Genomic DNA, 72,089 nt, shown 5'->3' with positions numbered 1-72,089 from the left:
TGTAGCACATCTGGAGAGCCCAAATTCCCTGCTAACCTCAATAGTGAGACACAGGGAAACTCTGGAAGGAATAGCCAGCACTAGTTATTTTCTTCTGAAGACAAAACCCATGACAAAGCTGAAAGTGTGATTAGATACAAATAATATCTTTAAAGCATCTTGTGACAGACTGTTCTAAACAGATCAATAGTCACTCAGTCTCCCTTTTAAAAAAAAGATTATAAAGTACTTCCTATAGCAAAAGGGTAGGAATAAGTATATGTCATGAAAAAAGATTTCCATTGGTAGTGTCTTCCTTGCCAAAAAGCAATAATTATATTTATTGAAAGTGAGTCTGAAATTGCATTCTCTTACTCCTCCAGTCCTTCTAAGAAGCTAAAATTTGCTAAGCCAAATACAGTTATTTAAAATTGCAATTCTAAAACTGGCCTACTGTGCTGGGTTAACCCTGGAAAATAGCAAAGCATCCAACCAGCTGCTCTCTTATTCTCCCTTTTCAGCAGGACAGGGAAAGGAAATAGGATGGAAAAGTCCATGGGTTTAAGATAAAGGCAAGGACATAACTTACAAAGTATCATTATAGGCAAAACAGACTCAATTCGGGGAAAAGCAATTTAATGTAGAACTGATAGTGACAAAGAAAAAAAAAAAAAAAAGTAAAATGATACTTTCACCTCAACCCCTTTCCCAGGTCTAATGCCACCCTTTGCTCCTGACTGCTCTCCCCTAAGTGGTGCAGGGGATGGGATGGTGGCTGCTCTCAGCCCCCCCAGCCCCTCTCGGCCACCACTTCCTCCTCACCCGTGGCCCTGCTCCAGCGGGAGCCCTGCCCCGGGCTGCAGCCCTTCAGGAACACCCTGCTCCCGCGGGGGCTCCCCACGGCCGCAGCTCCCTCAGGAAATGTCCCCCTGCTGCGGCGTGAGCCCTTCCCGGGCTGCACAGGTGGAGATCTGCTCCAGTGGGGGCTCTGCAGGGCTGCCGGGGAATCCCTGCTGCCTGTGGGCCTGGAGCCCCTCCTGCCCTCCTCCTCCTGGGGCCTGGGCCCTCTGCTGCTTCTCCCTCACCCTGGGCCTCCTCCTCGGCCTGTGCCCACTCTGCCCTTTTGGAAATCTGTTTTCCCCGAGTGCTGGCACCGCCAGCTTGGGGCTGGACTCAGCTGGCCCCTGCCATGGGGCTGTTGGAGCCTGCTGGAACTGACTGAAACAGGCTGGGTCCAGCACAGGGCAGACACGGACGCTGCCCACAGAGGCCCTGCGGCCCCTGCCAGCACCTGGGCATGGACACCCAGTACAGCTGTTCTTCAGGTTTCTCCTGACCATACTCCCTCCTTAAGCAGACATGTTTTTGCTGCTCCCAGATCCTGGGTTGGATCTCAGAACATCATCAACTCACGCAGGGTCTGTCTAAACCAGTCCTGCCAGCTGCCTCCACAGTGGTGGAAAACATGAAAAAAAGCACCAGAGCGTGTAGGACAGGGTGTTTTGAGTGGCCCACCTCATATCATATATGCTGATTTTCATTAGACCAAATTTGCTGTCATTTTTTTTGTCAGTTATTTGCAAAATGTTCTTCATCAGCTAAGAATGCACAAAGCCTTCCTGTGGGGGAAAATAAATAAATAAATAAGTAAATAAATAAGTAAAATAAAATCATTTCCACCTATTCCATTTTGCCTCTTATTCATCCAGCATCTGTGTAAAGCATAGGATGATTAGTTTTGTGTTTGTTTTACTGTTTTCAGGGGTGTCCTCTCACCGGAAATATTATAGACTATTTCTAAATCCATTTGTCTTTCCACTGCCAAATGCACAGAGGGAAGGTATTTTGTTTCAGCACAAAGGCCAAAAAATCAGATCTGAGTTCCTTTTTATCTCTTCCTTCTCGTAGACATATGATGGAAAAATGGAAATTATTCCCCTAGAGGTTTAGATGTAAAACACAACAACTTGCTGCAGCTGCAGGTATTGGGTACCTCAGGTGGAGCTGATCAACCAAATAAGTTTGAGGCTTTTGGTTTGTGTGTTTTTCGTTTGGTTGGTTGATTGTTTTTTTTTCCCCTTGTAACTACATCAGCAGCCCTTTTGTCCAGGAATTCTTAAAGTAGGGAGACATGTATTTGAACTACACCACAAAGATAATTGTGGTGTACTTCCTATGTCCGTAGCCATGTTTTTAATTGTCCCCAAGGTCCTGCTGCAAAGTATGTAGTCTTTTTTTTATTAATAAAAGGTCACCTAAAGTGAAAAAGACTTTATGCATCTAAAAAATGCATGTCAGGCACCTTGCAATTCATCATGGTGCGTATTTAAAAGAATTCTATACCTGGAGTAGACATTGAAGTCTCGGTGCAGTTATCATTTGGTAGTACTGGATGGCATAAGGCTTGAAAGAGGCCAGACTAGAATAACCATTATAATCTGTTCTGTTATTAGAATCAGTGAAATGGTGTATAAATGCAGTGAACATCTGTGAGCAAACCTTTTACACTTTCTATTTGTTTGTAGAGATATATTTTCAATAATTTAATATAGAAAATTTCATTGCAGCTTGCATACATTGTAAAAGACTAACTTAACAGTATTTCTTAGCAATAGTAGTATTTCTTTAGCAATAATAGATTTAACAAGTACCATTTAAAGAACCCAGGCCTGGAAAGTCCAGACCTCATAGGACTGATGCCATCTAGTGGGTGGCATCCCTGCCAGTTGTTTATGGTACCATTTAGCTCTTGGTCTTACGCATGATCACAATGGGGACTCCAAGGTCTTTGTGCTTTGTGATCCTGAGGAAACTCAAGGATAAGCACTGAGCCTATCTAGCCTGGCAGGAGGTTTTAAGAACTGAAATTACTTTGTATCCTCAGAAGATTTGCAAAAGAAAAGTTAAGGCATTTCACATTGTGCCATCCACAGCGTCATTACATGACTCTCAGCAAAATAGAATTGATAGGGATCTCCCAGAGCTGACAAGCATTCCCCTGCTAGTTTTTAAATGAATATGCCACCTTTTGTGAGCATATCACTTATTTCCGATACAAAACAATGACATAACAATAGCAAAACCTCATACTAATTTATGAGGGGAAAAAAAAAAACAAATATATGAATAGCCGGGAAAAGAATTCCTAAAAAATTTGCTACTCAATTATCTCGTTTGTCCACTAACCAACCCAGTAAACCTATTAAAAGCCTTCCTACTTTCTTTCCAGACAGCTGTTTTGTACCAGGAGTCTGCTAGACTGGCCAGGGAACAGAAAGAAAGAAAAAAAAACAAGGGGGGGGGGGGGGGGAAGTTTTACACAGCTGCTACCACTCTCCACCAATCTAAATGGAAATCTGACTACTCAGATTCCATTTCAGCAATAAATGAATTTTTCCTCCTTGTTACTGAAATTTGAATATTAAGTTAATGTTTCTTCTGCATTGACACGCTGAAGGAATCACAGTGATATTAAAAGTGAGAGGGAAGAGCAATAAAATGCCTTGACTTTAAACATTTTGTTCCTCACAACCCACAATCTCACTTTGATGTCACTCACTTTTCGCTATTTTTTTTTCTTGTGTATTTTGTTAAATGCTATATCCTCTTTATTAAATGCCATTCAAAGTCTGCCTAAAATCAAGTGACTAGAACGTGAACAATTTTATTCAAGAAAAATTATATTCAGAAAATATAAATATATTTTTTTTCTCAGCCAATGTTCCCAAAATCAAACCACTTTTTTTGATTGGATTTCACATAAAAGTTGAAGGTCAATCTCAAGCCTGCAAAATTACAGCTAATGTCCTAGACTTGACATAATAGTAGTTTCAGACCAGCACATGAACAGCCTAGGTAACACGGTAGATGGTTTGTTACCATCAAAGATGATTAGCAGAGAGAAATCTTAGACCTGCCTATGTCATTTGACATATCTGTCACATTTTCAAGGGAATGTTTTAATATTAGGTACATCCTAATAACATGATGGAAAATGATACCAAAGATCAACTATCTCTCTAGTCCTGTATGGCATTTTAATGCAGTTGTAAAATGGTATAGACTTGTGTGCTAACAACCTTTCACCATACATACATACATATATATATATACGCACCATTTCAGTACACATGGCATAACACTTGAAAAACAGGTCCAAGTCTGAGATGAAAAACATTTTTGAAATTAAAGCCAAAGAGTTCAGTGATGATCCTGATGAGCAAAGGAAAGCACTTTAAAAGGTTGCTGCTACGAAACAGCTGCTGTCTGAAGCATACATATCTATCATTGAGTAACACAGTCAATATTTTATTACTGATTCTGGATTTCTTACCTATTTTACAGTCTTACAAACCCACACATCTGAATGATACCTTCTTTTTTTTTAACAGCTGAGCAAAGCTACTTAACAATACTCTAGAAATGACTGTGATAGTCATGATTTTTTTACTTTTTGGTCAGGTTTCATCCATAAAATATAGCTTAGAATTAAACCATTAATTGTAAATACTGTCTGCATTAGATCTTGAGTTTCCAGGAGACACAACATACATAAACATATTATCTGTTTTAATCACTGTTTGTCATTGAACACCAAGTCAAATTCAGAATCTTGAGTTTTATTTACAGTTATGAAGGCAGGGAGTATGTATTTCACTTTTCTAACCCCAAAATTTGCATTGTAAATCTGTGCATATGCTTTAAGTATCTTTATAGCAAAGGAGAGGAATGTAGACTTTTAGAAAACAAAAGTGAGAATGTGAGCAACAGCTCTGATCCATTGGCACCACTGAACATTCTATATAAGTATTACATTCATGGGATTATTTTCAGGGATTATTCTGTGACTGTACAATGTTATCCCCTTAAAGGAGACCATCACAATGAGCCTCTCCATTGCTTGTTGCACTTCTTTGACCTGTCTTTACTTTTATGAACAAATAGAAAAAAGTGGGGAAAAAATACAAACAAAACCCTTCAGTGCATACACAATTCTCTCCCCTGGGAGAGAGGAGAGAAAGAAAATGAGCTACAGTTGACACATTAGTCACTTTATATGATCTGCTAGTGGAAGATACTCCAATATTGTGGGTGATGAGGGCTGCATAAGAATTTATGTAGTAGAATGGAAACTGCTGACTTACAATGGGCAAAGAAAAGAGATTCTGAATAAGACTAGATTTATTTTATCAACTACAGAGCAGTCAAAGCTGTTTAAATGAAGATAAATGAAGAGCTCTATCATCTTACTTTGTAGACTTATTTAACCAACAGACTGTCTGCTCTATGATTTGTGATGGCTTTACACATTAGAAACTAACTGAGATATATCATGACTGTCAAATCCTGGTATTCCTGTGGGTTTCACAATACAGTACAATAGAACCACTTTCATTATCTTTGTGTTAAAGATAATGGATAATAAACCATCTTACAGTACCCAAAGGAAAGCCTCTTGGAGCAGAGAAACACTCTTAATACCCAGAACATCTTTTAAATCTTTTTAAAAAAATAAAAATTAAAGTATTTGAATCAAAAGGAAGATGGCTATTTTTTAAAAAAAAAGCTATATGTGCTTCTGTGTGTTTGTGTGCTTGTGTGTCTGTTATGACTGCTTAAACTACCCTGTAACAGCAACTGTGCAGTTATTCTAACTACAGCACTTAATTATAAGTAGTTGATAGAGTCTAATGGCTTGGATTTCCAAAATTTCACTGACCAATTCCAACTGTCAGCAACATCAACTCATTTGCTACTCCTGCCATTTGAGCTCTACCTCACTTGGCATGAAATGTCCTTCTATCTTTCTTTTTCCTGGTGCTGGACTGTTACCGCTCTTTTTCACTTTCTCCACCGTCATTGCCATCTCTTTCCCACAATCTCACACACCTCCCTATAACTCCTAAAAAAAAATCTTTCACTGGAATTTCCTAACTCTATTCAAAATGAGCAGAAATTAATCAAATTTTGTATCCCTACGAAACAGAGTATACAAAGCAATATCTATGGGATAGGGCGACACTATTCAATTTTGACACATCTTTTCAATTTGCTGATCATTGAAAAACAGGATTTTCTCAGATCTTGACATAACCTACAGGTGGCTGTGCAGACAGAGGCTACCCTCGCATAAGCCCTGTGTCATTTTGCGAGTCACATGTGGAAACCTTAGACACTTTAGGCAACCAAAGTGGCACTAGATGACTATGTTTCTTTGTAGACATCATTTTATCTCATTTTCTTCTCATTTTTCTATCATATCCCTTCTATTGTGAAGTGACTTCTTCATACTCAAGCTAAGAAAAATATTGTTGTTGATATTTTTATCTGCCTGAGATGCATCAATAATTTCAGATTTCCTAGCTACCATTCAATATTCACTGGCAGCTCTTTAAAAGAGAACTTATTTTATTAACATTGCATCATGCTTTTTCTTCCTACTGCATTCATTAATTTTATAATTTATAGTGGTTGTATTGGTAGTACACAAGATATGACAGGCAAAGTTTGTAGAAGAAATGCTATTTTTAGTTACATTAATCCACAAAGTGGGGGTGCGCAGACTCCAAAGAGCACAGGGGCTTCACAAAAACTTCTTCAGGTCACCAGAAGGAACAGCAGTTCTCAAGTCCAAGAATAAACACAGGATAAAACCTACAGGTTTTATTTATGTCAACTCATAGAAAACTTGAGGGAAGATGTTATCCATTACTTATACAACATATGGAGCTGTAACCAGATTATTCCTTAGTCTCACTTGAAAACTTAGAGACAGTGCCTAGCACTTTATTTTTCAGTTGCTTCTTTAACAGGAGTTAAACAAGTGGAAGAAAACTGTGCAGTGCTATTAAATCAGTCCTTCTATCACACCAATGACTTTCAGAATTTATAATCTGTAAGTTTTGCTTCTTCGGGTGATAAAGACCTAAAAAGAAAGTTTAATGTTTCTTAGAATGAAGAGGTGGATGTTAAAGATGTATTTTGGGTGTTTTTTTTTTTCTTTTTTTTTTCTTCCACCAAGAAAGAGATGTTCATGTTCTTCATTAGCTGTATGTCTGAAGCTCTTCCAGATAATTTTTTTACTTGGTCTTTCTGTGGTGGTTTTACTCAGCTGGGCAGCCAATCTCCACCACAACCACTCTCTCACTTCCTCTCCTCAAAGGAAAAGGTGGAGAAAACACGATGGAAAAGGTCCAAATGTTGAGATAAGGACAGAGAGATCACTCAACAATTATTGTCATGGGCAAAACAGACTCAGCATAGGGAGATTAGAAAAATGTATTACCTATTACTGACAACCTAGAGAAGTAAGTAAGAAAGAAAAACTAAAAACACCTTTCCCCTCTCCATCCTCTTCCACTTCTTCCCCCTGAGTGGTGCAGGGGAACGTCTGAAACTGGCCCTTACCTGACATGGGGCAGCTTCTGGACTCTTCTCACAGAGACCAACCCTGCGGCCCTCTGCTACCAAAACCTTGCCATGTAAACCCAATACACTTACATATATATGCAAATAATTTCTGATTTTATGTTCTGATATCAGTTTGAGGAGCTCAAATGTGCTTGGTGCAGGAGGAAGTAGCCCTTTCTGCAGACTGTTTAGTTTACTATTTCAACTGATAGAAAACAGAACCAAACCCAAACAAGCAAATAAAGAAACAAAACTTGGTATGTTTTCCTTCCACTTACCTGTGCTTAAATATCTTATATAAAGCTGCAATCTCTCTTGGGAATGGGCATTTTAAATGCTTGCAAGTTGCCTAGCTCAATTTGAGCTTATAGTTATTGCCATAATGATAATAAACTCAATTCATGTGCACGATAGTTGGTTCACTCCAGTATGTGTCCCTTGTATTTAATAAATATTAAACTGTCTACTGTGTAATAATTAATCACCTTTGCATTCCTTATAAATGTCCTTCTGTTAAGGTTGCATGGCTGTTTTATATGTACACTAAATCTTTTCCAAAAAGAAAGCTATGGCAGACAGTGCCTCTATCTCCAGGGTAATCCAGTCATACAGTATATATTTGTTCAGAGTTTACAGTTAATTGCTTGACAGTGAGAAGGGAAAGAATTTGAGGCATTCAGAAAAAAAAAAAAAAAGCAAACAATAGCTCAAACAGGATTAGAAATGCTGTTGAAAAGATTATCTTTAGGACATTATCAGGTTGTAATTAGACCTTTACCACTGACACCAAAGACCTCAACTCTAGGCTCAGTTGTAGTTCTGACCTGCTGTGTGGCATTTCCTTTCAGTCCTTTGTGGCTCTGTGTCACTGGATCCACCAGGATGATAAGGTTACTTTTAGGTTCATGGAATATATAGCGGCTATGGACATACACTCGTTCTAGAATTGCATTGTGGAATTCAATAGTGTTTGGAAACTATAGAAGATCTACACAGAGGACTGCAAATATTTTAAAGCTTAGAAGAAACATCTCTTTTAAATGCATAGCACTTCATAAAATACGTAGACAAAAAACTTTCTCTAGACACAGTCTTAGTTCCTAAAGAAAAAATTGTTAAAGCCAGCAAGCAAAGTGAGGAGTCAACTAAAATAGATTATAGGAATTTGAAAGAAGAAATATACATTTATATACATTTCTTCTGGGTTTACAGAATTGGTGGATAGGGGAACAGAAACTGACATCAACTACCTGGACTTGTGCAAAGTGTTTGACACTGTCCCCAGTGATATCCTTGTCTCTGAATTGGAGAGACAAGGGTTTGACAGATGGACCACTTACTGGGTTAGGAATTGGCTGGATGGTCACACTCAAAGAGTTGTGCTCAATATCCAGGTGGAGATCAGTAATGAGTGGTGTTCCTCAGGAGTCAGTACTGGGAATGGTGCTGCTTAACATCTTTGTCAGTGACATGGACAGTGAAGTTGAGTGCCCCCTCAGCAAATTTACAGATGACACCAAGCTGTGTGCTGCTATCTACACTCTGGAGGGAAGGAATGCCATCCAGAGGGACCTTGATATGCCTGAGAAGTGGGCCTGTGAGAAACTCATGAAGTTCAACAAGGCCAAATGCAAGGTCCTGAACCTGGGCCAGGGCAATCCCAAGCAAAAATACAGGCTGGGCAGAGAATGGATTGAGAGCAGCCCTGATGAGAAGGACCTGGGGGTGTTGGTTGATGAGAAACTCAACATGAGCCAGCAATGTGTGCTTGCAGCCCAGAAAGCCAACCATATCCTGGGCTGTATCAAAAGAAGTGCGGCCAGCAGGTCAAGGGAGGTGATTTTCCCCCTCTGCTCTGTTTTTATGTGACTCCACCTGGAGTACTGTATTCACATCTGGGGCCCCCAACACAAAAAGGAAGTATTAGAATAAGTTCAGAGGAGGGCCATGATCAAAGGGCCGGAGCACCTCTCCCGTGAAAACAGGCTGAGGGAGCTGGGATTGTTCAGCTTGCAGAAGAGAAGGCTCTGCAGAGACCTCCTAGTCTCTGCAAGTACCTCCTAGTGTCCTTCAAGTACCTAAAGGGGGCCTACAAGAAGGCTGGAGAGGGACTCTTTGTCAGGGAGTGTAGTGATAAGACAAGGAATAATGGCTTTAAAATAAAAGAGAGTAGGCTTATATTAGATATAATGATATTTATATATGTGTTGTATAGGTGTGCTGTGTGCATGTGCCTACTGGAATGTTCAGCCTCACTACTGTTTGGAGCTGTGGCCATGGAGCAGTGACTGTCTTGCTTCTATCAGCTACTGGGTTCAGCAATGTCTAGCAAACACCAGGAAAGAAGCAAGTATCTATCTACACGTGCAAGGTGGTATTCAATTTGGTGATAATCTACGAAGTGTGAGTGTCTTCATGTGAGCTAAACATTGAAGGTCTCATTTCAGGTCAAAGGAGGTGGGGAGCAGAATTCTGTCACCTAGTGTTATTTCAGAAGCAGGGGTGTATCCTCCTGTCCTGTTCCAGCAGGACATATGTTTCCCATATACCCACACATCTTGCGCATCTACCATATCTGAAACCATTATTGTCTGAAATGGTTCTTTCTTCTATGCTTAGGAATGTGAGTACAGTATATATTCAGTACTAGCACACAAAAATCTAGGCAATATTCAGTTTCCTAAAATGTGCCAATGTCAGGTGCCAATGTCAGGCAGCATTTTATGTGTTTTTGGGTATTCCAGGTAGCCTCCAATGGTTGCTCCAATAAATCACAGATCTGCAAGCCTCTGATATCTCAGACATACTCTAGACACTGATCTTAGTACTTGTAGAGTTTAACTACAGAAAACTTGGTCTTCTAAATGTGGATTTCACTTAGGCAATGTTGAACACTTCCCTTTGGAAAGTAGTTTGGGAATCTATTCACCTTTCAACCTTGCACTGCATTCAGAATGTGCAATTCAGTGAAAAAAAAAAAAAAAAAAAAAAAAAGCCTTGCTATGCGTTCTGAAGTAGTCTGCAATGGTCTGCAATGGTTTCTGAAAGAATATCTTTCCAGTGACTAGGAAAAAGTTAGTGGTGGTGTAACACCAGTAAGTAACTAAACACCACCAGACAGTCTCACTCCCCCTCCTTAGAAGGACAGAGGGAGAAAATAGAATGAAAAGAAGCTTGTGGTTTGAGATAAGGACAGGGAGACCTCTCACCAATTACCTTCACAGGCAAAACAGACTGTGCATAGGGAAGATTAATGTAATTTATTGTCAACTGACAATAGTAGAGAGCAGTGAGAACTAAAAGCAAACTAAAGACAACTTCACCATCCACCTTCCTCTAATTCCTTCTCCTGAGCGACACAGAGGAAATGGGGAATGGGGACTGTAGTCAGTCCATAATATTTTGTCATCTGCTGCTCCTTCATCTTCTCTCTCTTCCCCTGTTCCAATGTGGGGTCCCTTCCATGGGATGTGGCCCTTCGCATAGTGATCCTGTGTGGGTTTCCCACAGACAGTAGTTCTTCAAGAAGCGCTGCGATATGGGTCTGTAGTATGAGGTCCATCCTTCAGGAATTGAATACTCTAAAAAGGATCCTTCTTTGGCTGCAGCTGTCACCAGATCACCTGCTCCCTTCCACAGGCTGCGGCTCCAACCTGGAATCTGATCCTGTGGGGGCTGCAGCCTCCTTCAGGCCACATCTACCTGCTCCACCATGGGCTCCTCCGTGGGCTTCAGTGTGGAGATCTGCTCCACAGTGGTACACTATGGTCTTCATGCAGACAGCCTGCTCCTCTCCATGGACTGTAGGGGAACTTCTGTTCTGGAACCTAGAGCACCTCCTGCCCTCCTTCTGTACCGACCTTGCTGTCCATAGTCTGGTGTTGTTTCTCTCTACATTTCTCACTCCTCTCTCGAGATGCTTTTGTGCAGCAGCTTAAGGAAACTAAATAAAGTTTTCCATTTCTTAAATATGCTCTCACAGAGGTACAACCAACATTGTTTATTGTCTTAGCTTTGGCCAGTGGCAGGTCTTTTTTGGAACCATCTGAAAGTGTCTCTTGTATAACTTGGGGCAGCTTCTGGACTGAAACCACCTCTGAAACACACACACACAGACACCGCTACCAAAACCTTGCCCCATAAACCCAATATAGATATCTAGATAATACCTCAGGTGTTTCTGGTAAGTATTAAGTTTAAGGTGATGGGATGAAAGGATTGTTTTAAGGAAGGACCTTGAAGACTAACTGCTTATACAAACTTTGGCCCATAAGAACTCAGTTTTAGTTTTGGGTGCCTGAGCTGAAATGTAGGTTCCTTTGTTCATGAAAACCTTTTTACTAATGAAGCCCTTATATGCTTATTCATATATTTAGGGAGCTAAGTGTAATAAAAACCTTAAATGCTTATATTCACATGTTTTGCAAAGACCACATCAGAGTACTTTAGTCCTGTATCTATTTTAAATAGACTATTTGCATGTGGAAGAGATATCTATATACCTGTGGAAAAGTTATCTAGATACCAGTCAGGAATTGTGGCCTTTTGAAGAAATCTATGCCAACATGTTTAAAGAATAACAGTTTTACTGCCACATTTCCAATGATGCACTCCTGCATGACGTGGAGGTTGAGGAGAGAAAGAACAGCCCAACTAATGTATAACTTCTGCATTATTCTGTATTTAAAGTACATATTTCCCCCAAGAGCTCTGAGGTTTACCAAGTAAATTAGAAGCAATTACTTATAAACTTAGATTTGGAACTACAGGCATTTTATTTAGTAAAATTGTCCACTTTCCTACATCACTGTAAACTCTTGGCACTGAAGGAAAATAAGAACAACACAATAACACAGCTTCTTATTGCATGGAAAGAGAGGCAAGGAAAACTGCTGGGAGCTGAAATTATTTAGATTCTTTCCTTGATTATAGATGATGAAATTAAAAAATAAGATTCCAGATGTCTAACAAACTGAGAGGTTTTGGTCTGTTTTTTCTTTTGTTGTTGTTTATTTGTTTTAGATATATTTTTTTTAATCCCACTGTCACTTAACTTCCTAGGAGGTTCTATGATATAGAAACATTTCAAGTATAAACCTTCTGCCAGTGTAACTCATGATATCATTACAAAAGCCCAGAGGAGGGAATCAGAAATTAATCCAAAATTAGATGTTAATTAGAAATGTGTGCAAATTGATATACTCTGTGGGAGATACAAAGCTATGGCATGCAGTGCTTTCGAGTAGCACTTTATACCCTACCCTGAGCAAAGAAATGTACAGAAACTGAATGCTCATTAGAGATGTTGGATGTCCATGTAAAGAGAAAATAGTCATTGCCTCAGAGTGCTTAGTTAGTGTGGAAATAACTGAATTATAATTAAAAGCTTGTCTTATTTGTCCTATTCTTTATTTTCAAGGTTCCAGGTACAAATAACCTGCAGGTTCATTTAGTATCTGGTGGGGACACATTGCTGAACATGACAGAAAAAACAGAGAAATAACACTGGGGTATTAGGGAGCGTGTCAAACTGGAAATCTCATAAGAATGGTCTTATGGATATCTGCGGGGGGGGGGGGGGGGGGGGAAGAAAGGAAAAAAAAAGATTGGTCATAAAGACAAGTTGGTCAATATTTGATTCATTAAGTCATCTACTAATGGCCCACTCTATTATTCTGGCCAAGTGACATCTTGTAGGTGAATCTTAGGCCGTAGCCAGGGCATTATCAGTTCCTAGCATGTCACCACCAAAGGATTTATTGGAAACTGCAACTCCTATACACAAATAGGAGACTTAGAAACAACATTCAAGATAATTGTGAAAAAAATTACTGATTTCCCAGAAGATTCATAAATGATTAGAAGAACCATTTAACTATTATTTTTAATGTTACAATTTTGTAAAAAAATAAAAAAAAATAAAAAAAATAAATCCATTGTTTTCAAACGTATAACATTTTATTATTGAACCTCTACTTGTGGTAATAGGTAATATGCTGTTAACTCACCTCTCAGTAATCACCTGTTCCACTTAAATGGACATCACTTTATTTAAAAAAATACAATGTCCAACAGAGAAATTGAGGGGGGGCAGGAGGGGAGAGGAAGTTAATATTATGAAATCATTATATAATACTCGGTCTGCAGTCTGCCCTACCACAGTCACTGCTAAAGTATAGCAGATCTGCTAGGAAATTTTCTTAGAACTGCATATCTTAGTTTTCATTCATATCAGGATATAACCCTACAAAGAAAACTCGCCTTTCTGAGGTAGAAATATTAAGAACAATGTATAATTTAATATTAATTAAACATTAATTAATTAAGTGATAATTAAATATTAAAATATAATTTAATATTAAGAACAAATTTGTAAGTCCAATTAATTTCTGCATTTAGTGTTGAGTTTTGAGCTAAAAAGCAGACAAACAAGGAAAGTTAGGCATTATTAGTAAGTTTATGGCTTTAGTATTAATGAATGAACAGTGGTCATTTTCCATTGTAATAGATGATTTTCTGCCCCGAAGTAAATTGTATTCTAGAAAGGAAAATCTTTTTCTGTCTTTTCCTTGCTCATTTTCTATTTTTGTTATCACATGACTTGTTAGATCAAAGTTTCCATTTTAGCTTCACATGCATATTGTATGAGTGTCAAGTCCTGACTTTTTGCATCAAAAATTAACAGGAAAAATCATTTTTCATGTGTCTAGAGCACACAGAAATTATGGTCCCAAGAGGAAATATCCAGATGTAGATGCCTGTTGGACTTTCAGAAAATGATCTATTCAGCTTTCCAAAGGGATTTGGATACCCAGTCACCTTATAAAATTAATGAGAATTAGGTACACTCAGCCCCTAGGTGGTTTTGAAAAGTTTGTCCTCATAATCCCTACTGGTAAACAATAATAGCTTTTTGCTAGGGAGTTTCTAGCCAGTCTCAAGGTATATATCATAACAGCTTCTTTTACTATGGATTTATTCTATTAGAGCAGTTCATTTCTTTTGTACAAGACTATCAATACCTGAATATTTCTGAAATCGGGAATTGCAACACTAAGACTGTTTGAATTACAGATAGTTTATATTAGACTTAAATACCCAATTAAAACTTAACTCCCTAAATCCAGCATTAGAAATGCTGGAGAACCACTTACCTGGGGACACACTCTAGTCTTGATCATTCAGGACTTTTGTTGCAGACCTTTCATTATCATTGTTCACTCTCTACAATACAGGCAGAATGGCAAGAACCTTCCAAAAAAAATGTCTTGCCTCCCTCAAAATAATATTAGTATGTGTAATTAATTATTCCAAGTATTAAAAGTGGCTTAAAGTTATTTCTTATATACAAGCGTGAGCAATGTACAAGGAATTGAAAGATAAAACCAGGCTCTAATTTAAATAAGTAAATAGGTAAGTAAATAAGTACATAAATAATCAGCTAGTCTCTTTGTCTTTTTAAGCTGTATGAAAACTTCAATATAAGAACACCTACAAATCAAATTAGGGAATTGAAAACATAATTTTGCTCTCAGTAAATCCAAAGTAAGTCTAGGATAATACTGTTCTTTGTGTACTTCTGCCAAGAAACTGATAATGAATGATAATTTTATGTAGTTATATAATGGTTGTCACTGGTAGTACAAATAAGAGGCTTCTATTATTTTCCTCACATTTCTTTCCCCAAAACCTTTTAAACCATGAGTCTAATCCAAACTGAATTGCTGTTGGCAGTGGCTTGAGATTATAAGAAGATGAGGGTTGCTGTATTTGTGAGACCATTTAATACTATAACCTGTTGCTAACAATGGCCCAAAACAAAAGCTTAGAGAACAAATGTGATATTAAGAAAAGAATACAATGACTCAGTTCATGGGAGAACTTCTCAGCTTCCAGCAATTTGTAGCTCAGTTGTTCCTGTAACTGTGAAGAAAACAGCACAGGTGTATGGCAGAAAGGGGGTACGGGGTGACCTGGTCACCAGTTTGCAGATTGGGAACTGAGGTCACAAGGAAATTAAATAATTTTCCCAGTTTCCAACATGAAATTGGAGTAACAGAGAATATTAAAGGGGGCATAAAACTTTGCTTATAGCAGCTGTGAATTTTAATGCTAAAATTAAACAAGCTAGTGGGTTGCTTGAAACTCATGTATAGAAATAGCAGTTAAGCACAGTTTAAGTGGTTCTTGCAGATATCAAAAAGCAGCATATTTTAAATTAAAATATGTATTTTAAACAATATGAAGGGATATAACTTTTCTATTGTTTATTCATAGTCACATCCCCAAATGATGGGACTTTGGGAATAGTTTTGTTGATTTAATCATGAGAAACAAACTCTAAACCATTGTGGGTTTTTTTCCGTAACTTTTCTCACAGCAATACAATCACATAATGGACTATTGAATATTTTCTTTAGCAAATTTGTCTAAATAATACTTCCTTATAATTGCTCTAGTGATAAATACCACAGAGAACAGTCCAAAGAAATAAGACCTCATGACCCTAATTAGATGACCATATTTTTTCTGCCAAAGATTTAAGTTTTCCAAATGTTACTAATATTTATGTCACAAATATGTTATCAAATTTCTTCAGCTGTTAAGCCTTTGTATTTTACAATGCGAGTTTTATGTTATGCCAAAATACTATATAATAACTAATACAAGCATTTTGTCTTTCAAATTAATTTAGTGAAGCCAAAAAAAAACACATCTTTAGGAAGTGTTGAAGTAGACAACTCCCACTGTTCTTTGGGGAAAAAAAAAAAAAGAAAAAAAAAAGTAGCTGAAGCTTATGTTAGAAAATGCCCATTCAAAGAGTTCTAGTAAAAATAAGATCTTATTTTACTACATATCAGATCTTGCATATGAAGTAATATGCATACACTATGGAGAATCATCAGACTATAAAAGAAATATAAGTGACATAAGGGGACACTGAAAAGACTGGAATTTGTTGCATTCACTTAGGAAAGAGTGAAAAGAGTGGAAAACTTATGTTTTGTCTTCATCTTCCTAATGGGAAGATATAAAGAAGACAGAATGTGGAACTTCTTGGAAATGACGTGATAAGAGAGAAGGCAGTAAGAGGCCACAAGACCAATTTTGAGCTGGAAGTTTGTCTACCTGGCCTCTCATAGCCTGTTGTGAGGTAATATTAAATGGGAAGTAAATCTGTTTAGATTTACCCTGAAATTCTTTAATATCTGAAGGAAAGAAGCTTTGTCCAACATGCAGAGGAAACAAAAGCAGAAAAAAATATATTAAGGTACTAAATGTGTTAAAAAATCACAGATTTCTGACATTAACTGAGAAAACAAAACCCAGAGGACTTCTCTCCCCTCTGAATCATGGCTCTTCCTGTGATTAAAAAAAATAAAAAATAAAAAATAAAAATAAAAATAAAAATAAGAGAGAGAGAGAGAGAGAGCTAAAGTGCCTCAGCAATACTTATTATACTTATTCACATTTCTGCAGAGTTTATTTATTTCTGTATGAAGAAAATGTTAAGAAATAAATCTTTCTGAAAGTTCTGCATGCTAGGACGTAGAAATATCAGTACTTACGGAAAAATGTAAACTGATACTGACTTGCCCTTTTTAGGGAGAGGTCAATATTGCATTAGTTTAATGAAACAGATGAGGTTCTACTTCTTTTAGACTTTTCTGCCTCCCTCTTCATGGATCAATATCAGCCCAGCTATTAAACTGCCATGTTATTTTCTCCATAGGTTTGCTGTAGTGGTGTTGCTAAGGTCAATCAAAGAAAAATGAGGTTCCAGCTTTCCTTGCTGCCCATAGTCATTTCATAATCCATGCAACTGTGGTGATTCTCTAAAGGAAAAAAGAGCTGAAAGCATTCATTTTGAAATGCACTCCTACCACTCTACAGCTGATTTCTCCAGGGCTGGAAAGTATATGGAGTATATGAAAATATTCATTACAATACTTGATATGAGTAGTCTTTGAGACAAAATGCTGATGTGTCACCACTATTTATTTGATTCAGCCACAGCATTCTTATGTTCCTCTGAAAGATAACTACAATGCATCTCCCTTTCTGAAAGGTTCCTGGGAATCTGTCATTGCACATGACCCAGATAGGAACAGAAGACAAGGCACACATGCAGGGATCTCTTCTTTTGCTTTCTTCGTTGTTGGTTTGTGGTGTAAAACCCTGACCATGGGAGATGTTGAGTGCCTTCAACTTGTCTTAACCTAAGAAGGAGTTGATGTCACAGATCACTTTTTTACCTCTAACAACTAGAAATTTGAGGGAGAGCACTGTGAGAGTCTCAGAACCCTTGCTAGGAAATCAGCAGCACCTGATAGTTTTTAACATCTCTTCTGCTCTTACAATTAAAAAGCCAAGATCTGTGCCATACAGGAACTGTTTTTGCATTAATGACCAATTAGGAGGAATAAAAGGAGCAGCAACAAGAAGAGGATTGTACTTTGGCATATGATAATTTATTCAGGGTAGAAGCTGATGGAACCACATTAGGGGAAAATATAATTTTTTAATGAACGGGAGAGGAATAATTTTACCACCACCTGACTCGCATATATCCTTGCAGTCTGTCTTGTTAGCTGTGAGGAACTGCAGAATTTCAATAGTCAGTGTTAAAATACTTAGTATTAAAACACTTCACTGAGGTATCTCATTGAATGTAAACAAATGCTGAAAAGAAGGTGCATTTTCCTGAGTTAGAAGAACTGGAACCCCTCTAGGAATGTCAATATCATATCTATTTACAAAAGATTTGCACATCCTACAAAAGATTCAGCCATGTGGAATCGTTCTTACTAATATAGATGGACTTTTCTTTTCATGGATGCATTTTATAGCCCAGATATATCCAAGCATATCTATCAGATCATCCCATGATATTCTTGAGACATAGGTTCATTAATAAAGAGAAAAAATGACTGAGGATGTGTATATTGAAAGGTAAATAAGTTACGTTTCCACAGTTCATGCTGAGGCCTTGGTTCTTAATTTTTCATCCTGTAGCAAAAAAAGAGTCCCTTTTCAGGTATAACAATTTATATGATTTTATATTCTGGCAGACAATCTCTTATTCTGTGATCATTTGAATAGGTTCAGGAAGACAACTTTTCTTAAAAGAAATTATCATGGCAAAAGGTTTTTGTTCTCCCTTTGGATTAAATTCTAGATTTGACCTAAAAAAAAAAAAAAAAGGTATTTATAGAGGAAAAAAATAGGCAGCACAGCACAAAGCTTAGGAAGACTCTCATATAAATGAATTACATAATTCCCTTTGGATGAAATGCTGCCTTCACTAACAGTGATTGGAACTTGGGCATTGAAATCAAAGGTGCCACAGTTTTATATTGAAACATAGCAATGCCAACAAAGGACTCTTAAGCATAACTTTTTTTCAAGAGAACATTCTCACTATGAACTACTCACTGCTTTGGCATACAAAACTATGCTACAGTTCATAGGCAAAAACAAATATTTAATTCATGGTTTTAAAAGCTACTCAGCAGTGAACACTGCAGGAATGGATCTTCTGGTTTGCAACAGTACCAGTGGCCTTACAGAAACTGAGCTATTTATCCCTAATGGTTATTTATCCCTAATCAGATCACAGAATAGTTTTGGTTCTGTCTACAAAGACTGGTCCTATCTTCCTGAGAAGGTTTTTCACTGGGAGGTAACAATGAGATAGCTTTGGAAGATCATCAAGAGGCAGGAACTATGTGATTCATAAGGCCACTTCACAGGGCAGTAAATGGTGAACAGGCTGGAACTTGCACATATATATATATTTTTTTTCTTTAAACATTATTTATTAATTAGTACCACAGTCTGGTACAGCACAAATGCAAGGGTTGACCATCTTACGCCCAATGTTATTTCATAGAATCATAGAATTATAGAACATCCCGAGTTGAAAGGGACCCACAAGAAACATTGAATCCAACTCCTGGCTCCACACAGAACCACCCAAAAATCAAACCATATTTCTGACAGCATTGTCCAAATGCTTCTTGAACTCCAGTAGTCTTGGGCCTGTGCAAACCTCATGAAGTTCAACAAGGCCAAGTGCAAGATCCTGTATCTGGGCCAGGGCAATCCTAAGCACAAATACAGACTGGGCAGAGAATGGATTGAAAGCAGGCCTAAGGAGAAGGACTGGAGGTGGTTGATGAGAAGCTCAGCATGAACCAGCAGTGTGTGCATGCAGCCCAGAAAGCCAGCTGTACACTGGGCTGCAGCAAAGTGGCCAGCAGGTCGAGGGAGGTGATTGTCCCTCTCTGCTCTTCTCTTATGTGACCCCACCTGGAGCCCTGTGTTCAGTTCTGCGGCCCCCAGCACAAGAAGGATGTGGATGTATTAGAGTGAGTCCGGAGGTGGGCCATGAAGATGATCAGAGGGCTGGAGCACCTCTCCTATGAAAACAGGTTGAGGGAGTTGGGGTTGTTCAGCCTGGAGAAGAGAAGGCTCTGCAGAGACCTCCTAGTGGCCTTCCAGTACCTAAAGGTGGGCCCACAGGAACGCTGGGGAGGGACTCCTTGTCAGGGGGTGTAGTGATAGGACAAGGAGTAATGGTTTTAAACTAATAAAGGGTAGATTTAGATGAGATGTAAGGAAGAAATTGTATATTTAGACGGTGGTGTGGCACTAGGACAGGTTGCCCAGAGAAGCTGTGAATGCCCCATCTCTGGAGGTGTTCAAGGCCACGTTGGATGGGGCTTTGGGCAACCTGGTCTAGGGGGAGGTGTCCCTGCCTATGGCTGGGGGGGTGAAACTGGATGATCTTCAGGGTCCTTTCCAACCCAAACCATACAGTGATTCTATGATTGGTGCTGTGACCACTTCCCTAGGGAGCCTGTTCCAGTACCCAACCACCCTGTCAGTGAAGAACCTTTTCCTAATACCCAGTCTGAGTCTACCCAGATGCAGATTCATGCTGTTCCTTCAGGTTTTATCACTGGTCACCAAAGAGCTCTGTGCCTCCCACTCTGCTTCCCCTCATGAGAAAGCTGTAGGGTTCCATGAGGCCTCCCCTTAGTCTCCTCTTCTCTAGGCTGAACAAACGAAGTAACCTCAGCCACTACTCATACATCTTCCTCTCTACACTCTTCACCATCTTCACCGTGTTGCCCTCCTTTGGATGCTCTCTAATAGTTTTATGTCCTTCTTATACTGTGGTGCCCAGAAATGCACACAGTACCTGTAATGAGGCTGCACCAGTGCAGAGTAAAATAGGACAATCACTTCCCTCAGCTTACTAGCAATGCTATACGCGATGCATCCCAGGGTATGTCTGCCCCTTTTGGCTGCCAGGGCACACTGTTGACTCATGTTCAATTCGCTGTTTACCAGAATGTCCCAATCCTTTCCTGTGGGGCTGCTCTCCAGCCTCTCATCCCCTTGTCTGAAAATATATGCATGGTTGCCTAATTCCAGGTGCAGAATCTAACACTTGCTCTTGTTAAACTTTATATGGATGGTGATTGCCCAGCTCTCTAATTTGTCAAATTCTCTCTGTAGGGCCTCTCTGCCCTTGAGGGATTCAACAGCTCTTCCTAATTTAGTGTTGTCTGCAAACTTACTTAGTATACCTTCAAGTCCTGCATCCAAGTAATTTATGAAAACATTAAAGAGAACTGGCCCTAAAATGGAGCCCTGGGGAACCCCACTAGTGACTAGTGACCACCAGCCTGATGTCAGCCCATTTTCTATAACCCTTTGAGCCGAACCTATCAGTCAATTGTTCACCCATCATGTTTTGTATTTGTCTGGCTGTATGCTAGACATTTTGTCCAGAAGAATACTGTTAGAAACAAACAAAAAAATATATCAAAAGCTTTGTTGAAATCCAAAGTAATCACATGAACTGGCTTCCCTTGGTCAACTATATGGGTGACCTTGTCATAAAAGGAAATTAAGTTTATGAACTCCCATAATAATTTTCTCCATAATTTTACCAGTCACTGAAGTGAGACTGACAGGACTGTAATTACCAGGGTCTTCTTTCTTGCCCTCCTTGAAAACTGGAACAATGTTTGCCAGCTTTCAGTCAACTTGGGCCTCTCCGAATTCCCAAGACGAATGAAAAATGTTTGAGGTAGGACTTGTGATGACATCAGTCAGCTCTTTGAGTACCCTCGGATGAATCCCGTTAGGCCCCATAAACTTATGTGCATCCAGCAGCAAATCCTGCACAAGTTTGGAGTTGGCTGGGAGTTTATCGTTACTGCAGTCACAGTCCTCCAACTCGGGGCTTTGCGGTCGCAGAGCCCATCATCGGTGTTGAAGACAGAAGTAAGGAAAGCATTAAACATCTCATCTTTGTCTACGTCCCTGTTTGTGAGGTGACCATCCTCATCAAGTAACAGACCAACATTACCTCTGGCCCTACTTTTGCTGTTAATATATTTAATAAATCCCTTTTTATTGTCGTCGTCCCTCCCAGTACTGACCAACTTCAACTCTAATTGAGCTTTGGCCACACAATTTTTCTCCCTACAATGGCAAACAGCATCTCTGTAGTCTTCTCCTAATCTCACTTCCAGTGGCCATACTTTCTTTTTCTGCCTAATCTGTAAAAGAAAATACCTGGTCAACCAAGCCAGCGTTCTGCCCCACCTGCTTGACTTCAGACATTTAGGAATTGCCTACTTCTGCGCTCTTAAGAGGTGGTACTTAAAAAGCAACCTGCACTGATGGACCCCAATGCCTTCAAAAGCAGTTTACCAGGGGACCTTACTAACTAGTTCCCTGAGCAGCCTGAACTCTGCTCTTCCCATATCCAGGGTTGAAGTTTTGGTGGCAGTTTTACTTCTATCACCAAAGATTTTAAACCCAACAACTTCATGGTCACTATGGCCACCAGTCACCACTTCACCCCCAAGACCCTCTCTGTTTATAATCAACAAATCCGGGAGAGCACCTTTCCTAGTCAACTCCCTTGGTTTGTGTACCAAGAAGTTATCATCAAGGTGCTTTAGGAATTTTCCGGACCTGTTTATATCAGTTATGTGGTATTCCCAGTTAATATCTGGCAAGTTGAAGTCACCCATAAGGACAAGGGTGGCTGATCTAGAGGTATCTCTTAGTTCTTTAAAGAATAATTCATCAGCGTTGTCATCCTAGCTGGGTGGCCAATAGTAGAATTTCACAATGATAGAGTGCCAAAGATGTAGCTCTGGGACTGAGCCAAGGCTTCTAGCTCCACTTGCTTGTTCCTCATACAGTGTGCATTGGTGTAGAAACATTTCAAATGTGCTTCAATGTACCCAGCACCCCACTGAGCAGACGAATGGATTTTGCTCACAGACAGTCCTTTTTGGCATGCCACCCCATAGCTTATCACTAGTAAGCCTGGTGATAAGCTCGTTGTTCCAAATAATGAGAAACTCCCAGGTACAGTCAGTTCTGTGTCAGTGGCAAGAACAGGGTACGAACTGCCCAATGGTTAAGACATTTCCTGGGGACATGTGAGTGTAGGGTTTGGGGCCCTTGCAGCCTAAAAATTGTCATTGAATTTCATCTCCCCCACACACCAAAAGACTGTTCAAACCAATAAGCTCTTCTACAAGAAGATACAATCTGCTCTAACTTTGGAAAAGCAGAAGGAGACATTTGCCTTCAGGAGAACAATCCTGTGCCAGCTTTGCATCAGTTTTAGATCCAGTGTTGAACTGGATGAGTTATATGCCTTTGGGAGAGGAATATTGGTTTAAAATCATCTCTATCATCAATGTTTTCCATTAGCTTGCTCCAGTGCAAGAGAGCTGCTCTCTCCTCAGGGCCTGACAGTTTGGGTTTTCATTCTGAGGCTCCCAAATCTCCTCTTACACAGACCTGGGCTGACTGCCACGGTGCTCTCCAGGCAGGTCCAGAGGCCAAATAACCACCGAGGCTATGTAGCTCCTAACTTACATGATCTTTATTTCTTTATTGTATATAACATTAAGATATAGTTAGTTAGGATGTCTGAGCTAGTCTGAGATGTCTGAAGCAGCATAAACCTCTGTATGGATAAGAAGTGAGAGTAGAATTTTATATCACAGATTGTCTTCACTTAAATAGCCAGCAGAGATGAAAACCCTATTTTTTTTTCCCACTTGAAGAAATTTTTGTCATTTAGTTTGTTCCTGATCTTAAAAGTAAAGGTACTCAACAATAATATTCTCTCCATGCTGCCACAACAGAGTGTAACTGACTGCTTCTCATTTGGTATCGCCCCCACTGTGAAATATGCACAGCCTACATTCCCCGGTAGAGCTTGCTGATTTTTCTAGCTAGTTTTAACATAAAGACTATTGTGCTAAAGAGTAGGAATGATATGACATTTGAAAAGCCTTTTGAGAAAAAACAGTGAAGTGGATAGCACTGAAAAATCATTCTGAACCTGAAATAATTTGAACAGCTCTACACCAGTGTTGTTCCACTGCTATCAGTGACAGGCGCTTCAGACAGCACGTTTGCTAAGTATCCAAATATATCAATGGTTGTCACTCCCTAGAGATGCAGTCTTATCTCTGCTAAGGCTGACCCATGGAAAGGTTATTCAGAGGCAATCATCAAGAATTATATCCTGCTGGCCACCTTCACAGCTCTGGTGAGGGAGAATGCCAGGGAGGATTAAGAGATCTGGATGGGCTAAAAAAGCAGCAGACAGATCCCTTCTCGGCAGTCTCTGCCCCAGTGCTGCCACCTGCATTATCCCATCATTGTCCTTGTCTTAATGACAAAGTGAACAGAGTTGTGTGCTGTGAGCAGTTTGAAGCACCACTAGCCTATGTTTTCCATGAAATTGAGACTAAAAACCTGATCTGCACCATCAGCTTCCTGCAAGAGTTTGCACAAGGGCCACTTACTTCCCTGCCTCATGCACTCCTGAAGGGCTAATGAACAACATATACGTCTCCAAGAATGCAGGGTGCAGGAGTTTTCTTCTCTCCCAAACAAGTGACACATTTGTATATAAAGAGTGTATAATATTGCAGGAATATCCATACAGAAGGGAGCAGAGATTTTCTTTTTCTTTTTCCTTTCCTTTCCTTTCCTTTCCTTTCCTTTCCTTTCCTTTCCTTTCCTTTCCTTTCCTTTCCTTTCCTTTCCTTTCCTTTCCTTTCCTTTCCTTTCCTTTCCTTTCCTTTTCTTTTCTTTTTTTCTTTTCTTTTCTTTTTCTTTCTTTCTTTTTCTTTTTCTTTTTTTTCTTTTTCTTCTTCTTCTTCTTCTTCTTCTTTTTCTCTTTTCCTTTTTTCTTTTGCTTTTTTCTCTTTGTTTTGTTTTGATACAAGAGCAGCTATTTTCAATGTCACCAGAAAGAACAGAACACCTTTTGAGTGTCCAATAGATACACGGTGATTTTTCTTTTCCAGCTGTGAAGGCAGGAATTTGGTAATCAGATGGAGGGATGGAATTTAGGTTTTCAGAGATGCTCAGGGTACTTTTACTTAGTATAGAAAGCAGCCCATGAAATGAAGTAGCTACGATACAAGCCCATGACATCATGTGCCAGTTCTGCTGTTCCTGTAACAATGCATAGCAGGGAGGCAATAAAATGCTGCTAAAGGGTAGTAGCCTTGTAAGCTACCTCTACTATTTCTTCAGGGAATGTGAGATCTTAGGTGTTAAAATAGCATTTAACTCACCAGTTGTCTTGAGTTCAAAAACATGACAGTAGAGGTTTTATTTGTTGCTGTGGTTATTAACTCCAGAAAAGAGAGGAAGAGATGCTTTAAGTTTCCCAACCAGTGTTGTCTGCGTGAACGCCAGTGTCTTTAAATAAATAAAGGAAAATAATTGTAGCAGTTGGAATAAGTTTCTGACTACTCTACTATCAAGGTTTCAGTCACAAAGCTTTATGTTTTTTTGCAGTCGTGATGCCAAATCACTATATTTACTCATTAACAGTCATTGCTCTTTCTGCCCTACCCTATTTGCGCTGGTCTGCATTGTGGTCAGGATCTGAAACACACCTAGCCATATAACTTGGCAAACAAATAAAGTGATTTTTAACTTGAATCTGTTTTCCAACCAGGTACACATTTCCTTCATTGGTATGTACGCATCCTCATGCATATATTGGAAGAACTGAGATGCCAGTAAATAGATCAAATTGTAGACAGAGGAGGTAAACAGAAGAGATTTGAGCTGCCAAATAAAATGATCCTCTAACTATGTATTTAGGTTCATAACAATAAATGCCATCTTTAAATATATATATAACTATCCACAGTATTGGACTTGACAACCTCTAGCATTAGCAAATGTCACAGGCTTGCTGGTGGCTGTGTAGACCTTTCTCTGGCTTGTATTATTTGTTTGATGTATGTAAGTATTCCAAATTTCTGCCATTTTAAAATATTTTGATTTCTGAGGCATTCATTCAATATTTATCTGTTTTATGTGCTCTCATTTCCTTAAAAATCCATCTTATTATATGGACTGTGATAATAATTGCATTTGAGAGAGAGAATAATAATTTGAGAGAGAGAATAATTGCATTTGAGAGAGAAAAAAACAGGGACAGTGACAGCAGAGGAAGAGGCAACAAACCCAGTCTTTTAAACACTTTTTCTTATGCCTACAGTCAGCTTCACAATTTGGTCCACTAACAAAAAATATGGTGTCCCTTACTGATTCAATTGCCACCTTTATTTCTGTTTGTACAATGGTATAAATGCAAGCAAAAACTTTATAGGTGTTTACAAAATATGAAAAACACACAAATGCCTACTGGTAGAGACATAATCTATAAGCTCCCTAATAGTATATAATGAGAAGGAAGAGTTGTTCCCTGATGCACTGATGCTGGTTTCAGTGAGACTTAATGAGACATACACCTGCCAAACACTGATGTGCAAGTTAAAGGAAATTGGGACTGCGTTTATTATTTTTTTCATGAAAATGTTCAGACCTCCTTGCTCATTGCTCATGTAAAAATGTGCGCAGAAAAAAAAGGTGGAGGAGGATGTTTACAGAGTTGTTTGATCCATATCTGTTGCAGTGTTGAGGAACAGGACATGTTTTCTCCTTTGCAAATAGGCATCTCAGACTCTTCTTCAAACAAAACAACTTTACATTCATCATTCTTGCACTCAGTAGAAACTAGTTTCATGCTCAGCCAGATGAATTTCCTTCAGTGCTCTTCATTACTATTTGTTTCTTCTGATCATCTGTCAGTCTCTGTTATTAAATAAGGTAATAGATTTTATCACCAGGATTCTGGGTATCAAAATCACCAGGACTGTAGTAATAATTAAGTAGAATAATACCATTGGTGCATAGATAGTTCTTTTTTCTCAAAACCCACAACCCCTATGCACATCCCCAGATGTAGGATAGCAGTTTATTTTTTTCCACTACAGAGAATTGAGTCCAGGGACCAAGGAAAAAATGCTTTCTCAATAGCACATGAACAATTTGACGTTAGGGCTTTATTCTGTCAGACAAGCTAATGGGTCATATAAGTGTCAGAGAAATCAGCATTTGCAATTATCCCTAACAGCTTGCTTAACACAGCACATTTTCAAAAGACGGGCTTTTCCACTTCACAGGGAGCCTTCCAACGCATGCCAATCTGCAGACACTTCAAGTACAAGCAAAAGTTATTGTCCAATTAAGCAAAGGTAAAATAGTCATGACGATCCTGCTAAACCGCTTGATTCAGTTGCCTAAACTTAGGTCTCTAGAGTCATTTTAAATGCCTTATTGCACCATGCTTGCAGTCTTGCTGCAGGTTTTCTGCAAGCCCTGTGTCATATCTGCCAGTTCCTGCAGATGTCTCAGATACTCAGTGCAGCAGCTGACTCATGCTCTAATGGCTATGTTAAAATATAGCTTAATGCTACTTGCCTTATAGCCTGTTTTTAATGCTGTGGGGAAGATTCATGGTCTAATACATTGGCGATACTGGTAACATTATTTTTCAGAGGTCAGAGGTGGAGGACTGAGTGTCAGGGCCTTGAGTGGGCCAGCAGAGTGTAATTGCCCTGGCCATTCTGCAGACACCTTGTTCTCCACAAACTCTTCCTCATCCCCTTTAGTCTAGCAATTTATTAGCTTGTGTTCAGGGTCAGCTTTCATATGATGCAGCTGTTTAACCCTGAAGCAAACTTAGGTGAAAACAAGCCTTTAGAGAGCCCTATGGGAAGCCTTGTGTGGGGGCTTCACCCCTACTTGCACTTTCTGCCCTGTTCAGAAGCTGCAACAGAGATGCAGCCCTTGCTCTTGGTCTTTGACAGAGCCACACTACAGGTATGCCTTTGCCTGGCCTTGCACCTTGCAGATGAGGACTTGCTGAACTCAGACCTGACCCATTACTAGGACTAATGTGGTGATCATATCTCTGTGCTTCCCCTGGTTACTGACACCAGCCCTGCTCTGCCCTTCTGGACTGCATGCACCCCATGGCTACAAGAACAATGCCCTGCATGCCTGGCTGTCACCTCTGGCTCATGGCTCCCCTTCCCTTGCAGAGCAGCCCACTCTCACTGTTTGCTGACACTGAGGATAAAGGACTTAACCACTGAAGGTTCTGGAAACCCTCTAATGTGTGTCCCTACCTCCTAGTGCAGATTACAACAATATATTTGCAGAAAAGTGTCATGAAAGTGAATATATATGTAGTCAGGAAACAATTATCTGGGATCTTGTCATGTCTGTGCACTTTTCCTCATTTTCCTGTTGTTATGTAGTGAGCATAAACACACATTACATTAGAATTCAGATTAAACTCCTAAAATCTCAAGCAGTGATCTTGCGATAGCTCTTCTGCAACTGAGTGGACTTGTGGTGTTAGCTAATGCTCTGCCTTTCCTCCACATATTTACAGAAGGGAAGGAAATACCACAAAGGTTAAACTTAATCCTGGAGAAAAAGTGGGTGACTTCCAATGCCTGACAGTGGTCATGAAAAGACACATGGTGAAGCTTAGAAAGGAGAATAGCAGACAGCGACCTGTGAAGATGTACCTGGACTACATTTTATTTTATAAAAAGCTGCCTTAGTGAAATGACCATTTGACAGAACTATTTTAACATACGATTTAAAAATATAAAGGCAGTTCAATGTTTACAACAGATTGCATTACTTTCCCTGTCCAAAGGTGTTAGACAATTGTACCTGCCTCCTGACAGCTCTAGAGGCAAAGGAAAGCAGTAATTTCACTTTCAGCAATGACAAGAGAAACAGCCAGGATTGGGGTAGGTCTTTTTCCTAGTAATTCTGCAGCAAAATGGCAGCTATTTGTACATTTACAAATCAAATTGAATGCCTATTACACATGTTGCAAGCACTCATGCCACATCTCAGCCAGGTGAAAATCCACCCCCACTAAGTGCAGATGTCATTCCTGTGTCTTTCATTCCTTCTATTATTATGCTCTGGGAGTGACTGAGCTATTCACTTGAGGGGGAAAATGGAAGGAAGGAAATGGAAGAAACGGATTGAATGTTTATTTTATCCATGGATGATTATCACCCTTCACTGACAAATGATTTCTACTTAGGTCACTGAGTTTCACACACTCAGACCTAATCTCTGAGAAAGCACAAACAAAAAGAAATGAAGGGAATGAAGATCTTGGAATAATATGGGAGCTGCCAACTATCAAAACAACCTACTATGCTTCGCAGATGAGACAATAGATCTGTAAAGGTACACATGCACTTGTCTCTCATGTGGGAGAGTCAAATACATAAAGATTTCTCTGCTCACTCTCTGCTCACTTTTAGTTCAAACACAGGACTTAGCAGAGTGACATTCACCTAGAACGGACATATTTTGACTTCATGGATCAAAAATAAACAAACAAATAAATAAATAAAGCTTTTTATTTGCTAGGCTTTCTAGGTTAAATTTCCGAAAGGACACTATGGAATAGCCATGCTTGTGTGTTAGTAACATTTTCTGGGTTTTGTTTGTGTATCTTTGTTTGTTTGTTTGTTTTTCACTCTTGATGAATTTCACTGTGACCATAACAAAACTTTTATGAACTGTATTGATGTACAAGGTAACCCTATGAACACCTACTTATTTGGTGAACTGTGGAGGAAAACAAACAAGCAAACAAACAAAAAACACTTCTGTGCTCAGCATCAGTCACTGGGCTGAAGAAAAAACATGACTATTTTCTACTGCCTTGCATTCATATGCAGCATCTTTTTAAAGACACATTTGCATTGCATAGTAATCCACAGTCAGCACAAGGAATAACTTCTGTCAACATTGGGTTTTCTGTTTATGCTTGTCCTGGCTGATTTGAAGGCTCCAAGTCTTATGCTAGAAGGCGTATTTGTTGGGGTAGGCCTAGGGTTAAATTACACAGTATTTAATCTAAACTGTAGTCACACTGTGTGCACCTGGCACAGTCGCACTAGATAAGATTGAGATGTACAGATCAGTTGATCACAGTCTCAGCCAGTTGTCTGGAAGGGATTTTTCAAGAAGATTATTTCCAACATAGCATATAGTAAATGGCTAAAAGTAGTAAAAGGTCAGCAGGCTTGTCCTAAAAATATTGGCAGCCAAACTGCTCAGAGAGACAGTGAGGAAACTTCAGTGAATTCCTTGGTATTTATAAGGCCAAGGCCATGTGCATCAAGAGGCATTCCTTTGCAGTACCCAAGAGCTGTCTAACTGGCTCCAGGAGAAGAGAGCTGCATTAGCCACCACCTGTTCTGAAATGTCAGTGGACACCGCCACAAAATGGAGAGACATATATGTAATAGGGTAATTTCTCAGCAAGTAGGTTCAACAAAATGCTGTCCTTCCAGCTCAGGATCAACAGGAGGAGACCTTCCGATGCACTGGTGTGTTCATCTGAAGTCAGTACTGCTTACCATCAGGATTAGAGCTGCTACTGAGACATGCTCTTGGGAAAGAGAGGCTGTGAGGAGCAAGTGTAAATTCCTCTGAGTTTGGAAAGTTTAACCCAATGATCTTATTGTTAGTCTACCTTCCAAAGTGCAGTCTGCTTCACTTCCAAGGCTAATGCTTTACATTCTCATGCTGGTTTTCATCAAGCAATCTTGAAGCATTTTACAAGCATTACTGGCTTAAATTTCACTCCACCCAAAGCAAGGATATTAAGTGGTATTAATTGCACTGGTATTTGATTGCTATCTCCTCATGATAGGAATGACATCACACTAGTTTGCTTAAAGTCCTAAGCACATTTACAATGCTGTGATTCTGAAAATGGGAGAAAAAAAAAAAAAAAAAAAAAAAAAAAGATGTCTTGGCCCTGAACTATTCTTTAAATTACTGGGAAAACTGGGAACAGGATGCAATCTGACATCTTCTGCCAAGCTGTAAACTCCAGCCCAGTCTCTTTCTCTTCCTGTAACTGACCATTTGACACAGAGCAAGTATACATTTTGTACAATCTGAGAACATCTTTGCAATTTCCTAAAAGGAAAAAGAAGAAGAAGAAGAAAGAAAAAGAAAACAAAAATGAAAACAAAAAAGAAAACGGAAAAGAAAAAGAAAGAAAAAGAAAAAAAAAGGAAAAAGAAAAAGAAAGAAAAAGAAAAAAAAAAGGAAAAAGAAAAAGAAAGAAAAAGAAAAAAAAAGGAAAAAGAAAAAGAAAGAAAAAGAAAAAAGAAAAAAAAATACCCATCTCTACTTAGTCACCTGTCTTAGATCTGCTGTTTGGCACATTTCTGGAGCTGGGACTTAGAACTAAGACTGCAGTGTAAAATCAAAAATCAGACTTTCTCTCTGAAAGGTGTTGAAACCACTTTTTCACTGGAGATTCATCTACAGAAATGTAGATGCTTCAACCTTGCAAAGCAACTCGTAAGTGTGCTCCAGAAATAAATATAGCACCACATTTTTTATGAACAAATGGTTTTCATGAGATCTTGGATTTCACTGGAGTATCTGTTTCAAAGTCTTCTCCCTGTTTTGCCTTTAAATTTTTACTTTCTCTGCAGCTACTTATTTCTGTTATGTCACAGTGTTGTAAAACACAACAACTTTCATTATATATCCTTTAATTTTTTTTTAATCTGCTGTTCTGTAGTCTGAGCATTCAGTAAAATTGTTAATTTAATATCCTGGGGAATCTTGTTATTGCTGAGTTGAGTTTTGGATTTCTTTAATTCTTTCTGTCCTTGAGTAGCTAGAACATGATTTAACAAGATTAAAATCAATGAATGCTTGTTTAGAGAGACCAGTGCTTATTAGATTAGGTGATATCTATATTTCAGCTGAAAGTTTTGTGAATTTATGAACCCCTAGCAAACCCAGAACCTGTGAATGTGTTGTATTCTTTTCCTTATTACTCTTTATTCTCCCTTTCTGCTTGCTGCTGAAAGTTCTCAACTTGGAGAAGGAGGAAACACCTGAGAATGAATGTCAGTCCAACAAGAATTCTATCACTCTGTGCTAGCAGAAACCTCTGTGGTCTGCATTGGTGTCTCAACAGTCTTGAGCAATATATTAGATAGATACTATATATCTGGAAAGAACTAAATCCTCCAGGAGTCATGGAGACCTCTGTAAACTTTCTAACAGCATCAAGGATTATCTTCTTGATTTACAGTGACCTTCAGCCCTCATCTCTCTCTTCTCCCCCACTGCATTCCCAAATCCCTCTTCCAAGATGTCAGCCTAGAGCAGTTGTGCCTGTGCTGTCAGTTACGGTAAGGGCTTACCCTGGCTTGCTTCCAACTACATTGTTCGTACACAGATGGTACTCACCAATCCCATTCCAGCTCAGTGCCAGGGAAGAAGCTCAAAGCCCAGCCCAGCAGGTCAGTAAAAGCCCAGGCTTCTCTTCCCAACTTCTGGGCAGTGTAAGCACAGGCTGAGAGCTGGAGCTTATCCCAGGTTGCATTAAGGTTGCATTACCTTAGAAATCACCATGTTCTTTCAAAGAAAGAACAGGTCATTTGGGACCTGCACCACAGGTGCATCAGACAGTAATGTAAAGAGCATGCAAGACTTAAAGGAGCTGAACTCTATGCTTTGGTCTATGTTTACAAGACACATTCTGGTTTCTATACCCTGTGATACCAGCCTCCTACCTGCTTCTGGATGACCTGTGATGTCCATGCTTTCTCCTGAGTGGCCTTTCATGGCTGGGAGGAGTTGGTGTAATGCCAGTCCTTTTCTTTCTTTTTCTGTGAAAGTTACAAAACATACAAGAACAGCTGGATCACTGATGTGCAGAGGTCACCATCTATCTTATCATTTCATTGTTTCCTGATATGACTTCATCTGGCAATATGCCTTGTCTCCCTTGCTTTCTGAATAAAATATGATTTACACTGCACCTCTCCTGTGGTTTTCCTGATTTCAGCTTTAATTCCTAAGATTTACAGTAGTAGTAATAATGTAAATCTGTCTTCTATAAAGACCTGCTTGGTTTCTGAATTGTCTCTTCACTGATTGTTCAAAGATTTTGGTAAAGCTGGGATGTTAGTAGAACCACATTTATATGTCTGTGCGTGTGTTTGCTCCGTCTTATAAAGCAGGAGTTACTAAAGGTTCTCTACACTATCCCACTGCCTGAGGTGGGAAGGGACCTCAAGGGATCAAGTAGTCCAACACCCTGATATAAGCAGGGTCCACTACAGCAGGTTGTTCAGGGCCACATACATGTATGTTTTGAATATCTCCAAGGATGGATATTCAAAAGCTGCTTTAAACAATCTGTTCTGGTCCCCTCATGAGGAGAGGAGAGGAGAGGAGAGGAGAGGAGAGGAGAGGAGAGGAGAGGAGAGGAGAGGAGAGGATTAATTAATGTTTTAATCACATCTCGATCATAAACTGACAAGTTAATATATATTACACTAAAGATTAGAATAGCTTTTTAAATCATCCAGAAGTGGAATGTGAATTTGTTGATATCTCATGTTCAGTCTGTCTGTTAAGGATATTTTCCATTGTTGCTTCATCTCCTCTAACAAACATTATATCATATTAAAGAAACATTCATATTTTCCTGCCCGTGTAGTTTGTGATGCTGACCAAGCTGTAGTTATTAGGCAGTGGAGTCATTGATTATAAAGATTCTTTTAATTTCTCATTATTAATATGTTAGGCAGGATACTCAGGATTTTAGAACTGCTCTGTTTTTTTGTTCTAAGGTAATTCTGGTTTTGCATTCTTTCATTTCCATTTAAATAGCCTCTTCCTGAACTGTTTCAGTAAAAAGCCCGAGGGTTTTCTTCATCCCCGTCAAATTGCATTTATTTAAACTTTGAGCATAAAAAATTACAAGCATAAATAGGGACCAAGCTGTCAACTTGACTCATCATTTACAGTTAACAGGATTAACTTGGTATAGCAACCAATGTGAAAAACATCTCAGAGTACTGCCACATGATGAATGGACATATTTTATTATTGACAATCTTCTCTATCTTCCCCCCACTCTTCTCTGGTCAATGAATTAATATAATGCTTCTTAAGAACTGTCTCAGGTTAGGCACAGAGTATGTTGTTGCTTGCATGTTTTCATGACAGTATGGTGAAAGATTCTTGTATAGATAGGAAAAATCCATCCCTGACTGTACTCTGCTCAGATGGACAAAAAATAAAAAAAATAAAATAAAAAAATAAAGAATTAAAAAAGGCATGATTATAAATGAAATATAGGTAACACAGCTGATCCACAACCTTATTTAATGTAGAACAGCAGATACTCTTGAAGTGATCAGAACTTGATTACCACTCACCTGTGGTATCTTTGGCATGTGATCATTGAGAGAAAATAAATTACTGAGATTAAAATCAGTTATTTGTACTCTTGTTGTTAAGCAACAAAGTATTATGCAAGGTAATAATTAGGTATTAAATTTCAGATGCAACATTTATACTTCAAAGTAACTTGTTGAAATCAGTGGAGGATATTCAATGATTTTACTGACATTTGACATTAAAACAAACCATACTTAGCATTGATGATGTTCTGACATAACTATCAATAAATACTGTTATTATGTATATGACTGTCTGACTGTGTGCACTGTTGCTACCTTTTTTTTTTTTTTTTCTCCAAACATATCTGTAATGAGGAATGCAGGGTTCACCCCACAAATTCATCCTAACATAGTATTCTTCACTCTGGTGATTTGCAGCAGCTTTTCAAGGAAGGAAACTTGAAAATAGAAAATAAGAAAGGTAGAAAATAAAGAGTTTGTTCTTTTTGCAAAGGAGAGATTTTATGAATATGCAGACTAGCAGAGCCCTCATATGCTTCTCAACAGCTGACAGTTTTCCTTCCTCCTAGGACCTGACTCAGACATGTTTGTACTATACAACCTGTCCTGCATTTAATGGACCTAAGCAGATGACACTATATGGGTATTTTCAAAATAACAAAAACATACAAAGTATTGCTATGTAAAGTACTATCCATTAGCATATGCAGCTGATTGCAGGTGTTTCTGTATTTCTGTAGAAAAGCCTAAACAAGACCATGCTGGGTTTTGTTCTCTCCTTAATAGGCTTAGTCAGCATTTGAATGGAATTGCATTTGTGCAAAATGGTTGACAGTGCATCCTGTTCCTATGATTAAAAATAAATGAATAAATAAAACAAAATTGCTTTTCTTTTAATTAAAAAAAAAAATTCTCACCTAGCTTGAGTGCTTAGCCATATTTAATCACTATGTTCCCTGTTAGGACAGCTAATGACAGAGTATTCTTCACCAGATGGAGTGATTATGACGACATTCCTTCAAGGTCTCCTCACTTTGCCTCAATGTCTCCTTTTGAACAGCTAATGCTTTTTTTCTTTTTCTTTTTTTTTTTTTCCTTTTTTTTTTCCTTTTTTTTTTTTTTAACTTAGGACCTTGAAACTAGAAATTCTCCAGTGGGATAAGGGAGACAATCAGAAGAGAAAATAATTAAATAAAAATAAAACTAATGAGCTGAGATAAGAACAGTTAAATTGGAAAGGAAAGAGGAAAATAAGAATAAGAAAAATTAAATATATATATATATATATACAAAACAAGTGATGTACAATGCAACTGCTCACCACCAGCCGACTGATGCCCTGCCAGTACCCGAGCAATGGTATCCCTCCCCATGGCCAACTCCTCCCAGTTTTACTGTTGAGCATAATGTCATGTGGTATGGAACACCTCTTTGTTCAGTTTGGTTCAACTGGTTGTGTCCCCTCCCAGTATCTTGTGCACCCTCAGCCTCCTCACTGGCAGGGCAGTGTGAGAAGCTGAAAAGTCTTTGGCTTAGAGTAATCACTGTTCTGCAACAACAAAAACACTGGTGTGATATCTACATTTTCATCTAAAGTCCAAAATATAGCACCATACCAGCTACAAAAAAAAAAAAAAAAAAAAAAAACTTTCCCAGCTGAAACTAGGACAATGCCCTTGAAGAAAAGCTGTCTAGAGTTTCCTAGGCTGCATTAGGAAGAGCATTGCCAGCAGGTCAAGGAAAGTGATCCTTCTTCTCTTCTCAACACTAGTGAAGCACACCTGGAGTACTGTGACTAGTTCTGGGCTCCCTAATACAAGAAAGACAATGACATACTGGAGGGGGTCCAGCAAATGGCCACTACAGTATCTCTTCTGTGAGGAAAGGGTGAGAGAGCTGGACCTGTTCATCCTGGAGAAGAGAATGCTCAAGGGCAATCAATTCAGAAATTTGGACTTTTTAATGGGTCACGTGCTTTCTGTGAGGGGGAACATCAAAGAATCATAGAATGGCTCTGGTTGGAAGGGACCTTAAAGATCATCTAACTCCACCCCTACCCCCCACCCCCCACCCTGCCATAGGCAGGGGTGATACCCACTAGATCAGGTTGACCAAGGCCCCATCCAGCCTGGCCTTGAACATCTCCAGAGATGGGACATCGACAGCTTCTCCGGGCAACCTGTTCCAGTGCCTCACTACCCTGACAGTGAAGAATTTCCTCCTAATGTCTAATCTAAATCTATCCTCTTTTAGTTTAAGACCACTTCTCCTTATCTTATCTATCCGAGTAAAGAGTCCTTCTCCATCCCTTTTATAAGACCCCTTTAAGTACTGAAAGGCTGCAAAGAGGTCTCCCCAGAATCTTCTCTTTTCCAGACTGAACATCCCTAGCTCTCTCAGCCTTAAACATCATACCCTATAAAATTTTAGTCTTAATTTCATCTGGAAATTGATTTCAGTATAACTTTACATCTGTCTAATTGCCCGCAATTCTCCAGTCCATCAAGTGACATCTACAAAATCCACACAAATTCCATTGTTATTGGGATTCAGCTGTTAAAATCATACATTCCCCAGTTGTTGTCAGTCTGTGGGGCTGTGGACTAAGGGATTTGGACTTTTTTTTTCTGAGTGTGCTGTACCATAAAGGTAACTTTAAAAGAAGTCTGCTTTACAGAACATGGATTCTTCAGAATGTTTAGGCTGCTAGAATGTATAATATTTTTTTTTTCTGGGGGCTTGCCAAGAAGGTTTGAAAGTATAGCTGGGAGGACTGTTCTTTCAGAAGTCTTCAAGTTAGTCTGAGTGCAAAGAAGAGCAGCGAAGCTGGTGAAGGTTAGTGAAGCACTGAGGTTAAACCAGTTATCTCCAGAGGTCCCTCCCAACATCAGTGATTCTGTGATTCTGTGCAATATTATTATGTAAAAAAGGGGGTGGGGTTTTTTTTCTTCATTATTTTAAGGATTTTCATATAAAAAGAAAGTATTTTCTTGTCACATCTTGCTCAGGAAATAGTATACCTGCTATGTATCATGCACATTCAGATCATATTTGTTACACATAGAAATGTTTTAACACCTCTTGTTTTTTTCCTGGAAAGTACAAACCTGAAGAAACATCTGTTTCACAGATCACAGAATGTTTGAGGTTTGAAGGGACCTCCAGAGATCATCTAGCCCAACCCACCTGCTCAAGAAGGGTCACCTAGAGCATGTTACACAAGATCGCATCCAGGCAGGTTTTGAATATCTCCAAAGAAGAAGTTTCCTTTCAGTTCACCTTTACTATGTTGAGTTTATAGATTATACCTGAACCCTCTCTGCGCCATCTCACTTATTGCATTCTTCAGTGACATCCTGCTTTAACATTAGGAAAGCCTTCTTTTGCAAAGATATAACCCTTTTCAAACGGGAGTGTCTTGAAATATATTTATATCTATATATCTATATAGATATATTTATATACCTATATCTTTATATCTTATATATATATTGTGAAATATAGAAAAAAAGTGTCATGGTCAGGACAGCAGAAAATTTAAAGTAAACAGTTATAGGTCTTAAAATCAATTTTAGCTGTATTGGGGAAGTAAAAAATATGTCCACATCTACAAAAATCATCTGGACTTTTGGACATCATTAAACTTCTGGAACTCTTTGGATTTGCTCATCAATTATGATCACTTAAAACAAAGGCAAGTCGTTCTCTGAATTCAAGAGATTATATTAATATTAACATCCTAATACTAATGATGTTCTATATTGAGTGATAAATTTAATCCCAATACTTAATGATGATTTATATGAAGTGATAAATTTAAAGAAGTGTTAATAGACATTGCAAATTCTTCAAGGACATTTTATTGGATGTGCAAGAAGCCATGATTTCATAAATACAGAGAATCTTTTATTACACACACAAAAAAGTCTTGATTAAAAGAAGAGGTGAAAATGACTATTCTAGTTTAATATGCAATATGATGTGGAAAAACAACCACTTGAATTTAATGAATTCAAACAGCAAATTTGATGCAGCTAGCTGATAAGGGAAGCAAACAAATCACTGAAGTTTAAATGGCCCAGTAAAAATCACGGGTCATGGCCGAGTAGGTAGGCATAATACAATGAAGGTGAGTCCCTAAGTAATGCATGCATTCACTGTTACATGTGAATAGAAATGTAAGAAATAAGGATGCAGAACAAGAAATAATGCTCGGTACCTTTTTTTTTTTTTTTTTTTTTATGATGATGTGAATGGGACTGAAGACATCATTTCTAACAAATCTTGTTATAAGCAACATTTGCTAAAATTGAACATTTTGAAAACTACAAATGTATGTATTTAAGACCTATTTGAGGTGCTTCCTGAACAAGAAACAGTATTAAAAAAATGGAGCTAAGAGACTTCCTCATTGAAAAAACTACCAGTCTCCTTTTAAGTAGGAGAGACTGATCTTACAAAAACTAAAAACTGCTCAACATGACTTCAGTTCCAGAGAAAAATACAATGATAAAGTGGTAACTCAATTTACAAAGGAGAAGAAAATATGAGTAATGGCTATCCACTTGACACATATAGTAAACCTGTCATCTTTCTGATGTTAATATCAACGCTGAAAATAATTTATATGATAATCCAAGAACAGTGAGACTATTTTACTAGCCAAGAGTAAGAAAATTGGGTTTACCTTTCATTGGGAAACAAAAAAAAAAAAAAAAAAAAAGAAAGTATTCTATTTCAAAACATATGTAGGACTGAATATCATGACAGAAGAACTACTTAAGGTAAAGGGCAACAGAGGGAAAAGAAAAAGTTGTTAAAATTAATAAAATCTGTCTAGAATTTAGAAGAAAGTTTTTAATCATAACAATAATGAAGTTGGGATATACCATACTAATTGTAGTTAGCAGTCAACTGCTCTGCTTTTCTGTAGTCTATAATGTGTATTTCATACCATCATAGCTTGTAAAAAATAAAATTTTATTCAATGTCATGAAATGTCTCTTCCAATTCTACGTTGCTATTATTGATACATCTGATCAAGACAAATATATTGATGTAGCACATTGGCAGGGCATTTAAGAAACAGCTACATAATATTTTAATTTCTATGGAAAAAATAAACATCAAGTGTTGTAAAGTAACTTATTGCTTCATCTGTTAAAAGGAAGTTATCCATGAATTGACTGACAATTCATAATTATTTTATTAGTAAAGATCTCAATAATTTTATCAAATATTTGCAGATAAATCTTGAAACTAAGAAAAAATGGTGACATAATAACGAAGAAGACATGCTTCTTTAACAGGATATTCTGAAGTATCTTAAAATTGTTTGCCTATAATCAACTGCTCAGTAACATGTGCATTAGCAAGAAATTCATGATAGAACTACTTAATAAAAGGCCTTACCGTTGAAAGTACTAACTCAGAGAAAATAAAAAAATAAATAAGAAACCTTTTGTTCAACAGTAGAAAATTGTCTCAACATGCCAGCAGTGAAGTGCTGTAACAAAAAGGACAAAAATCATCTTCAGAAGTACAAAAAGCAGAACTGTCAAACAGAAATAGGGAAATTGCCTTGTCTCTGTACACAGCTGTCAAGATTCCTGTCAGTTTTGTGGCTTTCAGAGAAATACTTGCGTAAGAAGGAAGATGGCAGGAAGATAGCAAAAACTGCTATCATATTTTATGTTGAAATGTTTTAGGAGCTCAGTCCATTCAGTTTATTAAAGAAATTGGTTTTGTCACTGTATTTGATAATATGATTCTATGATTCTATAATGAGGTGAATGCAGAGAAAAAATCATAATGGGATTCAGTGAACAGTGAGACAAGTTTAGGTTCACAACTCCCTGAGTTGAATAAACAAATGATAAAGTACAGTTTCAAACCAATTAGAGTAATCAAGCACAAGTTTACAAAGGACAGTGAAGTGAGGGAGACTAGAGCTAGGAGAGATTTGATTGCACTAATGCACATCATACAGTTGTGTATATTGATACAAGGTTTTAACTCCAGGATTTGCTCAGTTAACTGGAGCTCTGTGAGCCTCTGCTATGCACTGAAATCTTTCCATGTACTGTGAAACAAACCAATCTATATTGTACCGTTTAGTTACGTACCCTATCTTACTACAATATAAGGATGATATTTGTATGCCCCAAGGCAGCTAGGTTATATAAACCTGATTGTCTAGGCTCCCTTTCTTTTAATGATTATAAATAAATACTCTGTGTTTCATTACTAAAGGAGACCTCTAACATAAATCAAAGGAACTGCAACTGAATAGTTTGTGGTTTTCTTCTCCGAGAGCCCAGACAATTAGCCCAAATGTAAGTGTTTGCACTGTTTGTCTCTGAATATGGCTAAGATGAATCCCACTCCAGGAAATTCCATGTATCACTCCCTTCAGGACTTCCTCCCAGTTACAGGATGTTTCCTCCAGCCAGGATCTTAACCTTCTTCTTTCTGGACTATTTCTTTCTTTACAAGATAGCTTTTTTAGAGGAGCACATATTTTTGACACCACCTCTTCTTTACAGACATAACCTCTTTGTTTTCCGAGTCTAAATGCTCTAAAACACAATATATGAGCAACCTCCTAACTGGTGGTTCTCTCCATGTACCAAAACGTTTGGGACAATATTGAATTTTGAACTTCCAGTGAATTGTCAAGAGGAAATTTGAACAACAAGACATTGAATGTCAGAGCTCAGATTTTTCTTGCTGCATGAGATCAGAATAAATGATAAAAATGACCTTAAATTCTATGTATCTCTATATATGACTATACCAGATGTTATCTCACCAGGTGTCTTTCTCTTGTGATGCAAGGTCTTAGGGTAAGCAGCAGAAAATCACATTATTCTCTTCAATTTAGTTGCAGCATTGCTTCCAGCACTAATCTTTTATTATTATTTTTATCATTACTATAAATTATCACCTCCATTAAAAATATATATTATTATTTAACAATTTTATCTCTTAAATATATATATATGTATATATAATTTGTCTTAAGTTTATTAATTTGCATTTTTCCAAGGTAAATATAATGTTATTTCCTTTGGCTGCTTACTCCTTATTAGTCAGCTTCTACATTATTTTTTGGTTTTACTGATGTTTTCCTAAATCTCTGTGTTGCATTTTTCATAAGTTCCTGTAACATCATCTTTACATAATCACCAGAATTTCTACAAAAGAAGAGTAGCATATCAGCAGTCTTATAATCATGTTCTTGTTATGTTGCAGTTGATCATTATGCAGTTTTCATGGCCCCTTTGGATAGTTTTCCACAAGAAATTATGGTTATATAAGCTGATTTTCAGTAAAGGTCCCATTAAAGAATCATGGATTTACAGAATGGTTGAGGTTGGAATAGACCTCAAGAGACTGCAAAGTCCAGCCCCCACACTGAACACAGTATTCCAGGTGCTCAGCACAAGATTCATGTCCTTCAACCCACTGTCAATACTTTGCCTAATGCAGCCCAGGAGGCTGCTGGCCTTCCTACTGGCAAGGGCACACTGCTGGCTTGTGTTCAACTTGGTGTCAACCAGAACACCCAAGGCCTTTTCTGCAGAGCTTCTTGTTGGCCCTCTATTGTGTCCTGGTGCCTGAGGCTGTTCTTCCCCAGGTACAGGATTTTGCACTTCTTGTTGAATTCCATCAGGTTCCTGTCAGCCCATTTCTCCAGCACGTCCATGTCACTCTGGATGGCAGCACAACCCTTTGGTATATTGAACACTTCTCCCAGTCTTGTATCATATGCAGACTTGCAGAGGGTGCACTCTGCCCAATCACCCAGGTCAGCCATGAAGATGCTAAATAGTATTGGCTGCAGTATTGATCCCTGTGGTAACTCACTAGCGACTGGCCTCCAGTTTGATGTGTCACTGATCTAACCCTTTCTGACCAGCAGTTCAATTATTATTCAGTCCACATCACTGCCTATATATCTTGTCCCTATTCATAGTTTGCCCAAGGATGTTATGAGCAACTATGTCAAAAACCTCGATGAAGCCAGAATAAACATCTGCTGCTCTCCTGTTGTCCACCAAGACAATTATCTGAGTATAGAAATCCTTCAGGCTGGTCAGGCTTGATTTTCTTCTCATAAATCCATACTGAATACTCCCAATCTCATTCGTCTTCATATGTTTGGAAATTGTTTTCAGGAGGATTTGCTCCATCAGCTTCCCAGAGACTGAGATGAGTCTGACTTCTCCGCAGTTCTCCAGATATTGGCTCAGCGTTGAAGACAAGATTTTCAAGGCATTTATTTTCTTCCAATCCTCAAGAACCTCCCCGATCACAATAATATGTAAAGATAATAGAGAGGGACCTTTCTATGACATCAGTCCTGTCTGAAATTGTGTACAAGTCAGAGAGATTTCTGAGAAAAGGCATGAGAGCTTCCCCCACACTGATACACAGTAGGGACTTCATTATTGTTGTGCATACTCTTTGGGCAACCCTCCTTTAGCCTTGCTATTGTTTTCATTGTCTCTTTTTCACATCACCCTACACCTTGTGTTTGCCAAGACAGTCCACCTCTTACTTACTTCTTTGTGGATTATCATCTCCCTTAACCCATTATATAAAATAGTTTTAGATTCAATCCTTCTACTCTCCCTAGCAATATTGTCTGCTTACCATTAGTCTTTATTGCTTTATTTAGTGCAGTTTATGAAGCATAACACAAACATGATACAGGAGTTGTAGAAGTACTCAAGTAAACAAAGCTTTATGTGTTTGAAGTGGAAGAAAATGTCTGATTTTTTCTTACAGGGCTGTTCTCCTTAGATCTCATACATGTTGCTATGACATAAATACAGTCATTGTGGTGGGCAAAGTGAATTTAGTCATTATGTATATATGCTTTTAATTCCACAGAATGATGGTAGTCTAGATAAAAAACTCTGCTGACAAAGCCAAATAAGTATTCACCTGAAATTCCAGTCATTGCAGGGTAGGAACATCAAAATAATGTTGTAGCAATGCAACATTTCTTCAGGATCCCTTCAACAACTGATGTGAAGTTTACCCAGAACTGTCTCATAATATATATATATATATATATTAAATAAACCAGCTCTTACAGCTCTGTTGATGTTGTTGAAGGGAGGTATATGCAGTTAGTTAGTTAATTATTTTCACTTGCACCCATAAAATGTTGAATTGCACATCAAAAAGCCAGCCATTCAAAAGCTGGAGGAAAAATAATATCACACGATTTGCAGGGACGTTTTCTGCATTTATTGGATATTTTAGTTATGCAGTGGAAGAAATAAACATGCCAGGATTCATCGTAAAGTCTTCCTTTAATCTTCAAAAATACACTATACAACACTTAACGGATCAAATCCACTAGAGTTTTATTTCATAATCTTCAACTTCTGTAGGTTCTACTGCTTTATTGTTCTTTTGTCTGACATGAATTGGCATAGCTGTCTGAAAAAGGTCTTGTGCATTTAATGGATACCCACCATAGCTCTTGTAATGAGACTTTCATAACATCTGCTACAAACTTGGTGCCATTTACATCAAATTCTGGCAGCTTTATTATTGCCTCAACATGTTTTAAGTACTCTTAGTTTTATTGTTTGTTATTCAAGTCTAAATTACTTTCCTATACATTTACTTGAAACTGCAGCTTGTCCAGTGGTGGACAGTGATAGGAGCTGGGAAGCTACAAGAAAGAATTTTAAAGGCTGACATTCCTTTTTAAGAGTCTGTTGTTGATCACATTCAAGCCATGCAAAACAAAATTCACCCTTATTCAAAATACAAGTTTTTATTTTCAAGGGGGTGTGAGTCCTTGCTGTCACATGTGAAAATCCTCACCATGCAGGTAAATTTAATAATGGCCATAGAAGCTCTTATACGTCAAAAGTTGGGCATGGACATCAGCAATTTACATACCTAAGTGATGTTTTTCTTCCAGATTTTATCAATGATAAGCACAATAAAATGGTGTCTAAAAAAAAATAAAATTCAAGAAAATGCCTATTTCTTGTATTCTCCACCGATGACCAATATCAGCTCTTGTCTTATTATGGAATTGTATGGAAGTACAAAGAGAAGCTGATGTGAATTTCCCCTTACAGGTTGACCTGTCTATCTGTAGTAGGGGTTCAGTTTAATTTCAGAAAGTTATGCAACACATTGGTACAAACAGGTATAAAGGCTAGTCAAGAAATACGTATTAAGCTGCCACTTAAGCAGCAGAACAACTGAACAGAACAAAAACAAAAATTGCTTAAAGAACTACAGTGTGTGGAGATGCTTTCTGCTGGGCACAGTGTAAATGAAAAGGATGGGTATAGTTGTGTTTATGACAGGCTTAGACAGATGACTTCCTGCATCAAAAGTCATTACTTTCAAGTTAGGATGCTCTGGTTTGCTATTATCCTACAAAACAGCCTTTTTCAAAAAACTTTCAAGGTGTTGCTCAGTTCTGCTCATGAAAAGATGATGATTACAAAGGCATGATGTAGTGGCACAAGCAGCATTAGAACCAATTAGGCAAAAACATACTTGTGATCGTCTCTTGAATAAGGATTTTGCTGTCACAAGGATTTGTAGTCTTTGGTAAAAGAAAATATTGATCTGTTGCTTCAGCATGCTGCAAGCCAAGGAAAAGGGCTATAGACAGAAACATCTGAAAGGGCAAATAACCTTTCTGTAGCAACAAATCATTGTATCTGTACTTGGTTATTTTGTTCTTAGACCTGTGCTACTAGATCCCACTACCACTTCCTGTTGTAGTTTTATTTGTATTTTTCTGTTATATACCCATGATTTTATAGTGTGTCATTTACTGTATATGTGTATACCTGTATGAATACATCTGCTTTTGAGAACTTTTGTCATAAATGTTATAAGCATAGAATGAGGGTTTTCTTATACAGTTATATTATTTGCTAAATGTACAACTTGGAGATTTCAAACCTGTCCTGCTATGATACAATAAGTACTACTGTAATCAAATGAGGGTAAGAATGACATATACCTCTGTCCATCTAACACCTTCATTACAATTTTCCAACCTTGGACTTCTTATATGGCATATAGAAAAATATCACAATCCAGGTGATTTTTATTCTATGAGAAAGGAGAATGCTCTTATCTCTTATCTACTGATGAGAAACTGAGAAACCAGAAGAGTAAAAGAAAGATGTGAAAATAAGTATATTTAGTGTTCTGTGATATTTTCAAAGGTGTCCCTGTCCCATTTAAATCACTAGGCACATCTTTACAGCTCTAGGTGTTCAATACCTTTAAACATCTTTTCCTAAAAGCTTTGTCCAAGGTCACAAAAAAAGTCTGCAGAAGTACAAGAAATTTAATCTAGATCTCATAAATGCCAATTTACTGCTTCATAAATAGGACCGGCCATCCTAAGAACAGTCAGAAAGTGGGAAGAGTTGTGTCAACTGAGGACCTGTTTGTACTGAAGAATCACCCAGAAGATGACAATTTAATGTTGTGATATTGCACTTTTCTTTGTGGGCTCTGTGATTCAAAGTCATGTTGGCTGTATGCAGCATCCTCCAGACAGGTTAATGAGTCATTTTCCAACTCCACTTCAGAGACAGTCCTCCTATTTCAGTGATAGTGTTAATACGCAGAGATTTTACCCTAAGGGAGATTTCATATATGACCCTAATTTTGTGAATGAGAGCTCAGAGGAAGGCAGGCACAAAGGGTTGTTAACTACATGGCCATAATGAGATACAGTGGGCTTAGGAAAGCTGTTCTAAAGAGGTTTCTGATGAATATGAACCCAATGATAATTATGCAAAACAGCCAGAGAGATTCTTCCGATGAAGAGCAATACATTAATTAATTACATTATGCTAAGGAAGTATTGGGTGTGATTTATGCCTTGGGGACAAAATGTTGATACAATATTCTGCAGTCTGACACGTTAGCAAAAGTTCACATAAAGATTAAATGTTACATTATAGGAGAAGACAATTGGGAAAAAGCTGGGCACAATTCTTTTTGACTCTGTCACTGATTTAGAAACATCTCAGGAATCCTTTCTTGGATACGTTTTATCTCTGTCAACCAAGAAGGGGTAGTCTCACACTCAAATTCAAGTTCCTTGCAGGATCAACATATCCATGTTGCTTACCATTAGCTTTATTTTAAATACCAATCAGGAACATGGGCAAAAGGGAGTGCAGCATGTTGTGGAGACACACATTAATTATATTGATGGCTAGCACAAAGACATATTACAAATCCTTTGCCATTCATGTGTTCCAATAGATTAAACTGGGAGGTCAATTTAATTCCTTTTTTGAATGACCCATGGCCATATTTACTGCTGTACATTTCATCTCAGTCTCTTTTTCCAGGCTCCTGGTATTTTTTTTCTGGAATTGCTGACATTCCTTTTTAGTCACTATTCCTTCTAAATAGACTGGAAATCTTTTTATCTTAAAGAAGTTATCAGATACTTTTTTTTTTTTTTTTTGAGTGTCTTGAAGACTGGTAAAATATTTCACTAATGATATTTCATATCCTTTGCAGAACTGCATAATTTCATCTCTCCTGAGCTCTGTAGTACTTCATTAATAGATATCAGACAGAGAAATGACCTTTCTTGTCAAAATTATGTTAAACTTTTTGACCACATTATAACAAATAGAACTATGAAAATTTGAATTACCATTGAGCTTTTTTTTTTTTTCTTTTTTTTTTTTTTTTTTACTGAAACATGTCCCACACATAAAAGAAGTCTGAAGGGAAACCCACATACTGCAGAAAAAACATTTGTCTGAATTCACCTAGGGAAGAAGAAAACCTTACACAGCTAAGCAGTACTTCATTTGTGTCCTTAATGTAAACAATAAAAGGTCTAGAAGCAGATGAATAAATATAAAAACTGAAAGCTAGCAAGAATAGAATTTAATAAATGATCCCACCAAATGCAGTCTTCTTTGCTAAGATAAAAATATTTATACTTTGCTTTTGGTTTTAATTTTCTCATTTTCAGTTTATCAGTACCCCCGATGAAGGCAATAACAATTCTCTCACATTAAAGTTTACAGTTTGTTAGTCTTCTTGGGCCAAGAAAACGAAATATCCACATTTTTTTAAGTCTTAAATTGTCACCTGTTAATCTTTCATTTTCTTATTGCTCAGTTGGTTAGATTTATTTATTTATTTATTTCATTTATTCTTTTACTTCTCATCTACTCTTTCTTCATCAGGAAGGGAAGGAATACTTTTCATATTTCAGGACAATGTGTTGGCTTTCTCGGCAACTCTGCTTCAGACTTAGTCTCCCTTGCACAAATGCAAGGGAGACTGGGAGATATGAACATAACAAAAATAGAAACTCTGTCCCAAGCGTAGAGATGTGTCTGAAAAAGGGAGATGTCCCAGAGACTTGGTGAAGCCCGATAGGGACTGTGCTTCAGCAAAATACAGGGAAACCTTGTCATCTTAGTACTGTACTCACATTGGCAAGGCCCCAAGAGGAAGGATTTATTGTTTGAATCACCACTCCAGGCTTCTGTACCCATAGCACTGTAAAGAAATGAGTTAACACCTCCTACCAGTATTTCACTGTGATATGTGGGCATTGAGACCCACTCAAATTCAGCATGGAATTCTTCCCCCATGATAGATGCTGTACGTGGACAGGCTGGAGGAACTGTAGTTGTCTTGAAGTTGTCACCCAATGTCTGATGTTACAACTGACTGCTTTTAACTGGTTGAGATGAACAGTTACATGTCCACAAACACATTTTTTTATGTTTGTTCTTTTGTTTTATTTTATTTTCCTCTTTAAACACTGAGCTCACATAAGTACCTAAACACAAGGACGTGTTGCAACATGCACAGCCATGGGAATTTCAAATACACCAAAGTGCAAAAATGTCTAAATCCAGCATTTTGTCTCAGTCCCTGTAATAGCAGGAAACCTTGGCCAAACTCATTCATGCCAGATTCTAGTTCCAGCCTCTGATTACTGCCATCATACAAGCAAAGATGAATTTAAATCTTGTACTAAGCAACACGCAGTTCCAGTTACTTCCCCAGCCCTGAAATAAAAGCTAGAGTATCAGTATGCAACCAATGTATTTTTAAAATATTCTTATTATATAAAAACCTCCTGGCTGTATCCCATGCTTTCTTGCACAATCTTTCTTATTAAGTAATATAATTAACTTAACTATATATGAAATGAGAAATGCATCCAGGTGCCTCTATCCTTTTCTGAGTCTTTATGTACAAGTGATAAAAATGTTCTCAAGTATTCTCTTTAGCTTAAAGTACCAAAATGTTCTTACAGTGTGTAGTTTAAATAAAATGAACCAATAATTAAATAAGTGTCAGTGAAGCTGCAAGCAAAACAATATTGGGAATGGTTGGCACCATAGTTGCTTGCATGGTGTGATAACAATAGCTTCTTCAAATGAAAAAAATAACAACAGGCAGGGCCAAAGCTGCCAAATAAAACACTTCTAATATTGACGGGCTGAGTACCAGCTTGCTATTAACTGGGTTTCTGTTCTACACAAAAAGCCACAGAAAAATATTTTGTGTGCTAGTATGATACCTTTTAGGGGAAAAAATCCAAAACCAATTTACAAGCAGTGTTGTGCTACACAACCTATATTTCAAGATTTTTCTAACACCTCCTAGAAAAAAAAATAAATACCAAAAAAACCCACCATCACTTTTTCTTGGCAAATGTTCAATAAAATGCAGTGATGATCTCCATTTATTTAGAGCAGGAGAGGAATACGTGGAATCAAAGTGGAGAAGGATGCAACAGATATAAAACAAGCAGTATGATTCTGGTTGCCTGGTAAAAGGCTTAGACTGCACAGGGAAAGTTTTGTGCATTTCGATATGCCTTCTTATATAATTATTTATATATTGCCTTTAAAATGAAACTGATGTTGTTTAGGTAGGGCCAAAAAATTGATTGTGTTAAAATAATCCAATGTTAACCTTCATCCTGCCCTTAAGAATCTGGTCTGAAATAACAATGAGAAATATCCATCTAGTTTTCCATTTTAGACCATCCATGCAGCAAATCAACAATCAGCCCTTAATAATGACAGCTGAGTTGCTTTGGGAACTAAAGACAGATGAGATGTTCAATCTGCTTCTGGAACTGCTCCACTTTTCTCATCCCTTTACCCCTTTACTGTGCCCAACCCTCAGCAGGAGGTTGCGTGTTTTTAAGCCATGCTGTTCTCCAGTACTTCTGGTTTTGCCTTGCCCCAGAGAAGGCAATGACATTAGATGCACTGGATCTGGTTGGGATGCAGTTAATTTTATAGCAGCTGTGGTGCTGTATTTTGAATTTGTGGCTAAAACAGTTTCATAACACCAGTGTTCTGACTGTTGCTGAACAGTGCTTGCACAGCATCAAAGCTTTCTTTTTTTTTCCCACTCTGAAACCTCCGTGAGTAGGCTGTGGGTTGGCGAGAGACTTGGAGAGGACACAGCTGGGACAGGTGACCTGAGCTGGTCAAAGGACTATTCCGTATAATACGATGTTGTGCTCAGCAGTAAAAATTGGGATAGAGGTAGAAGATAGTTGGGGATGGGGGCTTGACTTCTAGGGTTGCTGTTGCTTAGAGACTGGCTGGGCATAGGTTTGAGGGTGGGAGGTGGTGAGTGATTGCTTTTGCATCACCTTATTTTTTTCCACGTCTTTTTTTTTTTTTCCTCTTTCCTTTACTTATTAAACTAACTTTATTTCGACCCACAAGTTTTCTCACTTCTCTTCTTCCTGTTCTCTCCCCCATCCTGTGGGGTGGAGAAGGGAGTAAGTGAATGGTTGTGTGGGTGCTTGGCTGCTGGCCAGGGCCAACCCTCAACAGATGTATACTTCGGGGAAATGTAGAGTCACAACTCAAATGGAAAGAAAAAGATAGTCAAATTCTCCTGTAGCCATGGGATAGTGTGAAGAGATTACATCATACTGAAAAACACAAAGGCAAATAGAGCTATGTGAACAGTGTGAAATCATTTATCAGCCTTATAAGACTCATTTCAGCAACTCGCTTTCTCAATGGACGTGTTTGTTGAGACTTTGTCTTTCTAATTCCAGTCCAAAGTTCATTAAAGTTGGTGTAAAGCTTTCACTTACGATCTTGCTACCTTAAATTAGTATCTTATAGTAGCAATACCCCTTTCAGAGGCAAAGGAAAGAAGTTGTGAAACAATAGAACTACAGAGACCTTCCTCCTGTGGCTGGTTGACTAATTATCACCATTATGTAGGCAGTCTACTTAGTAATTACCATGCTAGAGTCAAAGGTCTGAATTTGCTATCAATTTCCTCTTTGGTTTAATCAGATTTGTAAGGTTTATGGAACACTAATCAGGAAAGCAGGCAAATCCACAATGCACAAAGATGTTCTGCAAGGTAAGCAGATGAAGTGTTATGAAATCAGCACTAATATGAGCTACTGAGGTAACTCAGATACAGGCAGGTCAACAGATGACCCCCAGTGTTTGGATTTAAAGCACTGGAACAAGCCTATCTACACACTTGTCCAAGCCTATCTAGACACTTTCTGGATAGCTTACTTTCAGAGTTCAGAATTTCTTTTGAAATCTCCTAAATCAGAAAATAATCAGTGATACCAAGCCCCTGTGGTTATTGTTGGCTTCATTGTGTTAAAATCATCGTTCATGGATTAATGACAGTAATTCAGCTTTTTCACTTAGCTTTTTATTTATAAAATAGTATTTTATATATGGCATTAGAAAATGGGAATTGGCCAACTCTAACTGAAACAGGAGGTAAGAAATTTCAATTATCTTATTTCCATTCTAGCAGAAATATTTAAAAATCTGTCATATATTGGACTTACACATACAAAGTTTAATTTGAATAAATTTGTTCCCATAAATAACATACTTTAATTAGAGCAGAATGTCAAATCAGTTCCTTTTTTTTTTTTTTTTTTTTACACTATGGCTTAAAAATATGAATTTTATCTTTCCTTTGTTAACTATATCTATTCTCTGCATTTATTTACTTCTATAAAAAATCTAAGATTCTGTTGGGTAAATTTAAGAGAAACAAGTTATCTGAGTTCAGAAAATAGTAAGAATAGAATATAAATAGAAGAAAATCATGAAATTCAAATGCACAACAAGATCACTGGAGCTCTATTGATTTTAGTGGAACATTACTGATTTACAGGAGTGGATCTGAATCTTTGTGTTTTGTTGTAAGACTAACACAGTGACATACAACACACACCTCTAATTATATATTGACACTCCACAAAAGGAATATCTTTACAGAGGAATTCATCATTATGTAGAAAAATGCAAAAATCTCAGAACTGCAGATACAGCCAGAGTAGTCAGGTTCACAGAGGGGTTTCTTTTGTATTGTGACCCTATACATCATTGCAGAGAATTTTGTTCTCTACCCAAAATCAATATTATAGATAGATGTGACTGGCTGATAATTATATCTGTATGCTTGTGAATTATACAGCATTTCAAGATCAGGTGCAGATATATTGATACTGTATTGGAAGTCAATGTTTTTTTTTAAAAGAAGACTCTTCCTGTGCCTCTGCCTTGCTTTTGGGACATGATAAAACATGGATTATCTAGGATTCTTGTCTCCAAGCCATCTGAACTTGGCACCTGTTAGATTAAAACCAGGTATGTGTGGGGCTGATTGCTCCAGTCTGGAACAGAGTCAGAGCAACACTGGGGCAGAGTCAGAAGCCCCAAAGTTCAGAGGGGCTCCCAGATCCTTGCCTAGCAATGGGACTTCTCAAGCAGAGGCTCACAGATTGAATCTGACATCACTGAGTGGCTGTTATACAGTTCTGGCTCATTTTTCTCTCCCACCTTCTCAATGGAAAAGACGGTGCTGAGTTTACTGGTGAGAAAGAGGAACTGATAAATGTAAACACACAGTGGCTCTTTTGCTCTGAAGGATCAGAGACAGAAATCCAGGTGATGTACCCCAAGATAGGCTTATGCCTGACATCTTATGACTTTGAGGGGTTTGTCACACCCATATTTGTCTCCAGACTACCATGGCAAAACACGTCTTCAGCTCTGACAGAACAACATGCCTCCACAGGACAGCCCACTGGCTAGGGCAATGTTCATCTGCGCTGCAGCTCTGGGAGAGGTTTAACACATCACTGCTGGTAAAGGGGAGAGGACAGTCAGTCACATATATATGGCAGCACACCTTGCTGTTTAGACAAGCTCAATATAGTCTGTTTACATGCTGCTTTTACAATATCAATACCTTCCCTTGTAAAACTAAAACAAGAAAACAGCTAAGTGTTCTGAATTCATCCATTCCTAAGTAAAGGAAAAAGGTATGCTACTCAACTTCATATTCCACATCCATAACCAGATGTACAAAGTAAAATAAAATTTATAAAGAGGCAACACCGAATGATTGATTCTCTGTGATTCTCTAGTGCAAATTCTCAATGTAATGCTATTTCTCCAAGTAAAACCAGACCAATAACTCCACGGAATTACCGTTTTAAAAAAGCAAGCCTATGACTGTGTGCATAAAAGAACTTAGACTTGTAATTGCTTCCTTAAATGTATTTTGCACTATGGAAGTGATTGCAGAGCAGACTCTAGGAAAATGTAGGTCTTGATCTCTCTCTGATTGCTAACACCCATAAGAATCTAGTGCAGTTGTCTGACTAAGAACTCACTATTTAATTCTAGCAGAAGGATATTTTCCATCCCCTTGGTCAAAGGTGTAAATGTACCACAATGAAAAACCTTGAACTATTAATATTTCATTTATGCTCTAGTGCTGGCTGCCTAGATAATACAGTGTATTTTTTTAAACATTTTTTATTGTTTATTTTTTAATCTTATTTTATTTTTATACTCTTGCCAATTGATAAGCTGTTACTTTCCTTTCAATATTTCTGGTAAAATAAAATTCATGTGGCTGGACTTGTATGATTTTGTTTATTTCTTTTTGGGCCAAAGTGGAGCAAATAATTTATCTTTTTACTGTCAAGATTGACTGGTTCCCCTGAATTATCACGAAATACCTGAAATGACGTATGGTTGTAAACCACCTTAGTAAACAAGGAAAAGATAGTATTAAAAGCAAAACACCTTTACGGAGAACAAAAAGATCTGATGCAAGACTTTGTATTTTTCTTATAGGGTCATTGCTATATAGGATATTTCTGTAAATATACAGTAATATTTCTTGAATGCACTTGGATGCAAATATCAAAGGTTCAAGCTATATATGAGATTCTGTATTCAGTCTCTTTGAAACAACAATAAAATGCCAGATTTGATAGGATCGCAATCTTAAGTAGCAGAAGAGGAAAGCCTTGAAGGTATTTAACCAGACATACATGAACATGAAGATTAAAGTTCACAGTGAAGTTGCAAAGAAGCATGAACCTGCTCTACTGCTTAGAATGAGCAGGCACACTCCCTAAAGCAATTCCACTGATATTCTGATAAAAAAATCTTTAGTCTTCAGTAGCAGAATTACATCAATGTTATCCTTCTGCTGCAGAGCACTGGAGCTGACTGCTTTCCTCCATTGTCTTATCCCACATATACACAGAAGCCTGAGTTATAGTAGAAAATATAGTGGGGTTTTTTTTGTTTGTTTGTTTGTTTTTTCCCCTGACAATAGTGAATTATTTTCTAAAGTACATTTTCTACTGCTCTGGATGGAAAAAAAAAATAAAAATGCATGCTTCGGGTTTTCCACTATTTCTCTTAGGAATTCACTGTAGTCTCTTTGAAGTGCCTTTTTTTTTTTTTTTTTTCCTTAATACTCGGTATAACTTCTTGCTTGCTTGTTTGTTAGTTTTATCTTTTGATAGCTCTGATTTCCAATGTAGTGCAGACATGTCAGAGCTCCAAGGACATCATTGACCTGGCAGCAATGTCCATGCATATGTCTTCCAGTGCTATGTCTTCCAGTGCACACAAGGATCTGTTTGGAAAAAGTGGTGCTCTGCCTGTTTACTCAGGAAATGGTTATCAGAAAAAAAAAAAAAAAAAAAAAAAAAAGGTTGACAGGGTTATTTGTTCTCTGCTTAGAATAACTATTTCTGATGTTCTGTTTTTAACTAATAAAGTAGATGAGAGATTTCTAAGCGAAGCTTCTTTGCAAATACTGTAAGATGGCTCTTCACTACAAGACAAAGAAAGCAAAGGAAATTTCATATCTTTTAGCAAACTTTAGAAGAGGCTTAAGTAAAGTCAAAGCACACCCTGTTCATCATCACCAGAAATTACTAAGGTTCAGATGGTAAGGAGCAAACACAATACCTTTGTAGTGTCTCAAAGCCCTTGAAAACTCCCAAATGCAGGTAGCGACTGGTATTTACTACTCCTTGGTGTTGAAGCTGCATGGACAATGAGGAGGAAAGAAGTTTTCCTTTTGCAATGGCCTGCTGTAGGGATGAAAGACTGTATGCTTCCTGTGTTCATTCTGTGTCACTGTGTTTTCCCCTCCTGCTTATCTGAACTGTCCAACTTCATGCTATCTTCTCTGTGGAGCTCTGGCTAGTACCAACATCAGCTTGTCAACCCATCCACTCCCTATGAAAGTGGGTAGGCAAGTATTGTTAAAACAGATAAATAACATGAGATAAGGAAATCTTCTGTCTCTTATCCAGTGTCATGAATCTTCACTGTATCGCTGCATATATAACCTAGTAAAAATACACATTTGGGAGAAGCTGTCTTGTGAGCAGAGCAGGCTGGACACAACAACACAGAAAACAGTGCCACATTTGGGAATGGGTGAGTTAAATGGTTGCTAGCATCTTAGCAAACTAAGCTTCCCATTCACTTGGATTTGTCTACACTGCACAGAAATCACAGTAGCAGCTGCTACATTAGCGTATCCTAAGGAGTGTTAGAGACTGAGGAAATCTAATAACTTCATGTTGATTCTTTTCTACTACAAAGCAAATGCAGTTTTCAGGTTCTTAGAAGCTGCTCTTTGGCATGATGCTGAATGCATGTAGATAACAAACTAGCTCAAAAGCTTTTCAAGGCAACCCGGTGTGAGGTACTTCAAACTTAGGGGGAGGAAGGAGAGACATCCTGTTGTTTTAATCTACAGAAGGTGACAGCAACGCCCTCTGAGGAAATCTAAATGTGAATTCTGCAGGGAGAAGACTGTTTTCTAAAAGAACGAACATTTTCTTGGCATTCTTGGAAGAAAAAAAAAAAAAAAGAATAAAAGAAAAAATATGGGGGGAAGGGGGGGAAGCTGTGGCTGCCAAGAATGATCAAATCACCCTGCTTTCAGAGACATGCAAATAGTTTTTGACAAAGCTTCAGGAAGAACACATTGGAACTCAGAAGCAGCCCAGCCTGATGGCTAGATTTCCTACCACATCTCTGCCAAGCAGACCTTTACAGTCAAACCTCTATTATTCAACAGAAGATGCTAAGAATTTAGAGATGTCATGTATCAAAACAGTGTGAATCGTAGAGATGCTTAAACACCCTTACTCTGATTATGAGCTGCTCTACTGACTGCTTGGGTGCTGTTAAAAACCAGTCTCCACGTAGTTACCACAGATCATCTAATGCATATCCATCCATATTACAACGTGAAAAACTTACTGATATGTAGGCAGAGAATGGATAAAAGATCATGGTTAAACTTGTATTCTGTATGGGTTAGATGTGGTTGTTATATCAGAGATGTCAACAAAAACGTGAAATATCTGCAGATTCAGGTTTTCAAAACCATAAGGATAATGCAAAGCTGATTTACCCAACACATTATGACATGAAAGCTTCACGCCAATAAAATTGAGAGAAGTGCTAGAAATCCAGCAGGACTGGAAACTAATGCTCCTTTTCAGAAGCTTCCTGACTTTTCTGCTGCCTTTTATTTTTTTTTCTTTTGCATTCCCTTCCCCCCCCATCCCCTCCTCCCCCCCCCTCCAGTTTCAGAATTTATTAGAACTGATTTTTCTCCTGGTGCAGAATGATAAAGAACATTTTTCACTTTTGCAATATTTTCATATGCAGCAGAAATCTTGCAATGACTGTTGAATTGTTTGTTACAATTGTTTGCTCACATTCACCACACCTAACTCCACTGAACTGGTTTAAACCAGTCCTGCAGGGTTCTTCTACTCAGAGGAAGCTCATAACTGCTGAACTATCATTTGGAACTACCTAGTGAAAAAGCCTAGACAAGTTACATGAACCAGTATTCTGTCTTCAAAATGGAGGAATTTAGGTGAAATGAAGACTTTTTGAAGGATGCAAATACAGCAGGGTGTAGAGATGGTGCTGAATGAGGAATTTCTTGCAAATAATAATTCAGGCACAGCACCAAGCTGGTAAAACAGCTGCTTTTGTGACCTGAGCCAGTATGTTTGTATGTGAACACACTAAATATGCCAGTTTATTGATGGAAAGCTTAGGGGTCTTTAACACTTCACTATTTACTGTAGATACATGCTAAGAGATCAGATCTGTTACATATAACAATTTCACATATCAGAATCTATTTAGACAGTGATCAGTAGATCCTCAGCACTGTAGGTTTAGCTCCCAGTTACCTCAGTAGAAGTTGCTTGAGAGAATATCAGCATTTATTTCATAAAATAAGGAAGCTATAACATCTGAATTGCTCTATACAGATAAGTGTCATACCTGACAGCTGATAAGAATGACAGCATCACCACTTTCCTCCCATTACTCCAAGAAAATGATGGTTCTGCATCACAGACTCGTTTGAAACTGCGTGGTGAAAGTGGCAAAGCTTCCTCTGCACATTCTTCATGTATGGGATGGATGAGATATTTCATTTCATACATCATTTACTGTTTGCTGCAGTTATTTCACAAAGACCTATTTTGACTTTGCTGGAAATGTGAGAAAGAGTTTCCAAGTTTGGAAATTTCTGCAAAACAACAAGCTGAACTGCAGCTCCAACCATCGTGAGTCATCAGAGGCCTATTGAGTTCAATAATGCTACATGTTTATGTTGTCTGTCTGCTGGGTTATAGTTCTGAAGTCAATGAAGCTATATTAAAATGGTAGAAGCGAGATTGTGAAAAGAACTATTATTTTTCTACCTGGAACTGGATTTTATAGAAAGATATTTTATATGCTGTAAATAAACCAGCATAACCTTATCAATGAATATTTTCACACCTTTCTACTACTTTTTTTCTGTCTCTGTGAAATCTTGCTTCACCAACTCAGTAACATGGTCCTTCAAAAGCCTGGTCTGAATTTTCTGCTATCTAGAGTAAGACATGAAGATGAGTTATATGCAAGAGGTTAAATTTGGTCCAGTTACTGATTGCTACTTTCAGAAGTCATTGAGGTTCAGAAAAGCATTAATACTAATGGAAAAGCAGCTGGAAAGCATCTTTGCACAAAAGAACCTGGAGGTCCTGATGTACACCAAGTTGAACACAAATCAGCAATGTGCCTATTGAAGAAGGCTAATACTATTCTTGTCTGCATTAGGCAAAGTGTTGTCAGGAGGTTGAGAGAGGTGATCCTTTCCCTCTGCTCAGCACTGGTGAGGACACTCTGGCAGTGCTGTGTCCAGTTCTGGTCTCCCTCATGTGTTACATGGACATACTGGAGACAGCCCAGCACAGGGCTACAAAGGTGACTAACGGACCAGAATACCTCTCAGAATACCTCTAGCCTGAAGAAGAGAAGGCTCAGGGTGGATCTTATCAATGTCTATAAATACCTGAAGGGAAGGTGCAAAGACACAGACAGGATCTTGTCAGTGCTGCCCAGTGCAGGACAAGAGGCAATGGGTACAAACTGGAACACCAGAAGTTCTGTCTGAACATCAGGATGCACTTCGTTACTGTTCAGGTTACTGAGCAATGGGACAAGCTGTCCCGAGAGGCTGTGGAGTCTCCCTCCTCCAGTAGTATTCCCACCAGTACTGCTACTCTGGTCTGCCTGCTCAATAGAAACAATAGATATATTTTCCTGATAGTTTATCAGGAAAGTTTTCACCTTTTCCTCCCCCAGCAGACAGATAAACATAAATATGGTAAGGAGATATTTGGATTACAAATGGCTGAAAATGGAAATAAATTATGATATCTTGGAATATGTGCATTAAAAATTAATTTACAGCAGTGCTTTGAAAGAGTTATACGACATCATCTTTCATTGTAGCAAGTCTCTGTTTCTGAAACCAATGTGGCATTTCCCCTTTTTCTTTCCTAAATATAAAAATGTAAATTTACTTAAACTAACATCAGAAAGTAAAGAAAATCAAAAAAAAAATACCTGATAGTTTTCTTTCCATCTTCGTTCTTCAGGCTAAAGCCGTTTATAAGATAAAAGATAAGATTTTTTATTATTTTTTATTTTTTTTAAAGGGGACAAAATACTGAACTAGTTTAATTCTCACAATGAACCTTGTTTCTTTCTTCATACACCCATTGCTTTGAAGAGGAAGCTGCAAAAAAAAAATAAAAAAGCTGGACAGTCAAGCTCCAAATCTTTTCAAGCATAATTATGAATGTATTTACAAGCAAGCAATGCTGCATGAACCAGAAAACAGTAAGCGCATTGCAAATCCTCCATCTGCCTGGGTTTGAAATAAGGACATTGCAGAGCTCATCTGCAGACGGATGTTGCTATTTAACGTGATTTCCAACAAACCATTCATTAAATTCATAGCTGCACCTGATACCCATTAATGTGTTCCTGCTTACATGTTCTCTAGAAATAGGCTGTTCCACAACTTTTGGAAGCTTTACACACCAGATTGTAGCAAACTGCAAGAAATGGAGGGTGAATGGTGTAGGGGAGGCATTCACTGTGGGTTTCTGAAACCGTGGTGAAAAGTTAATGATATAATTAAACACTAAAATAGAATGACTGTCTAATCTTCCAAGTTACTTTGAACTCTCCCTTTCAAACTTTGTTGTTGATCCAGAAACACTCAGATAACAAGTAATGTGGAAAAAAATCTGTAAATAGATAGAACTCTGAGCTCAGAAAAATGAGAAAAGCTATACAGTCTGATCTGTCAAATGCAAGGAACTAGAGTAGTGATCAGAAAATGAGTGCTTGCACTGGATGGTCTCTACAAATTTTGGTACTTTCAGACCAATCTCTTCAACACACCTTTTGTCATTTTGGATGATTTTGATTGCCTCAACATTGATTTCAAATTTAACTTAGAATAAAATTAAATACAAGTAGCAACTGGAAACCAAACTTTTTTAACTTTTACCATATATCCTGTCAAGTCCACAGTATGAAAATTACCAAAATAAATCTCAATTCATCTTGTCATTCCTTTGTGAGTATTTCAACGCAACTAAACAAAGCATTGCAGTTCATTTTACTTTTAAAGTTTCTGAAGTGTTGGAATCAAAGTAAATTTTAAAAACCTTTGCTGAGAGTAAAGGATCAAACAATATAAACTCTGTCTTTCCTAATGCATTTAAAGGTTTCATCTCAGTCTTGATTTCTATACAGTCTTTCTGCACATTGACAAATTATCATAAGTGAGAAGTCCTTGTGGGGAAATCAGCATTTATGCTCTGTCTCAAACATTGTTTGCAGAGTTTCCAGCCTAGCAATCCTACCTACCCCTATGGCTAGTGCACCTTTCCTGGACTGGCTGGTGCCTGAACAGACCAGAATGCTTGGGCAGGAGAAAAATGCTAGTATGACATGTGCCAGGCGCATGATACTGGGGGTCTCCCTCTCCAGTGACAGCGGTCTCGACCAATTGGAAATAAGAACATGAATAGTGATGAACTGGCTACGTGCCGTTACCTTGGTAACTAGGTAAAAAGACTACGAGGGGACACTATAAAAAGATAGTGCCTTCACAAGATATGAGGGATCCTCCTCACTGCATCTTTGAAAAACAGCGGACCAACAGAATGCTGCTGGATCCATGGTGGTGGCTATCTCTTCCAATGTATAAGACACCTTTGCTTACATTTCAATACCTCTTCTGTCACTCCTCCTTTCTTAACTCTTGCTTCTCTTTTGATATTTTTATACAGAAGTAATAAACTGGTGGACAACATTCGACTGTGTTTTTGTCTTAATCTTGCTGAAGGCGACTCAAAAACAGCCGAGTGGAACACTTTGTCTTTGAGGTATATAATTTTGAATGCATAAAAATCAGCCAGTGTCAGATATAATAGAAACAAACAAACAAACAAAAAAAAACACCTTCATATCACATCAGATATAACATGAGATAGAATTGCACATGTGAAGTTGTCCCGTTCTGATTGCTCAGAGGGCAAATCCTAAGTGACTTGCAATTGCAGTACTACTGAAATTTGTTCTTCTTGTGCTTCTATAGTACTGACACCCAAATCATATACAACCTAATGTCTCTTTAGTACTAGATTGGTTTAAAAATTATTAGCTGAATGTCAAAATTATGATTACTTTCTCAGAAATATGTACTAACAATTTTGATTTATTAGTTTTGATCAGCACTTAACCTTGACAGTTAAGTCACTCTAGACCTCTCCAGCACAGCAAGAAAGGATCTACAAATGGTTATTCTCCTAAGCCAGAGAGACCTAGCTAACATCTGACTTTTGACATATCAGTGTGTGAGAACACAGTTTGATCCCTACTGACATCTCTGAGCAGATGACAACAATCGAACTTGCCACTTCTTGTGGCAGTTGTGTCCCAAGTCTCTACAGAAGGTTCTATTTTGTCAAGGTCAGTAGAAGTGCAAAGACGTACTTTTTTGTGAAGAGATTACAGTTTGTTGTTTTATGATTTTTATAATATTCTCTTATGGTAATGATGCTTTATTGTTATTCTTTTGACATCTACCCTTTGTGACAGAATGCTGCAATGGGGGAGGTATTGTACCTTCCCAAGCAGACCATGATCTATAACGCTGGATGGTACATAGTTGTACACAAAGCATGAAAACAGCAGATTTAAGCTTAAGGTTTGCATTCAGCCCACCTAACGACCATTTACCTGAGATGTTTAATTTACAAGCCTGTCTGCTTTAGGTTCCTTATTAAAGTTATCACCCTCAGCAGCTGCTTGGTTTTCTCCATAGACTAGAGGAGAGCTCAGGGTATCTATTCTCAGGTTACATGACAGAGTTAAATGCCTGAGAAATACCCAAAGTTGCTAGTGACACTACTTATCTCATATTCTTACATAATTCCCTTTAGGCATCAGGACTTCCTTCGTTGTTGCTGATTCATATCTCACTAGGAGTCTGTCCTCGTGGGTGGCTGTGGGCACATATTGTTCTTTGTGCCTTCCTTCCTTCCTCCTCCCCTTTCCCATCACATTTGAATTCTCTGGCAATTCAGCTGTGATAACTCTTCATAGTGGCATCTTCCCAGGGACAGTACATGCTGTACATATTTGCAATGTATTTAATAGAAATCAACATTCATCCATATCATTACAGCAGTTCTGGGAGCAAGCTTTAAACGAAATGCTGAATCCCAAGTATATCAACCTGTTTCACCCCATGGCTTTTGCATTACAAATGCCTCCAGCAGCTGTGAGAAAAAAGAGAAAAGATCAGATTCTGTCACTCGTACCAGATTTCTCTTGCCCTTCATACTAAATATTCCAGTCATAAATAGGTGTGAATATGAATATGTGAATATGAGTATCTGTATACAAATTCAACTAATACAATTCCCTCTTTCTTCATCAAAATGCTAAAACCATAAGTAAATTGAGGGATCACATTTCTAGGAATATTTTCATTCTAAGAGACATTGCTTATGCAATAGATGATGTTCAGGGTGCTATATTTTCTTGTGGTATACTACGACATGCATAACTCTGATTTCCCTCTTGTTATAGTGAAATTATGAGGCACAGAAAGCAGTAGGTGCAACAGGTCCTTGCAAAAGTCATTAGTCAGGCTGAAACCAACAGTTACACAGACACCATCACTGTTACTGGCATGATTATATACTCTTAAGTAGTACTTAGAAACATCAAGCTGAAAGTGGGTCTTTATCATGGGAAATGCTGAATACAACTGAAGCAAGAATTCTTCCATAAAAGAATGTATAATCTAATTGACAGGAGATTGTCAGAAAAATAAATGGAAAGTCATGCTATGATTCAGGAGGTAGATTAACATCAAAAATACAATCCAAAATAAAATAACAATGCTCTAAATGAAACAGATGCAAAAGGTATGTGGCATAGCCTATGCTAAAGACTGCTAAGACAGATTTGCTTTTGTTTCTCTGTTTTGGGGAGCTGTTTTCTTTAGATGCCTGATACTCTGCTGCTATCTGCTACTAGGTCACCATGTTTTGGGTAGAGCTGAGCACCTAGACACCTACCTCACGCCCTCTAGAAATTAAAATGCCTAATTCATATGAAAGGCCCATTTTCCTATGCTTGTTCAGGTCACTGTGAGCACATTCCTGCCGTATCCAGCACACAATACAGCAATGCATACAGCATTGATCTAGATCCATCTGCCAGGGGACAGCAATTTCTATCTGCTCCCTTACTGATGGGGAGCTGGGAGCTGAAGGTGACACAAACACATGCAGTGCCCTCACCCATGCAGTGCAGCCAGCCTTGCAGCCATGTGCTGGCAATAGGGTCCGTCAGCAGTGGCAGATACAGTAAGTGATGAACCAGGCGTGGGACCCATCTAGGGAGCCCAGTCAGGAGCTAAAGGAGGTGGAGTCGCAGACAGGAATGAAAACAAAGCTACAACTTCGGTTCAAGGGATCCATCCACGTACAGGTACAAAGGCATAAATGGAGATGAGTTACAAGCTACACACAGGGGACCCATCCAGAAAGTAAGCCGCCTACAGCATCCCTGCACATCCAGACAGCATTTCAGTACTCTTCCCAGGACATGTGGCCCCATTTCCACCGTCTGTGCATTTCCTTCTTTTGCCTAAGTTTGACCATCAGGTCCTAGTTCAACCACGCCAGTTTTCTACCAGCAGGTCGACAGAAGTGACTGTCCCCTTCTGCTCCGCCCTTGTAAGGTCCTACTTGGAGTGCTGCATCCAAGTTTCAGGCCCTCAGAAGAAGAAAGATGTGGACCTGTTGGAGTGAGTCCAGAGGAGGGCTGCAAAGATGCTCAAAGGGCTGGAGCACCTCTCCTATGAAGAAAGGCTGAGAGAGCTGGGGATGTTCAGCCTTAAGAAGAGGAGGCTCTGCAGAGACCTCATTGTGGCCTTTCAATACTTAAAGGGGTTTTATAAAAAGGATGGAGAAGGAGTCTTTACTTGGGTAGGTAATGATAGGACAAGGAGGAATGGTCTTAAACTAAAAGAGGATAGATTTAGATTAGGCACTAGGAGGAAATTCTTCACTGTCAGGGTAGTGAGGCACTGAACAGGTTGCTCATAGAAATTGTGGCTGCCCCGTCCCTGGAGGTGTTCAAGGCCAGGCTGCATGGAGCCTTGGTCAAACTGATCTAGTGGGTGGCATCCCTGTCTATGGCAGGAGGGTTGGAGTTAGATAATTTTTAAGGTCTCCTCCAACCCAAGCCATTCCATGATTTTATGATTCTATGAAGGAGGATTTGCATTTGTCTTGTTCTACCTGTTGCATTTGAAGTTAAGTGGAGGAATGTTGTGCCTTCCCAGTGCATAGTCATGGCTGTAACTCAGAGATAATAGAAAGAAGGTGTTTTCATAGGAGACCATCTAGTGTCTGCTGCAGTTCAGAAAGCTCTTGGAAATCTTGGCTTGATGTCAAGACTTACAAAAGAACTAATACCCTAAAGATGTGTGTCAGGAAAGGAGATTTTGTTTGTTTGTAATTTTTTTTTTCCATCTTACAAGAGAAATTTGAATTTCTTTTTTTTTCAATGTATCTTCAATGCATCTTGTTCTTTGTTTCCAGATTAAACAGAAATTCATATATTGAAAACTTGGTTTGTGCTTTTGGTATGCTCCTCTTAGAAAGACAGCTGAGGCTTCTTCACACAGTATTTTGGCTTTTGTGGGCTTCTACCCAAAGACATAGACTGAATATCTTTTCCCCTGCTCCTGAACTTCTACTGTGTGTCCCTATGTGAATCAGAGCTACAGCTCAGGGTGCAGATATCCTGATCTGAAACATTCCTATAGCCTCCTTCCCCCTCTTACCCAGACGGGGTTTCTGTTGTTCTATACCAGCAGCTGGGTATCTAAACACCTTTATGTATCTCAGCACAGCTGTCTTAAACTCCTGACATAAAAGATTTTGATGTCTGCTTTGCATAAAACCGTATTTTTCTTCCATAAATTTTCCATGAAGGCATTTTGTCCTTCATTTTCTACTGTTATTATAGGCAAGTGAAGAAAACATGTTTCAAAAACACTCCCTGTCATTTATCTCAGAAATACTGTATTTCAGCCACTTATTAGTCTGAAGAAAAATGTAGACATTAGTGGCTTGTTTTTGTCCTAAATTGGTTATTTAATATATAGCTATACTGTAGCATGTTTATTAGAATTTAGTGCCAAGTCTGAAATTGCTTCAGCTTAGATGGCAGGAGTCTACTCTTGTTTACACTAATTTTACTCCAGTATGACTACATTAAATAGCAAGGAGTTGCTCCTAACTTCTACCAGAACAAAAGAGAGAAGGATCAGGCTGGGATGTTCATCACTATACTTTACTACAATTGCCTTTCAGTCCTTGTACTAAATCCGTGCTTGGTACTACTCTTTTTGATTGTTTAAGATTAAATCATGCATGGAAATTAAGTGCTAGCCATCAAAGTCATTTGAAATCCATGTTAAGGAATTTATGAAACTGTTTTCCACACAGAAAACTGTGTTTTAGAAATATTGCCTTGTACCTACTATTTTAATGTATTATTTCCTTTCTATTATATTTGCACTTGGATCTTACTGCAAAATTGTTGCAACTCTTTCTTGGAGAACAAATAGTAGGGAGTGAGGGAAAGACTGGGAAAAGAAAACAGCCTAAGTTATAAATCATCCTTTTTCCTCCTCTCTCCTTTGCAGACTTCCTTTCCCTGAGGGAATTAGGCTTAGACATGCTGCCTATACCTGTAACCCAGACATGCAAGGGACCATGCAAGGACACGCAAGCCATGTATGACTTATTCCCATATGACTACACCAGGTTACCCTTTGGTAGACCGCCTATTGGGAATGGCAACTAGCATAATTTAATTTGCTAGTATAGACATAGACTAAAACTGGTGACAGTGCTAAAAACTGCAATTTTGTTCTACATCCTTATTCTCAAGGGTGTGAAATGAGGTTTTTGTCTCTAGCAACAAAGCTTCCCATGAAGCTACACTACCAAGATATGGGAATCGAGGGAGATGAATTTAGAGATAGCCCTGAAATCACATAACATATAAGCTATCATTATTTGTGCCTTTTACAAGAGTTCTGACCCTTTCTTCTATACCATGCTAAATATTGTAGTTTTAGGATGAAGCAGCTGTAATCCACACAGCTTTGGACACAGCTGATCCCCAAAGCCTGCATGAAGTAATTCTGTGTGGAAAGGAATCCAAATCCCATTTAGTTAGTCTTCCAGCTATTTTTATTTTTTATTTTTACAAAAGGGAGAAAAATGATTTTCAGATTTTAGTTTAAAAGGGTTATGCTAATAACAACACTTTCTTAGTACAGACTAGGAAATGGTACTACTTTATTTTTATTAGTTTTTATTTTTCACACTGTGAAAATTCACTGTGTGAATTTACTAAGTGGTAAGGCAATGACTGCTTTATAGCAGAAATGCCCTCATATACTTCCAGAAAATGTTAATACTGTGATGTTGTTGTGTATTGTACCTTTCTGAGCAGAACAACTAGACAGGTGTTTCTAACAATAGGAGGAGAAAATTGGTGGAAGTGAGAATAGACCACTCTTCTTATAATGGACATCTTAGGCATCTCATTCTATACCAAAACTAATGCCACTTACACTATGCAACAGTCAAAATAGGAGGCAAAATATACAAGCACATTAATGTTTATTTTTGACATCATAAAAAATGTTCAGTCTTGTGACTTTGGGAGAAACCTAAAATTTACCAAAGCCTATTTGGAACCTTAAAGCTTTCCTTTGCAAGGTTTATCCTCAAAATTCAAAAAAAAAAAAAAAATAAGGCTAGTCATAAGGATAAAAAAACTAAAACATAGCTTTTAAGTTTTGTTTCACATTCATTTCAAATGGGTAGCTGATAACCCTCATAGCTGCTCCTGATCTGACTATTACCTTGTAGATTTTTCATTTCAGCTGCCACCAAATCTTGTCTCCTGTTTCAAACACACAGTAAAATCTTGCCTCGTGACACTTGTATTCCAAGTGTCTTTGCAAGCAGAGGTAAGCTCATGGCAGTTGCACTTTGAGAGGTGTACTAGCAAAAAAAAAAAAATTAATAATAATAAAAAAAAAAGTCTTTCAATACCACTGAACTGCTTCCAACTGCCTCAGAGCATAGCACAAAATCACATCTGTCTGCAAAAATCTGTGTGGTGATGATCTGAGTGTTGTATGAACAAAGCCTGCATTTGAGATTTAGTTAGAAATTTTGAAAAGATGGAGAACCTGCCATTCCTCACAAAACTTTGTTTCTTGGGCTAATTGTCTTTACTGTGGTTTTCTGGCTGATTTCTCATTTGCATTTGTTTGGATCTGCTCCTTGTTACTACTTAACTACATTCTATTTCCTCCCTTTGGAGGTATTTATGAACCACAATCAAGTTGCTTCTCAGTTATCCTTTTTTTTTTTTGATAAATGAAACAGATCGCACTCATTAGATTTGTTTGTTTTATCCAACTGTTGTTTTTGATCATAAATTAGACTTGTAAACTTTCTAGGGTACTGACCATCTTTTGGAAATAGTTGTGCATAACATCTAGTAAAGCAAAGCCTGAATCCCAAGTGAAGACTCTTTGGTTTTTGACAAGTTTTTGACAAGTTAGCACTGAATCAGTAAAGCTGCTGTTGAAACTTCCGTTTCCTTGGAATGTATACAAGCATGTATGTCAAATTTTCTCTTCCACCGTATTCCTTTTAAGCCTACAATTTCACTGCATTATGTCTTGTCATAAAAGTGCTTCTATCACAGGCAAGCTTTGATAGTTTTTGGTGAATGGACTACAAATCAACTCAAGCTCAGTTTAATTCAGTGAAATAAAGTCTATTAACTGGTGATGGTTCAGTTGCTCAAAGATTCAGTTCTTATCTTTTGTAAATCATTCATACTTCTCCAGGTCTAAAGTGCGTATGTTAGAATTTAATCATTCTCCATTGTAGTTTTAGAAAATTAAATTCATAAAGAAATATTTTATTCATTTTAAGGTACATTTTTAGAATATGCTACTACAAGTTGTCATTAAATATATGTGTATATATAGTTATAGTTCTATATAAGTTCTCGACTACATGAGTAGGAAGTGCTTGATGTTTTAGAGCAGTGTCACAGAGAATGTATTTTCTGACCTTATATCGGTCATTTTACAATTAGAGATAAACCTGTGATTTTTGCACCTGGGAAAACTTTAATGCAATATGAACATGCGAAAAGAGCAAATTACAAGGGCCAGACTCTCTGTGATGTAAATTTAGTCTCTTATATTGATGGTGCCACCTCAGCTTATAGCAGCTGAGAAGTTTGAAAAAATTAGCAGGTGTCTGATGGGCAGATTTTTAGGGGATGCTCGCTGCATTTAAAATCACATGAGAATAAGACTTCTGCAAGAGACTGACACCCTGCCCCCCTTAACTCCTCCCTAAATCGTATGTAGCTTTGATTTGAGACTCAGGAGAGATTTGCAGATTAACCCTTGAGCAGTTTAAAGTCAAATGCATTAACTGCATTTAATCCTGAATTCTACAGGTAAAATTTGCTTTTGTTAAGAAAATACTGTTCTACTGTGCATGGTAGTGTAACTTCAGCATCTACTGAAGCAGGAGGATACAACTGGTAGGGAGGCTTGAAGTTGGAATGGCTTTAGCATTCTAGAAATGATTTGATGTTTCTGTGTTTGGCTATGCAATTTATAGCAGCAGGACGATTAAGGTGAAAGCTCTGATCTTAGTGAAAAGTCAGTATTCTTAAGTGAATGGTGTTGTACTAACATAAGAAATTTAGAAATATTTGTCACTATGTCTTTTCTGTCCCACCCACCCAAATATATTGCATGCAATGAGTAAGCAGAGATCTTCGTGGTTTGTATGGGGGACATCATTAATTTCAGGAGTTGCGTTGCCAGAATTTGAAGAGGGTCTTACGGCAAACTGCAGAGTAAAATACAGTACAGAATACAAAAACTTTTGTAAACTGATCCCTTAAGGTGTTTTTTTTTTCTTTTTTTTTTTCTTTTTTTTTCTCTGTTGTTTTTTTCTGTTTGATTGTTTGTGTGTGTGTGTGTGTTTGTTTGTTTTTGTTTTTAAGCTTAGCTAGAGCACCCATAATTAACATCTAGACAGAGGCAAAAGGAAAATGATCAGAATGATGTTGCAAGGAAAAGCAGTTGTCTGGCTGAGAGAAAACCTGTGAATTGAAAACATGACACTGAACTGCAGTAGCAATTGAAATATTTGGCTGAGCTAGTACACCATAGACAGGCTGGTGCTTATGGTTCCAGACCAATAAAATAAAACTTACTGTGTTATTGGTTTATATTTTCCTTGCAGAAGCTTTGTCTGAAAGGGTAATTTATACTTTTTTTTTTTTTTTTTTTTTTTTTAAGAGTTATGCATTGCTTTGGAGTAGAAGGGCATAAAATAAAAGCCATGCTTTGATAGATGATCTATTTTTAAAGCTAGAACATGGAATAATAATATTTAAGTTACTACTGGGGGAAAAAGGATGAGCGATTCAATTGCTGGGTTGTGTAGACAGTTGTCTTCCTAACTTGTCAGCCTTCTGTAATTAGGTAGACATATTTCTCTAAACTATTTTAATCAAATTATATACTGAATTTAGTGATCGTGGCAGGAATGTAATGAATTCTGAAAGCTTAATCTGAATAAACATGCAAGTTTAATGAAATTTTATACTCACCCAGACTCTAAATAATATAAGAAATCATACTTCCTGAACTGAAACATAAAAAAAAAAAATAAAAAAAAAAATTAAATGCTGGGGAATCTGTTTTTAAAAACAGAGGATGAGTTCCTAGTTCTTCCAGATTTGTTCTCCAATTTTTAACGGTCTCTATGTGATTCAGGTCCTTTCTTTTTAATTTGGTGTAATGATCATATTTTAAGTTACTTTTCATAAAATCATAGAATGATTTATGTTGGAAAAGACCTCCAAGATCATCAAGTCCAACCATTAACCTACCACTGCCAAGTCTACCACTGCACCATATCCCTAAGCACCACATCCAAAAGTCTTTTGAATACCTCCAGGGATGGTGACTCAGCTACTTTTCTGGGCAGCCTGTTCCAATGCCTCACAACCCACTCAGTGAAGAATTTTTTCCTAATATCCAGCCTAAACCTCCCCTGGCACAACTTGAGGCCTTTTCCTCTTATCCTGTCACTTGTTGCTTGGGAGAAGAGATCGACCCTCACCCCACTACAACCTACTGTAAGGTAGTTATAGAGAGTGATAAAGTATCCCCTGAGCCAGTTCAATGAGTGGACCTTGCTCAGTTTTACACAGTCCAGATCTCCTTATTTTCCTATTGTGATTTTTTTTTTTCTCACTGGCTATTGTTTTTAGATTGGGATGGAGATTCTAGAGATATTGTATGCCATTTTGCTTTCAAATTTAGGTTCTGAAATTTGCAGCATATTTTGGTTGATATCTACATATACGAGTACCCAAACTGGCAAAATTCCACTTACTTTTCTCTTTTGCAATTTCTTAAAACAAATGTTTGTCTTTCTAAAGCCCTGCAAGGGAACAAAGTATAAGAACGTGTTAGAATCCGTTTACTGCCCTCATGCTATGCCTGTATCTAGGCCAGTTCTCCACTTTTGTTAGTCTGTAAGAGGGACTGTTGGCTGTCTATTAGCCATAAGATCATGGTAGCTTATCATTTTTAGTACTACTTTCAGATTGAACACTATGATTCTCAGCCCAGAATCTACATCAGCGCCTTTATTATTTTCATTGCAGACTTTTCTGCCGGCTTAAGGACTCTAGTAAGAGTTCAGTAGTTCATTGCAAAAAAAATCGCGTCTGAAGTAGGCAGTTTAAGCCATGCTGTGCCAAATGTATCACACCCTAGAAACTAAACAATCCTTCGTCTGTACTGAAATTGAGTATGAAACAATATAAAAGGGGAAACTATAAACTCAGGTTATAAAAACTGCATGATTTACAATACTCTGTTTGATCCTGCTCTAACCCCTATACTAATAGATGATGGGAAAGAAGGAGAATCTCCTCTAAACTACATACACAGGTTGACAAAGAGGAGACAATAAAAGAATAAGTGCAGATGGAAAATAACACTTGTTGCTTCTTTATGCCAAGGACAAATTCTGCTGTGCTGAATAATTTCTTAGCCCATGTGTAGTTTCTTCCTGTTTGCCTAGAAGACCTGACAGTTAATGAACTCAAATGATAAGGGCATAATAATTGATGTGTCTCTCTGATCCACTGACTAATTATACAACAAAACTGATCAATCAGTGCTATTATCCATTTTGTCTTTCCTGAAAAACAGCTGAGGAAATGGTATTGCTTTCTCACTTCTTTTTAATTAGCTTTTCTTTTCCCTATCAAGGCTCAGTGTTTCACAATTACATCACCTTGAAACAGTTTTCTGGAGCTAAGGGTTATCCTTTAGAACTATTCCTAAGAAATCTTTCAAGTAGATGTCTGTAGGTTTGGCTAGAAAAGTAGGCATTAAATTTTTTTTTTTTTTTAAAAAAAGAGGAATTTAAGATTTGTCAGCTATATGAGATAAGGTACAGTTCCAGATGATCTGGCCAGTAAATCACTCATTTGAACAGAAGGTCTCTCTTTAATAGCAGATACTGAAACAAAATCTACTTCTTTCAAATGTCTATAAAGGAAAACAAATCCTTTAAGGACATATAAGTAGAAATGGTGTTGAAACTAAAAAGAAAATACTACAAATATTTATAGGATAAGCATTCTGTGAAATACTTCTCTATTGATTTTATTTGTGGTCTTAACTAGAACCCATGAAAGTGGTGTTTCAGCCCATAAGAAAGTGAATTAATTCTATTATTTTGAATATTTGATATTCAGGCCAGATTTTGTTCAGTTAACAGCATTGATAAGACAAAGGAGGCCACCCTAGAAGCTGTAGGGTTACAAGATTGTTCCTGTATTGTTCTTGTTCTAAACACACCAGCTGAATATCAGTACTCTGGCACCCTTGGCAGCTTATTTCAAATTTCAAGTTCATTCAGAGATGCTTTTTAGAACACCATAAGTTCTTCCATGTTTGCAGTGTTGCTTGACTTACAGTGTGCACATTCCCTTACAGCTTAAGAAATGCTTAGATTTAAATAATTTTTAAAATCCTATGTAAAAACTTTAAATTATTATTTTGCTCTTAATTAAAAAAAAAAAAAAGTAGTTGTGAAGGTTTTAATTTCCTTATATGTGATGTATAATATAAAAATAGATTATTAGTTTGGAGAATCACCTCCCCTCCTAGAAATCAAGTATTTTTTTAAAAAGCATTCTGATAATGAAATTTAATATAGCCATCTTAAGGGAAAACAAACCAACAAACAAAAAAAAAATCAATGTCATAACTGTATTTAACCTGGTAAATATACATATAACTAATATATCTCTGAGCTAACATGAGTTCTTGAAAGACTTAGGTATGAAGATAATAGGATAAGTTAGGTGTGAAGGGACCTCAGGAGATCTCTAGACCAAAATCCTACTTAAAGTGATCAATTACAGGGTCAGACCAGGTTGTTCAGGGCTATATCCCTTTTGGGTCTTGAAAACCTTCAGGGATGGAGATAACACATTTGTAGACAACCCACTCTTTTGCCTGAATGTCCTCATGGTGAAAAGTTTATCCTTATAACCAGTCTGAATCCCTTTATTTTCCACTTATGTCTCCTGTCTCTCGCCTTCCCACACAGATTAC

This window comes from Cygnus atratus, chromosome 2, assembly GCF_013377495.2.
Source record: "Cygnus atratus isolate AKBS03 ecotype Queensland, Australia chromosome 2, CAtr_DNAZoo_HiC_assembly, whole genome shotgun sequence".
Classification (NCBI taxonomy): Eukaryota; Metazoa; Chordata; class Aves; order Anseriformes; family Anatidae; genus Cygnus; species Cygnus atratus.
The sequence above is the reverse complement of the archived record's forward strand: the minus strand, read 5'-3'. Positions refer to the sequence as shown.